Source organism: Triticum aestivum, chromosome 4B (genome assembly GCF_018294505.1).
Source record: "Triticum aestivum cultivar Chinese Spring chromosome 4B, IWGSC CS RefSeq v2.1, whole genome shotgun sequence".
NCBI lineage: Eukaryota > Viridiplantae > Streptophyta > Magnoliopsida > Poales > Poaceae > Triticum > Triticum aestivum.
In genome coordinates, this window is record NC_057804.1 from 403,790,943 (window position 1) to 403,863,031 (window position 72,089).

At 41.5% G+C, this 72,089-nt stretch overlaps 1 long non-coding RNA gene across 3 annotated transcripts; it reads right to left on the reverse strand.

Moving 5' to 3' along the window:
- Positions 1-9,834: 9,834 nt before the first annotated feature.
- Positions 9,835-14,127, reverse strand: LOC123092372 (uncharacterized). 3 transcript variants are annotated; one of them, XR_006444514.1, is made up of 7 exons: positions 13,659-14,124; positions 13,351-13,529; positions 13,221-13,271; positions 12,946-13,023; positions 12,054-12,167; positions 10,253-11,487; positions 9,835-10,036 (listed from the first exon to the last, which is right to left on the reverse strand). It is a non-coding gene; the product is annotated as an uncharacterized lncRNA (long non-coding RNA). The 3 variants fall into 3 exon arrangements; XR_006444515.1 differs by having other exon boundaries at positions 9,835-11,487; positions 12,042-12,167; positions 13,659-14,127; XR_006444513.1 differs by having other exon boundaries at positions 9,835-11,487.
- Positions 14,128-72,089: the final 57,962 nt, after the last annotated feature.

Consider the following 72,089-nt stretch of genomic DNA (forward strand, 5'->3'; position numbering starts at 1 on the left):
GGCTTGAGGCCATGAAATCTGAGATGGGATCCATGTATGATAGCAAAGTGTGGATTTTGGTGGACTTGCCCGATGATCGGCAAGCCATAGAAAATAAATGGATCTTCAAGAGGAAGACGGACGCTGATAGTAGTGTTACTATCTACAAAGCTCGACTTGTCGCAAAAGGTTTTCGACAAGTTCAAGATGTTGACTACAATGAGATTTTGTCAACTGTAGCGATGCTTAAATCCGTCCGAATCATGTTAGCAATTGCCATATTTTATGAAATCTGGCAAATGGATGTCAAAACTGCATTTCTTAAATGGATATTTCTTAAAGAAGAGTTGTATATGACGCAACCAGAAGGTTTTGTCGATCCTAAATGTACTAACAAGGTGTGCAAGCTCCAGCGATCTATCTATGGACTGGTGCAAGCATCTCAGAGTTGGAATATATGCTTTGATGAGTTGATGAAAGCATATAGTTTTATACAGACTTGCGGTGAAGCATGTATTTACAAGAAAGTGAGTGGGAGCACTACAACCTTTTTGATAAGTATATGTGAATAACATATTGTTGATCAGAAATGATGTAGAGTTTTCTGGAAAGCATAAAGAAGAGTTTGAAAGGACATTTTCAAAGAAAGACCTTGGTGAAGTTGCTTACATATTGGGCATCAAGACCTATAGAGATAGATCAAGACGCTTGATAAGATTTTTCAACAAGTACAAACCTTGACAAGATTTTAAAAGAGTTCAAAATGGATCAGTCAAAGAAGGAGTTCTTGCCTGTATTACAAGGTGTAAAGTTGAGTAAGACTCAAAGCCCGACCACGGCGGAAGATAGAAAGAGAATGAAAGTCATTCCCTATGCCTCAGTCATAGGTTCTATAAAGTATGCCATGCTATGTACCAGACCAGTTGTGTTCCTTGATATGAGTTTGGCAAGGGGGTACGATGGTGATCCAGGAGTAGATCACTGTATAGCGGTCAAAGTTATCCTTAGTTACCTAAGAGGACTAAGGAAGTATTTCTTGGTTATGGAGATGATAAAGAGTTCGTCGTAAATAGTTACGTCGATGTAAGCTTTACACTAGTCTAGATGACTCTGAGTCCCAATCTGGATACTTGTTGAAAGTGGGAGCAATTAGCTAGAGTAGCTCCATGCAGAGCATTATTGTAGACATAGAAAATTTGCAAAATACATACGGATCTGAATTTAGCAGACCCAGTGACTAATCTTCTCTCACAAGCGAAACATGATCACACCTTAGTACTCTTTGGGTGTTAATCACATAGCGATGTGAACTAGATTATTGACTCTAGTAAACCCTTTGGTTGTTGATCGCATGGCGATGTGAAGTATGGGTGTTAATCACATACAAATGTGAACTATTGGTGTTAAAACACATGGCGATGTGAACTAGATTATTGACTCTAGTGCAAGTGGGAGACTAAAGGAAATATGCCCTAGAGGCAATAATAAAGTTGTTATTTATATTTCCTTATATCATGATAAATGTTTATTATTCATGCTAGAATTGTATTAACCGGAAACTTGATACATGTGTGAATACATAGACAGAACAAAGTGTCCCTAGTATGCCTCTACTTGAATAGCTCGTTAATCAAAGATGGTTATGTTTCCTGACCATAGACATGTGTTGTCATTTTATGAACGGGATCACATCATTAGAGAATGATGTGATAGACAAGACCCATCCGTTAGCTTAGCATAATGATCGTTACAGTTTTATTTCTACTGCTTTCTTCATTACTTATACATGTTCCTCTGACTATGATATTATGCAACTCCCGAATACCGGAGGAACACCTTGTGTGCTATCAAATGTCACAACGTAACTGGGTGATTATAAAGATGCTCTATAGGTGTCTCTGAAGGTCTTTGTTGGGTTGGCATAGATCGAGAATAGGATTTGTCACTCCGTGTATCGGAGAGGTATCTTTGGACCCTCTCGGTAATGCTCATCACTATAAGCCTTGCAAGCAATGAGACTAATGAGTTAGTTGCGGGATGAAGCATTACATAATGAGTAAAGATTGCCGTTAACAATATTGAACTAGGTATGATGATACCGACGATCGAATCTCGAGCAAGTAACATACCGATGACAAAGGGAACAACGTATGTTGTTGTGCGGTTTGACCAATAAAGATCTTCGTAGAATATGTAGGAGCCAATATGAGCATCCAGGTTCCGCTATTGGTTATTGATCGGAGATGTGTCTTGATCATTTCTACATAGTTCTCGAACCCGTAGGGTCCGCACGCTTAACGTTCGATGATGATTTGTATTATGAGTTATGTGTTTTGGTGACCGAAGTTTGTTTGGAATCCCGGATGAGATCCCGGACATGACGAGGAGTCTCTAAATGGTCGATAGGTAAAGGTTGATATATTGGAAGGTGGTATTTGGACACAGGAAGGGTTCCGGAGTGTATCGGGTATGAACCAGAGTACTGGAAGGGTTACCGGAACACCCCAGTGGAAGATATGGGCCATATGGGCCATGGGAGGGAGGCTAACCAGCCCACAATGGGCTGGTGCACCCCCACAAGGGAGGAGGCTGAATTGGACTAGGGAAAGGGGGCGCCACCCCCCTTTCCTTCTCCTACTCCCTCTCCTTCCCCCTTTCCACCTCCGTAAGAAGGGAATAAAGAGGGGGGGGATCCTACTAGGAGTGGAGTCCTAGTAGGACTCCCCCTCCCTTGGAGCGCCCCTGGTGGCTGGCCTCCTCCTCCCTCCTTTATATATGGTGGCAGGGGGCACCCCAAAGACACATCAATTGTTCTCTTTGCCGTGTGTGGTGCCCCCCTCCACAGTTTACTCCTCCGGTCATAGCATCGTAGTGCTTAGGCGAAGCCCTGCGCGGATCACGTCATCAACACCGTCACCACGCCATCATGCTGACGGAACTCTCCCTCGACCCTCTACTGGATCAAGAGTTTGAGGGACATCATCAAGCTGAATGTGTGCTGAACCCGGAGGTGACGTTCAGTACTTGGATCGGCTGGATCGTGAAGACGTTCGACTAAATCAACCACATTAACTAACGCTTATGCTTTCGGTCTACGAGGGTACGTGGACACACTCTCCCCATCTCGTTGTTATGCATCTCCTAGATAGATCTTGCATGATCGTAGGAAATTTTTTGGAATTGCATGCTACATTCTCCAACATCAACTACATGCATGAACATGTGGCAAGTCAAGCCACTCGAACATGCAGAGGAGGATATCATATCGTCGTACTAGATCACAAACATTTTAACTTAATGTTGACATCCAAGATAAATCATTATCCACTCCTAGCTACTTATGCATGGCAATGAAAGACTATAATCTCTAATTGTCATTGCAAACATGTTTGATCATAATAGGCTAAATCATGGATACTAGGTTAAACATATTTACAAAAACATAACAAGTTGAGTTCATACCCGTTTCTCTCTGGCGTGGCCAGTTCATCAAATATCATCATTATTGCCTTTCACTTGCACGACCGAATGATATGAAAATAATAATAGTGCAAGAGTGCCATGGACTAAGCTAGAATCTGCAAAGATTTTATTCAACAGGAGAAGACAAGGTAAAATGGGCTCTTTGTTAGATCAACAATAATGCATATGAGAGCCACTCAACATTTTCATTGTGTTATTCTCCTCAGTATCCCCCAAGCTTAGGCTTTTGGCCTAACTTGGTAATTAGTCAGTAGCCTGCATAGTGATCGGAGTTATAGCTCATAGAGGCTCTTGGTGCGGATGCCTCAGCCTGCCGTGCGGCCACAACCGCCGCGTTATGAGCTTGGGCCTTGCTCTCAAGAATAAAATATCTTCCCCTACTATGAACGTCAAAGAGAGCAGGCGCAGACAAATATGTCTGCACAACAGAACTTTGAACAACAATTTATAGCTGAAATTATGGGGTTCACTGATACGTCTCCAACGTATATATAATTTTTGATTGTTCCATGCTGTTATATATCTATCTTGGATCTTTTATATGCTATTTTATATGATTTTTAGGACTAACCTATTAACCTAGAGCCCAATGCCAGTTTCTGTTTTTTCATTGTTTTTGAGTTTCGCAGAAAAGGAATATCAAACAGAGTCCAATTGACCTTAAAGTTTACGGAGAATATTTTTGGAAAATAGAAAAAATACTAGAACGAAAAGTTATCGAAGAGGAGTCCCGAGGCCACCACAAGGGTGGAGGGCACGCCCCCCCGTCCTTGTCGTCGCCTCGTGGGCCCCCTGACTTGTTCCTGACGCCAGCACCTCTTATAAATCCCCAAAACCCCAGAACAAAACCGAGATCGGGAGTTCCGCCGCCGCAAGCCTCTGTATCCACGAAAACCCAATCGGGACCCTGTTCCGGCACCTTGCTGGAGGGTGGAATCATCACCGGTGGCCATCTTCAACATCCCGGCACTCTCCATGACGAGGAGGCAGTAGTTCACCCTCGGGGCTGAGGGTATGTACCAGTAGCTATGTGTTTGATCTCTCTCTCTCTCTCGTGTTCTTCATATGGCATGATCTTGATGTACCGCGAGCTTTGCTATTATAGTTGAATCATATGGTGTTTCTCCCCCTCTACCTTCATGTAATGGATTGAGTTTTCCCTTTGAAGTTATCTTATCAGATTGAGTCTTTAAGGATTTGAGAACACTTGATGTATGTCTTGCATGTGCTTATCTATGGTGACAATGGAATATTCACGTGATCTACTTGATGTATGTTTTGGTGATCAACTTGTGGGTTCTGTGACCTTGTGAACTTATGCATAGGGGTTGGCACACGTTTTCGTCTTGACTCTCTGGTAGAAACTTTGGGGCGCTCTTTGAAGTTCTTTGTGTTGGTTTGAATAGATGAATCTGAGATAGTGTGATGCATATCGTATAATCAAACCCGCGAATACTTGTGGTGACACTGGAGTATCTAGGTGACATTAGGGTTTTGGTTGATGTGTCTCTTAGGAATAGCCCAATAGATCGATCAGAAAGAATAACTTTGAGGCGGTTTCGTACCCTACAATATTCTCTTCGTTTATTCTCCGCTATTATTGACTTTGGAGTGACTGTTTGTTGCACGTTGAGGGATTGTTATATGATCCAATTATGTTATCATTGTTGAGAGAACTTGCACTAGTGAAAGTATGAACCCTAGGCCTTGTTTTCAAGCATTGCAATACCGTCTTCGCTCACTTTTACCACTTGCTACCTTGCTGTTTTTATATTTTCAGATTACAAAAACCTATATCTACCATCCATATTGCACTTGTATCACCATCTCTTCGCCAAACTAGTGGACCTATACAATTTAGCATTGTATTGGGTGTGTTGGGGGACACAAGAGACTCTTTGTTATTTGGTTGCAGGGTTGTTTGAGAGAGACCATCTTCATCCTACGCCTCCCACAGAATGATAAACCTTAGGTCATCCACTTGAGGGAAATTTTCTATTGTCCTACAAAACCCTGCGCTTGGAGGCCCAACACGAGTCTACAAGAAGAAGGTTGCGTAGTAGACATCAAGCTCTTTTCTAGCGCCGTTGCCAGGGAGGCTAGGTAAGCGGCACTCACATCCCGTCAACGAAGCTCTTTTCTGGCACCGTTGCTGGGGAGGTTAGTGCTTGAATGTACATCTTTAGATCTTGCAACCGAATCTTTTAGTTTCTTGTTTTATCACTAGTTTAGTCTATAAAAGAAAACTACAAAAAATGGAATTTAGGTTGCCTCATATACTTCATCTTTTTAATGTCTTTCATGAAAATAAGGTTTCGATAACTGTGCCAAAGTGTTAGAAGAAGAATGCAATAAAATGTTTGGCACTAAATCTTTGAATGATGAGCATGATTGCAATGTTGTTAGTATAAATTCTATGAACATCCAAAGTACTAATGATGATTGCACTAGTCATGATAAAGTTGTTTCTTATAAGCATGTCAATTTTTGTGGAGTGCATAGAGTTTGTGAATAGATGCCTTATAGGGATGATAGGTTTTGTAAGAAGCATAAACATGATGAAACCAATCGGTGGCTTAAGGTGATAGATAAATTTGCTACAATATTATTCTCTCTTCATCCCATTACTTGTGAACTTTGTAATAGAGTTGGTCATCTTAATTTTCAGTGCATACTTTTTCATGGTCAAATCGTTACCAAATATTGCAATGACTTGATCACCCTTGAACTTTATAATGAACTTTGTTTATTTTTGGGGTGTGAAGAATTGTCACATAAAAATGGTTGGTTTGAAGCATTTATATTCACGGACCATGCTGAAACTACTCTTAAAGAAATCTATATGTTTTGCGTGGTAAATTGCAATGAGAATGCTTATATTGCCAACTATAGAAAGATGGGAAAACTATTAGAATATAAAAGAAATACTAATGAAAGGGTAAAGCTCTCCACTTCCCCTCCTATTGTCTCTCGTGATGAAATAGGTTACGAGAATGAGCTTCCAATGCAACCAATCTCATCAATAAGGAGATCCAAAAAGGTCATTAAACCCACACATGATGTGAAGAAGAAAAAGAAAAGACAGAAAAGCAAATATATAAAGGTATCTCTCCTAAATGATGTTTCCCATATTATTGTTATGCCTCTTGAGAGTGAATCAAAAATAAATGTGGATGATGATATACTTGACAATGATATTGATTCTTTGCCTTATGGTACAATGTCCGAAGAAACTATTGAGGATGATTTTGTTATTCCTATTACTCATTGTGATGATTATAATTGGGAAAATAATGATACTTCTTGTAATCTTGAAAATCTTTTTGGCATCAACTTAGAAATTTGTGATGATAATAATTGTTATACTATTGGTGCTATTCACACTATTAATGATGAGAGTGATTATGCTTATGATATGCAAAGGCCAAAGCTTGGGAATGCTATGTTTGATGAGAGTGACATGTTTGAGAATTTATTTGCTGCAATTAATGTTTCTCCCAAGCTTGGGGATGCTATGTTTAATGAAGATGATATTTTTAGTTCCCCAAGTTTTGATGAATTTTTTTATTATGATGATAGAATGCCTCCTACTTATGATGATTGCAATATTTATGAAAGTGGGTTCGGAAGAGTTTCAACTTTAGATAATAGTTATCCCACTATTTTGGAGAGTGTTGAATCTTATTATAATGATAAAAGTGGATGTGGAGAGGTCACGACTTTATTTAATGATGATTCCACTATTTCGGATGAGGTCCCAATTGATTATGAGAACAAAGTTGCTATCTATGATGATTATTGTGATGACATGTATGCTATAAAGAATAATGATAACCATGAAACTTGTCATCATGATTTTAATTTTCAATTGGATTATGCCTCACATGACAGTTATTTTGTTGAGTTTGCTCCCACTACTATTCATGGGAATATATTTGCTTATGTGGAGAGTAATAAAATTTCCATGCTTATGGATTATGAAAGGAATGCTTTATGTGATAGTTATATTGTTGAGTTCATTCATGATGCTACTGAAAATTATTATGAGGAAGGAATATATCCTTGTAGGAGTTGCAATAATATCAAGTTTCCTCTCTATGTGTTGAAAGTTTTGAAGTTATGCTTGTTTTGTCTTCCTATGCTAGTTGATTCTTGTTCCCATAAATTGTTTGCTCACAAAGTACCTATGCATAGGAAGTGGTTTGGGCTTAAATGTGCTAGTCATATTCTTCATGATGCTCTCTCTATGTTTCAATTCTTATCTTTTATGCGAGCATCAATGAAATCATCATGCTTAGCTAAAAACGCATTAAAGAAAAGCGCTTGTTGGGAGACAACCCAATATTTACCCCTATTGTTTTTGTATGTTCACATGATTATGATATTGTAGTATTCATGTTTTATAGCTTTTATTTCAATAAAGTGCCAAGTAAGACCTTTGGGATGGTCTATGGCGATAGTTGATTTGATCTTGCTGAAAAACAGAAACTTTTGCACCCACTAAAATAATTTTCAAAAATCACATATGCGTGATTTTGATCTGAATTTTTTACACAAGATTGATATACAAATTGCCTAGATTTTCTTAAGTTTTCAGAATTTTTGGAGTTACAGTAGTATGGAATGTTTCCAGATTACTGCAGACTATTCTGTTTTTGACAGATTCTGTTTTTTATGTGTTGTTTGCTTATTTTGATGAATCTATGAGTAGTATCGGAGGGTATGAACCATGAAGAAGTTGGAATACAGTAGATAAAACACCAATATAAATTTAGAATGAGTTCACAACAGTACCTAAGTGGTAATTTGCTTTATTATACTAACGGAGCTTACGAGTTTTCTGTTGAGTTTTGTGTTGTGAAGTTTTCAAGTTTTGGGTAAAGATTCGATGGACTATGGAATAAGGAGTGGAAAAAGCCTAAGGTTGGGGATTCCCAAGGCACCCCTAGGTAATATTCAAGGACAACCAAGAGCCTAAGCTTGGGGATGCCCCGGATGCATCCCCTCTTCCGTCTTCGTTCATCGATAACTTTACTTGGAGCTATACTTTTATTCACCACATGATATGTGTTTTGCTTGGAGAGTCATTTTATTTTATTAGTATTTGCTTGCTGTTATTTAGAATAAGGTTTTGTATCTTTTATTTCAATAAAAGTGTCACGGATAGCCTTCACCATGCACAATTTGCAAGTATATGAGTTGCTGTTTCAAAACAGAAAGTTTGTCGCTACTGCAAAAGTTCCCTAGAAAGTCGGAATGTGATAAAATGTTGAATTTTTTGTAGAATAAACTATGATAAATTCTCTATAACGTGGTAAATTTTCAGAATTTTTAGAGTTAAATAAGTATGGTTCCTCTTGCATTCTTTACAGACTATTCTGTTTAGGCAGATTGCTATTATGTTTGCATTGTTTGATTATGTTTGCTTATTTAATGATTCTACTAGTTGACCCGTTGCGCCGAATGGCGCAGAGACCTGCTGAAGACATGTTGTCGATGAAATAGTTTCATGCTGCAAGAACCTTCAACTAAAGTCATGTTCGCGATGAAAATAGTTTCTTTTACTAAGGACAGGCCATGTATATATAGTCAATTTTGTTGTCATCTGCTAAATCCATATGCGCCTTGAAAAAAAACATGGTTTAATTTGCAGAGCCTCACGTGTTTCAAGTATGAATAAGAACTACCAACTCTTTTTGTGTGATTCAAACACATTTCCAGAGTTTTTATTTCTTAGTACATGTTGTCTAAAGTAACATTTGCCCAGAGAGAGAGAGAGAGAAGCATACCCCTCTCTCATTATGATTATTATTATACATACTTTTACGCAATGCTCATTTAACCTGTGAAGGACTACGCAATGCTCATTTAACCTGTGAAGGACAAAAATATTCCATCTTCTCTGAATGATGAACTAAACCAAATAAGAAATATATGCAGTAAATTCATTCAAAGTAGAAAAGGGATCTTACATCAAATAAGGCATTACAACAAACATGGTGTTATCTTTGTAAAAGAAATTACATCATTAGAAGAGAAAAGGGAAGAAAACCAAACATGAGATTGAGTTTAATACATCTAGGAGGAGGTCGTAGACATCACCTTGATCATTTTGCGGCCTTTGGAGCAAAGGATCCATGGTTTTTAAATGCTTTGTCAGGCTGCTAGAGTAGATAACATGGAAACATCGTCCCTACCATCTCGATGGCTTAGACCCAGGGAGCCGAATGTTCATCTCGGCCCTCCCAGGCTTCCATCAATGGATTTTTATAAAGACTGAGAGGCCCTATGCATGTTCAAATATGCGAGTAGCATATCCAATACAAATCAAAAAAGAGAAAAGAGAAGACCACAAACATCACAAAAACAAAATTTTGACAAATTATCTCTATTGTAAAATTGAGGGAGTAACTCATTATTCGAGAGAACTTCAAATTGACAATTCAATTACAATGATCAAAGACAACTGTAAATTGCTAACTTAATTACATCATTCTTCACATAAGCTTATGACTGAGGAAATTTCTTGACTGGAAGGTCACATTTCAAGCCATTGCACTTATAAAACCCAGCCCTGTTGTCATTTAAATTGCAAATTAATCATCAATAATGCACAATAATTAATGACCCACAAACGATTTGGAGCCTAAGGAGGAGAAAATATCAATGCAAATAAATACACACGTAGTAAGATGCATTGCAATAGTCGTATTATTTGAATTCGTAAGCTGACCAGCAAACGCATAGTACACAAAAGAGACAAAGCTTTTAACCATAATTGGTGCTTAACCTTCTTGCCCCTGCTAATGATTTTGGCCATGAATGCATCAGAGTAAGGGGAGGAAGAACGGGACGGCGCCTGCCGGAAGTTGCCGATGGGTGTTGACGGCCTGGCCAAGCCATCTCCCTCCATGATAGGTGGCAGTCGGCGGAGAGGTGTAAATATGACGAGATGTGAAAATAAGCTCGAGGAAATTAATATGGACCAGCAAACTGACAAAAGCAGAATATAACATAATTATATTGCAGAGTGTACTAACATAATTATATTCCGGATTAAACTAATAGCACAACAAATTTACAGGGTTAGAATGCAGTGCACATATACATCTTAGTGGCACAAAAACTATTTATCCAACTTCACTAACAATGTAGAAATTGGCTTCAGTGTACTAACATAGTTATTTTGGATATAAGCAATCAACCACGAATTTAACATCAGAGATATCTGACCATTTTAAGTAACAAAAAAGAGCCCAATAGCAAGATAGCACAATATGGAGCTGCATTGACCAGCCCCTTTTAAAGAAAGGCTTTAGGATCAGAAGCTGTGTCCTGTGTAGTTGATCAACTTGGAAATATAAAAGCATTTCCTTCAAATCAGTACGGCACCTCCGACAAATGCAATGTGATAAGAAAGCAATGAACATATACACTGCTCCACACTTAGTTTTGTATGTAAAAAGAAAGCCATGCCAGATGATTTTTTTTCGATCACAGAAACCCATCCTGAATACATCTGAATGATATAATCAATTTTTGAAATGTTGGCAGGCACAAGAAAAACACACGAGTAAAAATAATAATATATGATTGGTATCTGTATTTGATCCACCTGGGTACATGCACATCCTAAAAGCAACAAACAAGCTGCTATGCAACCTGATGTGCAGCTTATCACATGGTACACAGAACTTCACAAATTATCAGGACATCAATCAAGTATTAAAATGTGAGCAAGCAGATAAACTTACTCCAGAACTTGTTTCCCAAAGTACTTACAACACGCTGACCACAATGTAAAGCCGGTGACCTATACTGATCTACAGGACTACATCATTGTAATTTGTTCAAACCATCACCTAAATTCCACACACTGCCTCACTACATGCAGGTGAAAAGGCATAAATTAGAACATGACTGAACAAGTGATAACAAGATTGGTATACCTAGTTTGGAACTTGTATGCAGAGCTGGGGAAATGAGAAAGTTGGAGGTGGTGTTATTGTGGAAATCCACACAGACCTGAAAAGAAGTTATCCAACCAATTAGACAAAAGACCTTGTTTTGAGTATACGTGCACTTAAACCTTTCATTAACAATCGTTTTGTTGTTGGTCTGCACCATATGAACCCAAAGTGAGTTTTTCCCTTTTACTTTTGTCTTTTCATGCAAATGTGTAACAGAGAGAGGGTCTGAACAGGATTGTTAAAGACTTCAACTCATTTTTTTTACCAAAACATGCATACAAGGCATAATAGTGATTCAGTATATTTGCTAGAAGATACTGTAATGTAAATTTATAAGAGAATGTAGTATAAACACAACTGAAAATTCTATAAAATAGTTTAGAAGATACCATATTAACAACGAGTACAATATAAAAAAGAGCCACTTTAAGGCATAATGGTGATTTAGTGCTGGTTTTCAAATAAACGCAAACTATGCTACTACCACCACAAATTAAGGCTCGCAATATAAAACAGAGCAATTGCCCAAGTATTTATTTTGTGAGTGTCGAAGCATGATAAATGTGAGCGGAAATCCTGTCTTATGAATGAGCAGTTTGATTTTCTCACATGATATAGTACCTGATGCACCCGTGCTTGGATTACTGCTTGTTGGGGGAAAGCAAGCACAGCGAAGCTTCAGAAATAACACTATAGGGATCACCATATTTTACAGATAAAATTTTCATTGTTAGCCTGTCCACAAAGTCGGCAGAAAAATATCAGTGTTGCCTCCAAAATCGTACCAGCAACTTTACCATGTTATACAGAGACCCTAAAAAAACATCAGGAAATAAGTACCCAAATATAATAACAAACAAATAAACCTACTCGAGAAATCGTTCCCCATGCTACCTATATGCCTTGCTTAAGAAAAAAATAACCTGCCTAAGAAATTGTTTCACACGCCCACCTAAAATCTAAATCCAATGGGTTGTGGCCAAACTTATCTGCACCACCAAACCATTTTAAAAGGTCAAACAAGCAGTTCCAATGGGCCATTTAGCTCACTGGCAAGTCCAACCTCCACATAACACCTAAGAGATTCAAGACAAAAGCTAGCTCAACGTTCCTCACAGCTAATAGAAACACCATGAGAGAACTGTTCTGCAACAAAAATGAAAATAGCAACCATAGTGACAGTAGCAGGGTTCAGAAAACTGATTTGTTTTTCTAGAACCAAACCAAGATTGTTTTTAATATCATGCAAAAGCTCTTCTTTTGTGTTTTTTACACGGATAAAACCTGTCCAAATCTATGTTTTTCGGCCTTCAGTGCCATTATTAAGAACACCACAACTACAAAAGCTTCTGCCTTTGCACAACACTTTCCTCCCGACTTCACTAAATCATAGAAGAATATAATTTTTATAATTGACAATAGTAATAGTCTCCAGCTATAGTAGCAGGGCCGAATTCTCTCAACTATATATTGCAAAAAGGGTTGTCGTAGTCTCCGGCTTGGCTGGTTTTACCTTGAACAAAATTGCGATTTAGAAAAGCAGCGTGGGTTTTCTGAAGAAGCTCTTGTACCCAGTCAATAGTCCCATTGCCTGATTGGAGTGAGGGAGAAATGCAGGTAAGAAGAATGAATAAGCATCCTGAAGTGAGAGTAGTAAATAACCAAGAAATGAACCAATAAAAAACAGAAAGAGCATTCACTATCAGACCCATTAATTTGTCCATATACATGATTTAGAGTATAACTTGGGAATGAAAACTATCTAGGCAGATTAGAGATAGAGCTCACCTTGTTTTTTCCTCTTCCTCAAGATTCTTCCTCTTCTCTTCTTCATTCGATCTGCACACATCATGTTTAGAAAAACATAAAACAAGATATCCAAATTAGATTAAAGAACCAAGGGAAACAACAGGGGAACCTGCATGAGTTTTTCTTCTGCATCTTCCATGGATGACGAATATCACAAAGAATGTTGAGATCCATCTTGGCCTCACCTTCTGTCGAGGATGACAACGACGAAGGCACCATGGACCACCGCTTCGCTAGCATCACCGCCTGCTACAGCCGCGGCTCCCCTCATCCCCGGCGACGCCACCACTGGAACATGAGAGGAGGTGAGGAAAGGTGACGGCCACTATCACCCCGTGGCGCCGGCGACCGCCAACTCCAGATCGAAGAATTGGGAGGAAACGAGGAGATGAGAGGAGAGGTAGCGGCCAAGCTCACCTTGACATCTTCCAAGCTCCTCCCGTGCGCACCATCTTCAGCCGTCAGGATCTCATCCATGAAAATGCTGCTTTTCCCTATCGTCGGCTTCTCCTCCACCCCGTGAGGCGTCCGCTGCCCGGTCTTCGGCCTCGCTGAGCGGGTGGCTGTGGATGCAGTAACTGTGGGGATCAAGGGAAACGGGGGCTAGGGTTTGGGAGGTGGCTGGCACGGGACTGAGAGGAGGGAGGGGGCCGATGACACGGCGGAGGAGAGGAGGTGGCCGAGGTGAGCGGGGAGAAGAGGGGCGGCGACATGGGAGAGGATGGAGGTCGGATGGAGCAGGGGCAGCGACCGCGGGATGGTAGGAAAGGGGGCTAGGGTTCGTGGCGGCTGAGGGAGAGAGATCGAGGAGGGAGGAAGGGTTGCGGCGTGCGGGCGATTGGATTGGGTCGATGGGGGTTTCGAGGGCAGGGCACCCACGCCCCCGCAAATGGCGCGACGCGCACGCGGCGTGCGGGGAGAGGGCGCACCTACACCTCGAAACGGATCACCCAGCCAACAGGCACAGAACACGAGCCCACCAGTCATTGTGCATGAGAACTTACCACGCGGTCAAAATCACCAGCGAGAGCAACGAGCATCTAACGGCCCAAACGAAGTCAAATACCAGATTGACCACGATCTGCCAACGAAGTCTGAAATCGGGGAAGCCTCCTGGAGGTGAGTTGGCTAGCTTCTGTTTTGTTTTAAATTTGAGAATAAGAGTGTTAAATATGCAGAGGCATTTAGGCAATATCAAATAATAATTTTAGTGATTTTATACAGTAGAAAATGATAAGGTTTTGCATGGATTTATACTAACTTATCTCATGAGTTCTTGTTGATTTTTGTGTGGATGAAGTTTTTTAGATTCCGAGAAACTATGATATGAAAGAAATTAAGGAGACACAAAAGCTCAAGCTTGGGGATGCCCAAGGCATCCCTAATTAATACTATTCCAAGAAGTCTCAAGCATCTAAGCTTGGGGATGCCCCGGTTGGCATCCCGCCTTTCTTCATCAACAATTTTCGGTTAACCTCGGTTGAGCCTAAGTTTTTGCTTCTTCACATGATATGTGCTATCCTTGGAATGTCATTTCATTTTCTTTTGCTTGTTGTTTGAATAAAATATTAAGATATGAAATTCTTAAATGAGAAAGTGTCCTCACATAGCTAAATAATTATTTGACAACTCATTGATCTTCACTTATATCTTTTTAGAGTAGTTTGTCATTTACTCGTGTGCTTCACTTATATCCTATGAGTAAATGTTGAATGAATTAAATATCATAAATCTAAAATTATATATATATTTCATATGATTATCCCATGGGGAGTAATGACTTCACATATAAAAAGTAGAGGTGGTAAATTTGTTGAAAGTTAGCAAACATAGTATTGGTCACTTGAACAATTCATGAAAGAATATTGATGAAAGAGAGATTTCACATATAAATATACTATCTTGGACATCTTCTATGATTGTGAGCCCCATTAATTATTTTCAAACCGGAGCAAATTAGTTGAAGTTGGGTAAGGAAGACAACATAATGAGTTATGCTTGGGTATATTTGTATAGAAGTTATGTTGTTATGGATCCTCCAACATGTGGTGCTTGCTATTTAGAATCTTTTTCTAGCCTAAATTTTTGTACTAAGCGGGAATACTGCTTGTGCATCCAAATTCCTTGAATCAAGTTTCTTCCATGAGTGTCTGACATATCTACCTATACGCGGTATTCACCTGTCGTTCCAAGTAAATTTGCATGTGCCAAACTCTAAACCTTCAAATAATAATCTGTTTTGTATGCCCGAATCGCTCATGTAGCGACTAGGGGCTGTCAGTATCTTCCATGCTAGGTTGGTTATTCTCACGATGAGTGCACTCCAATCATCATTCATGAGAAAATGGCTGGTAATTGGGATGCCCAGTCATATGATCGAAAGATCAAAAACAAAATCGCAATTAAATTAAACAAAACTCCCCCAGGATTGTTGATGGTTGGACGGTACCCGTTGTTTCAGAACAGCCGTGGAATGTGCTTGTTGGTGGTGGGGGAGTAAAAACTTTATCATTCTGTTTGGGAACCGCCTATAATGTATCTAGTATGGAAGATATTGGGAACTCTTGGTTTTTATGTTGACAATGAAAGCATACCTCTCAAAATTATTTTCATCTCTGTTTTAAAAGCTTCGAGCTCTGGCACCTCTGCAAATCCCTGCTTCCCTCTGCAAAGGGCCTATATTTTACTTTTATGCAAGAGTCAGTAGTATTCCTTTTCATTCCAACCTACTCTTTAGTTGGCAAGCATCAAGTGACTGGGAAAGATCTAAGCATATATGGCCATTCAAATATATTTGATCATGAATTATTATTTTTGACAATTATCTATATGATAAATAAGTTGGGAGATGAAACATTAATCCCCTATCTTTATCTGCGTTCAATGGATGCTATTTGTTTTAAAAATATGCTTTAATTGGAAGAAATTATGGAAGACTATATGATAGTTGAGTATGTGGGATTTGCTAAATCAAAGCTCTTACATAGACCCTTCCTGAAAATAAGATGGATTGCAATTGTTTGATGACTGAGAACCTAGTTTGTTAGTTTTCAAGAAAGTTTATGATCTATGCTTTAACATGTGAATAGCTTGTTACTTGATCATGAGAAGTTTTATGAGATGAGCTACTGTTAGGATATATAAAGATGCTACAAAAAGTGATTGAAATTATCATTGATCAAACTTGTGCACTTGCTAGCATTTCACATCAAAAATTCTGTTTTTATCATTTACCTACTCGAGGACGAGCAGGAATTAAGCTTGGGGATGCTTGATACGTCTCCAACATATCTATATTTTTTTATTGTTCCATGCTGTTATATTATCTATATTGGATTCTTTATATGCATTTATATGCTATCCTATATGATTTTTGGGACTAGCCTATTAACCTAGAGCCCAGTGTCAGTTTCTGTTTTTTCCTTGTTGTTGAGTTTAGCAGAAAAGGAATATCAAACGGAGTCCAATTGACCTGAAAATTTACGGAGAATATTTTTGGAAAATATAAAAAATACTGAAACAAAAAGTTATCAGAGAGGAGTCTCGAGGCCACCACAAGGGTGGAGAGCGCCCCCTAGGGCGCACCCCCCGTCCTTGTCGTCGCCTCGTGGGCCCCCTTGACTTGTTCCCGACGCCAACACCTCTTATAAATCCCAAAAACCCTAGAACAAAACCGAGATCGGGAGTTATGGCGCCGCAATCCTCTGTATCCACGAAAACCCAATCGGGACCCTGTTCCGGCACCCTGCCGGAGGGGGGAATCATCACCACCCCGATGCTCTCCATGACGAGGAGGGAGTAGTTCACCCTTGGGGATGAGGGTATGTACCAGTAGCGATGTGTTTCTCTCTCTCTCTCTCTCTCTCTCTCTCTCTCTCTCTCTCTCTCTCGTGTTCTTGATATGGCACGATCTTGATGTATTGCAAGCTTTGCTATTATAGTTGAATCATATGGTGTTTCTCCCCCTCTACCTTCTTGTAATGGACTGAGTTTTCCCTTTGAAGTTATCTTGCCGGATTGAGTCTTTAAGGATTTGAGAACACTTGATGTACATCTTGCATGTGCTTATATGTGGTCACAACAGGATATTCACGTGATCTACTTGATGTATGTTCTGGTGATCAACTTGCGGGTTCCGTGACCTTGTGAACTTATGCATACGGGTTGGCACACGTTTTCGTCTTGACTCTCCGGTTGAAACTTTGGGGCACTCTTTGTAGTTCTTTGTGTTGGTTTTTGAATAAATAAATCTGAGATTGTGTGATGCATATCGTATAATCAAACCCGCGGATACTTGTGATGACATTTTAGTATATAGGTGACATTAGGGTTTTGGTTGATATGTGTCATAAGGTGTTATTTTAGTATGAACTCTAGGGCTGTTTGTGACACTTATAGGAATAGCCCAATAGATCGATCCGAAAGAATAACTTTGAGGTGGTTTCGTACCCTCCGCTATTAGTGACTTTGGAGTGACTGTTTGTTGGACGTTGAGGGATTGTTGTATGATCCAGTTATGTTATTATTCTTGAGAGAACTTGCACTGGTGAAAGTCTGAACCCTAGGCCTTGTTTTCAAGCATTGCAATACCGTTTTCGCTCACTTACCACTTGCTACCTTGTTGTTTTTATATTTTCAGATTACAAAAACCTATATCTACCATCCATATTGCACTTGTATCACCATCTCTTCACCAAACTAGTGCACCTATACAATTTACTATTGTATTGGATGTGTTGGGGACACAAGAGACTCTTTGTTATTTGGTTGCAGGGTTGTTTGAGAGAGACCATCTTCATCCTACACCTCCCATGGATTGATAAACCTTAGGTCATCCACTTGAGTAAAATTTGCTACTGTCCTACAAAACTCTGCGCTTGGAGGCCCAACACAAGTCTACAAGAAGAAGGTTGCTAGTAGACATCATTCACCTCTAAGGATCTTATGACATTTCATAGCATCAAAGTCTAATTACTGCATGGGTAAAATAGGGTCATAGGGTAAAGGTGAAACACCCAGATCTCTTGCTAAGCGTGTGGCATAAATTCCACCATACAAATAACCACTACTATCGTTGTGTTGCAATCTGCATGCAACAATCGCTCCAAGATTATAACTTTTGTCACCGGTGAGAGTAGTGCGTATGAGGCTCAAATCTGGAGCACAAAGTGTACTACAATCTTGTTTACCTACAATATATTTTCCATTGAATAATGCAAAGTACTGGATTGCGGGAAAATGAATGCTCTTTATTCTACATTGCGTCACTCCCCTAGTTTCACCATAGCAAAGACCAGTCAAGAATGTTTCAAACTCAGATCTTGGTGGTTCATCAAGCGAACCCCAGGATGGAATTTTGCAGCGATGAGCAAATCTCTCTAAGTATATGGTAAATGGGTTCTCATACAACTTAAATGACACCCTAGACTCACGGGGATGGAATTTAAATCCTTTGACAAATGATTCGGTGAGAGTGAGGTGTTGTGCGCATATCTGAAATGTAGGGACCGAGCTCGGCATCGTGAACATATTGCATAAATTATTCCTTAATGCCCACACTCACCATATAATCGTTGCATGGCCATAAGCATGTTTTGGTGGCAGCATCTCATATGGAACTTTCACTTGGTTTGACATAAGACTGATGAGCGAAGCTGCTACTAGAAGATGCCTACAAGGATCTCCTCCTTGAAGAACTCCTTCCAAAGAGGTTCATCATATTCACGTACAATTTTCTAAAAATTTTCAGGTGACAAAAATTTATCAACAAAACTTTGCAAGGTTGGTAGCAACTACTCATAGGTATGCATAGAGGCCATAGCAAGCATTCAAACTACTTAATACTCTAAGTATTCAACATGCAAGCTCATCTACAGCAGCACCAAGAGCAACTAATTATTCAAAATATAAACAACTAAAGCAAAAACTAATTGGACAATGGGGGAGTCACATACCAAGCAACGATCCCTTGAAACAGTTTCAGACACGGAGCTTCAAGGAAAGAGATCAAAATCCCCGGGTTCGGGAGCAAGAACACAAGAGAGAGAGAGAGAGAGAGAGAGAGAGAGCAATGATGATTTTTTTCTGGAGGTAGGTGGTGATGTGGGATGAAGAGATAAGTGAGGGGGGCACGTGGGGGCCACAACCCACCAGGGCGCGCCTGGGGGTCCTGGCACGCCCAGGTGGGTTGTGCCCACCTGGTGCACCTCCCTCTGATATTATATGCACCAAAATTTCTTAAATATTCATAAAAAATGGTATTAATATTTCAGAGCATTCTAAGAACTTTTATTTTTTGGTCATTTTTTTATTGCACAGAAAATTCAGAAAATAGACAAAACATGGCATTTATTTTATTTTACTAATAAAACAAAAACAAATGGTAGGGATAGAAGGTAGTGCACACTAAATTCATCAACTTCATACCTCTCAAAAATGATCCATTAATAAGGTTAATCAAGTCTTATTAACAACCACTTTTGATTAGCATGAAACCGAAGAACTTTCGTAAATCACTAAGTTACCTCAACGGGGATATGAATGTCCCCAACAATAAGCATTTCATATTTATTTTGAAGAGTAGGTAGAGGTAGTTGGAAGCTTCCAATAGTGATTGTCGGAGATTTTTCAATAACATTAACACCATTCACTTGGAATTGTTTCTTCGAAAAGTGCACCGTATGCTCATTACCATTGATATGAAAAGTGACTTTGCTTTTATTGCAATCAATAATAGCCCCTACAGTATTCAAGAAGGGTCTACTGGTAACCCACAAGTATACAGGATCGCAACAGTTTTCGAGGGTAGCGTATTCAACCCAAATTTATTGATTCGACACAAGGGGAGCCAAAGAATATTCTCAAGTATTAGCATCAGAGTAGTCAATTCAACCACACCTGAAAGACTTATTATCTACAGCAAAGTATTTAGTAGCAAAGTAATATGGAAGTAACGGTAACAATGGCAAAAGTAATAGTAGCAGTTTTGTAGCAATCGTGACAGTAGCAACGGAAAAGTAACAAAGCAAAGATCAATATGTAAAAAGCTCGCAGGCAATGGATAAATGATGGATAATTATGTCGGATGGCATTCATCATGCAATTATTATAACATAGGGTGACACCGAACTAGCTCTAGTTCATCAATATAATGTAGGCATGTATTCCGAATATAGTCATACATGCTTATGGAAAAGAACTTGCATGGCATCTTTTGTCCTACCCTCCTGTGCCAGTGGGGTCCTATTGGAAACTAAGGGATATTAAGGCCTCCTTTTAATAGAATATCAGACCAAAGCATTAGCACTTAGTGAATACATGAACTCCTCAAACTACAGTCATCACCGGGAGTGGTCCTGACTATTGTCACTCCGGGGTTGCCGGATCATAACATGTAGTAGGTGACTATAACTTGCAAGATAGGATCAAGAACACAAATATATTCATGAAAACATAATAGGTTCAAATCTGAAATCATGGCACTCGGCCCCTAGTGACAAGCATTAGGCATAGCAAAGTCATAGCAACATCAATCTTAGAACATAGTGGATACTAGGGATCAAACCCTAACAAAACTAACTCGATTACATGGTAAATCTCATCCAACCCATCACCGTCCAGCAAGCCTACGATGGGATTACTCACACACGATGGTGAGCATCATGAAGTTGGTGATGGAGGATGGTTGATGATGATGATGGCGACGGATTCCCCTCTCCGGACCGCAAAACGGACTCCAGATCTGCCCTCTCGAGGAAGAATAGGGCTTGGTGGCGGCTCCATATCGTAAAACGTGATGAATCCTTCTATCTGAATTTTTTCTCCCCGAACATGAATATATGGAGTTGGAGTTGAGGTCGGTGGAGGTCCAGGGGGGCCACAAGGATGGGTGGCGCGCCCCACCGTTGTGGCCATGCTGTGGGCCCCTTCACTTGATTCTTTCGCCCATATTTTTTATTAATTCCAAAAATCATCTCTGTGAAGTTTTAGGTCATTCCGAGAACTTCTATTTCTGCACAAAAATAACACCATGGCAATTCTGCTGAGAACAACGCCAGTCCGAGTTAGTTCCATTCAAATCATGCAAGTTAGAGTCCAAAACAAGGGCAAAAGAGTTTGGAAAAGTAGATACGATGGAGACGTATCAACTCCCCCAAGCTTAACCCATTGCTTGTCCTCAAGCAATTCAACTGACAAACTGAAAGTGATAAAGAAAAACTTTTACAAACTCTGTTTGATCTTGTTGTTGCAAATATGTAAAGCCAACATTCAAGTTTTCAGCAAAGATTATGAACTAACCATATTCACAATAACTTTTAGGTCTCACATTTACTCATATCAATGGCATAATCAACTAGCGAGCAATAATAATAAATCTCAGATGACAACACTTTCTCAAAACAATCATGATATAATATAACAAGATGGTATCTCGCTAGCCCTTTCTGAGACCGCAAAACATAAATGCAGAGCACCCCTGAAGATCAAGGACTAACTAGACATTGTAATTCATGGTAAAATAGATCTAGTCACAGTCATGCTCAATATAAATTAATAACAATGGATACAAATGACAGCGGTTGTGACGCCCCCGATTCAATCGTACACTAATCATACACGCAAATGTGTACGATCAAGATCAGGGACTCATGGGAAGATATCACAACACAACTCTAGACACAAATCAAAATAATACAAGCTTTATATTACAAGCTAGGGGCCTCGAGGGCTCGAATACAAGCTCGATACACGAGTTAGTGGAAGCGGCAATATCTGAGTACAGACATAAGTTAAACAAGAATGCCTTCAGAAGGCTAGCACAAAAGCAACAATGATCGAAGAGGCAAGGCCTCCTGCCTGGGACCTCCTAACTACTCCTGGTCGTCGGCGGCCTTCACATAGCAGCATCCATCGGTGATGGCATCTGGCTCCAAGGGTCCACCATCTGGTTGCATCAACCGGAAAGAAGAAAGAAGGGGGAAAAGGGGGGTAGCAAAGCAACCGTGAGTACTCATTCAAAGTACTCGCAAGCATCAGATCTATACTAAGTATGCATTAGTATCAAATGGAAGAGTTGTATCTGTGGACTGAACTGTAGAATGCCAGAATAGAGGGGGAAGGCCTAGCCTATCGAAGACTAGCATCTTCAAGCAGCTCCGAGCATCTTGCAGCATGTAGAAGAGTAAAGAATAGTAGTTTATAATTAACAAGCATGTTGTAAAATTAATGCCCAGGGATCCTTCCTCGACTCCCTGCGAGAAAGCAATCCCGAAGCCACATATCTCAAGTATCCATTTGTAGTTGTATAAGATCAGGATATAAGTCTGAACGTCCGTTACCATGGACACGGCTATTAATAGATAATCTTCCCTGCAGGGGTGCACCACGTTTTCCAACATGCTCGATCACTCTGGCCGGACACACTTTTCTGAGTCAATGCCCAGCCTCGGAAGATCAACATGTCGCAGCCCTACCTAGGCTCAGCAGAGAGGTCCCCGTCGGTCTACATCCTAAGCACTCCGGGGTCTGGGCCCATCGCCCGGTGCACTCCGGGTCGTTACGTGCAGGGCGATACAGGCCACCTCCACTGGGGCACCGACCGGGCCGTGCCGCAATGCTGAACTGGACGTCTGACAAAGCTTCGGCTGATACTGCGACGTCGAGGCCCATAACTATTCTCACGTGGTGGTTGGTGCGTGAAGGCCAAAGGCCAACTCAGAACAAATAGCCAAACCATAGTGTATTATTAGCTTGCGAAGACGAGCAGAGACTCACGATAAGGTGACCCGGTCGCCCCGTCTCGAGGAAATACGGCAAGGGCTAGCCCAGCCCACTCGGGGGCGGCCTGCCGGCCTGGCCGTGCCTCGTAACCATCTTGCGGGTGCTCTCTGGGCCCGCCCGACTTTCCCAAAGGTCTCAAGTAAAGTCAAGGTAACCGTGTGTCCAAACATCAAGGGGAAAACCCGAGGAATCACCCACGGAGGATTCCACTCAATGTAATCATCAAGGTGAACGTAAGAGGGACCACCCTCGAGGTTCACACTTGAGGTGTTGAACGACAGAGCCGTATCGGGAATGGTGAAAGAGGAAATCACCCTCGATGACCACGACCGAATAGCTACACTATAGAATTATCATCAGGAGTGCGTTATGAGGGATCACCCTCGACACTCGATAGTAGCTCTGCAGAGTCGAGCAACTAAAGGGGCGTGATGTGATGTGAGGTGTCGGGCTCTGGTCGTCGATCACGTCGATCGAGGCGTCGATGATGAAGCAGGGGCAACAACGACAAGGTGGGGGTCACTGATGGATCACTAACCAACCTATACTAAGCAGTTTAGGATAAGCAAGTAGGTAACAAAAAGCAGGTACAAAAGCAGGCTATGCATTAGAATAGGAGCAAACAATAACAGTAGCAAAATCTAATGCAAGCATGAGAGTATAGAATGGGCGATATCGGGATGATCAAAGGGGGCTTGCCTGGTTACTCAGACAAGAAGGAGGGTCGTCGTCGACGTAGTCGATCACAGGGGCATCAGCAGTGGTCTCGAGGTCTACCGGAGAAGAAGAGAGGGAAGAAACAGTAAATACACGCAAACATAAGCATAACAAGACAATAAGAGGGGCTAGAGGTGTTCTAACGCGGCGCTAGGCGATACTGGCGAAGGGGGAAACATCCGGGAAAGTTTTCCCGGTTCCGGACGTCTGTCAGACAGATGAACCGGAGGGGAAAGATTGCTTGTTTGCTATGCTTGGGACGTGGGCGGATGAAAGGACCGCGTATTCGGATTCGTCTCGTCGTTCTGAGCAACTTTCGTGTACAAAGTATTTTAATCCGAGCTACGGTTTATTTTATATGATTTATTAAAGTTTAAAGCAATTTCTGAAATTATTATAAATTCGACTTAAAACAGCAATTACATTTTGTACACAGCAGTACCTAGCCAATGTGCATGACTGGTGGGGCCAGGTCAAAGGTGAACAGTTCAACTGGGCCTACATGTCATTGACTTAGACTTTTCTTAAAATTTGTTTTTCTTTAAACTAAAAGTGGGTCCACATGTCATCTACTATTAGACTAATTAACTAGTACTAGTAATCAGACTAACTAACTAAATTAGTCCCTAAACTAGTAATTGGGCCAGCCACACACACAGAACACACACTCACGCACACACACACTCGGCCATTGCTGTAGCCATGGCCAATAGCAGTAGCAAGCGGCAGTTTGCGGTAGCAGCAGTAGAAAGCACGCCTCAACGCACCAAAGCAGCAAGAAAAGCAGTGCAGTAGCAAGCACGCACAACAGGAAGCCAAGCAGCAAGCAGCGGCCAAGCAGCGAGCAGCAGCAGCAGCTAAGAGGAGCAGCGGCGCATTAGGCCGCCGCGGAAGCAGAAGCAGCAGTAGCAGCACTAGTAGCAGAGTAGAGCAGAGCAGCGGGAGCAAGTGGGAGAGGGCGCCATAGGCGTTCGAGCGTGGGCAAGGGCAGCGGCAACCGCAGATAGCTACAGCGGGCAACGGGGGCGCGACAGAAGCAAGCGACAACAGAAGCAATACGCTCACATACGCGGGTGATCGGGGCTCGTGGGGATTCGGTGCTACGGGACAAGATTAAAGGCGGGAACAGAGGGGAAAACACGTCGTGCTCACATCGGTGACGAGGAACAGCTCGGGGCAGCCGGAGGTGGTCGAGGCGCGGCGAATCGATGGCGACATCGTGCGGCGGCCGTGGCGATGGAGACGCAACCGGGGCGACGACTTCAAGGCGGTTCCGCCCGATTCCTGCCGTGTCGATGAAGAAAGCGACGATGTGCGGCTCCTGGTCATGGTGCAGGTACGAGGGACGACCGGTGGCCACGGGATCAACAGCGAGTGTGGCAGCGGCAGTTCGGTCTTGTATCGATTCGAGAAGGGCGAGCTGGAGAAGGGGAAAGGGCGAGCTAGGGTTCGACCAGGCCGTCGGGGAGGGTCTTATGCGTCTCGGGCATCGATGGATGAACGCGCGAGGAGATCTGGCGCACGCGCGTGCCTGGCGCCATGGCCTCGGTCTCCACTGTCCAGAGCTACAGGAAAGGCCGGCTAGGCTGGGGTGGGCCGCACTGCAGCCACTAGGGGCCCAATCCAGCAGGAAGTCTTAGTCTTTCCGATTATGCTTTTCTATACTTTCAATAATTACTGTTTTGCATTTAACTGGAGCACCAAAAGCTTTAGTTTTAAAGAAAACTTGGCACATAATTTTCACACAATACCTTGAGATGGCACAAAAAGTTTGGGGTCAAAAGGAGTTGCCTAACCATTTTTAGAAATTGACAAGGCCGATTTAATTGTGGTTGGACCACCAAATAAAATTCCAGGTGCGATTTGGAATTCAAAAGAGGTTGGTTTCAACATGACAATCATCAGGTGAATTTATAGAATATTGTGAACATTTAATTTTTGACATTAGAAAACTTTTAAAGTTTGACTTGATTGTAATTTTGAAATTGAACGGGGTTTGAATCGATGTGAGTTTATCAACAGTAATCGTGATGACGTGGCATCAACGGCAGGGAATTACTGTAGCTTAATTGTCCGGGCGTCACAATTCTCCTCCACTACAAGAAATCTCGTCCCGAGATTTAAGGGGTGGAGGAAGGGAAAAGACTCGGAAAGGACGAAGTTCAACACAAGTTAGGTACCTGGGGCTATCTCGGTAAACATGGCATAGAGGCATCTCGTGAGTTGAAATTCAAGAAAGTCACCGAGGGAAAGGTAAGAAGGTGCAATAAGAAGTTTTAACCGGGTTGGCAATCGTTCGTTGCCTGAAACAGAGGGTGAAAGGGGTTCAAGCATCGAGAATAAGTATTGCATCTGATACCAGAATAGATCACAAGAAGGTGGCTCGCGAATTACATACGAAACCAAGCGTGGGGAACAATTTTGGAAGACAGAGATGTACATGACAGTCAGGTTTCGATCCTGTGGAACTATGGGTTATGGGCCAACCATGTGGGTTGAAAGCGGGAAGGATCCTATCATTTGCATGGTCATGATAGCAAGGCAGGTCAGAGGATAGACCGTCAATTATGTTGGTAACAACGTTGGTACCAAGGGCGAGGGATGAAGAGAACCATTTCCCTGCCCATTAAGACGAGGCGGACCATTAGGCAAAGTTCTTATCCATCAGTGGTTACCGGAATGTCACCAACAATAGTAACAAGGTCTTACTGACAGAGTTTGTACACCGAGGTATTATCATAAGCAGCAAATTATCACTGCTCATATATGTTATGTTACAAGAAAGTTTAAACCAAAAAATGGAAAGGAAAGTGTAGACATCGAATCAGTTATCGGCGTTCTCGAGTGTCTAACAACTCAGAACCCGTAGAATCTTGGAATCAACGAGAATTAATAGTTCATGAAGAACTCATAAGATGTTATGTAGTTCCGTGATATTCTGGAGATACTAGAGGGTAGTACTCAAGGGTAGAGCAGAATAGAGGTTGGACAGGTGAAATGATCTATATAAGACAAGTACTTCAACTTGTCCGAGAAATGGTATCAAAGAACAATATGGTCGGAACCACGGTTGCAAAGGACCAAACATAGATAAAAGATGAACTTATCACAAGGGGATTATTATTATTACAAGAAGCTTCCATGATAAGTTCCACATCGTGTCCATGGGCATGAACACAAAGTTCAAGGTCGACTCCCACTTCTCCAATGCATAACCTTTCATTCACTTCTCATTTTAGGCGAAGCCATCTTGTTGAGATTTTATCTGGCATAACACCAGTAGAGTATGACCCATGGAAGTTCCCGGGTTCATACAGATTATGGAAGGCATAGGTTCAACCCATCAGGGTATCTTAGGAACATATACTATAATCTTCAGGAGTAATTAACACAAGCTCAGAAGTAGAGTATGGTTGAGGAAGCAGAGGATAGAACTTACCAAAGGCATTATGTATCCATGGAAAGGCTCACAAGGTTATTGAATATGAAGGCTATTGTCGGATAAAACCCAACAAAGGATCTAGTGGTCCACAAGGGATCTGATGTGAGCATCGGTACTCAACCAAAAGAAGAAAGAATGCAAGGAGATCAGACTATAGAATCAACTAACTAATTCAAAGCTCAAATGCAAAGGAGTTATGATTTCCCAAACGGTGGATCAGGAGTAGAGGCTCTGATCAAAGACAAGTAATTGAATAGACATAGATCAACAATCAATCATGGCTTGATTTGTCGAACACCAGCTCATGTCCGGGAGTGACGTTTGAGCTGATGGGAAGAATTCTAATTTTGATTGAAGATTGTGAGCATTCACAAACACATCGAATCAATTACTCAAAATTATGATGACAAAGGTTGCTAAAGAGCATTGCTGGACATATGGAAGTAACCATAGTTCAAGCAGGTAAGGACGGACAAGAGTAATAGGCTACTGAGGAGTTTTGGAAGATCAAAATAGCATTCCAAAGAATCTTGTGAAACACATGAACAACTGTGGACAAACAGATACTCGACAAGCGCGAGTAATTATCCGTAGGGGTATTCATGTGGTAAAGGGTTGCAAGGCAGTAGGCTCAACGGCTTCTCAGGACAACAGAGAGTAATTTGGGGGCACCTTGTAATAACAAGAGCAACTGGGGATGAAGGTATGAACGACAATGTAGGCAGTTACTCATAAGGATTTATCGGTGGTAAGGATCGCAACGGCTAAGGGTACAAGGGTCTCGGGGAAAACATCGGAGAGTATCTTTAGAATCTTCTAGTGAAGCGGGCCGTCATCTGGAATGAAGGGGCTCTCCGGGAGAAGTATTTACGAGAACCTAAAGTTATAGGTGGCTCGCGAATTACATACAAAACCAAGCGTGGGGAACAATTTTGGAAGACAGAGATGTACAGGACAGTCAGGTTTCGATCCTGTGGAACTGTGGGTTATGGGCCAACCATGTGGGTTGAAAGCGGGAAGGATCCTATCATTTGCATGGTCATGATAGCAAGGCAGGTCAGAGGATAGACCATCAATTATGTTGGTAACAACGTTGGTACAAAGGGCGAGGGACGAAGAGAACCATTCCCTGCCCATTAAGACGAGGCGGACCATTAGGCAAAGTTCTTATCCATCGGTGGTTACCGGAATGTCACCAACAATAGTAACAAGGTCTTACTGACAGAGTTTGTACACCGAGGTATTATCATAAGCAGCAAATTATCACTGCTCATATATGTTACGTTACAAGAAAGTTTAAACCAAAAAATGGAAAGGAAAGTGTAGACATCGAATCAGTTATCGGCGTTCTCGAGTGTCAACTACATGCGTGAGCATGTGCCAAGTCAAGCCACTCAAATAATTTAAAGGAGGATACCATCCTATCATACTACATCACAACCATTTTAATTTCCATGTTGGCACACAAGGTAAACCATTATAAGCTCCTAGCTAATTAAACATGGCATGAGTAATTATAATCTATTATTGTCATTGCAAACATGTTTCATTCATAATAGGCTGAATTAGGAACGATGAACTAATCATATTTACAAAAAGAAGAAAGGTCGAGTTCATACCAGCTTTTCCTCCTCTCAATCATTTCATCATATATCATCATTATTGCCTTTCACTTGCACGACCGAATGGTGTGGATAATAGTAATAGTGCACGTGCATTGGACTAAGCTGGAATCTGCAAACATTTTATTGAAAGGAGAAGACAAGGTAATATGGCCTCTTTGTTAGATCAACAATAATGCATATGAGAGCCACTCAGGATTTTCACCATGGTCTTCTCCTCTCGACCCCCAAAGAAAAGAAAAGAATTTCAAAGAAGCACATTAAAATGTTTTTGGAGTTTTTGTTTTTTAGAAGAAAGTAAAACAAGAACGAGAAAAACTATTTACATGGGAAAGCTCCCAACAAGCAAAAGAAGAACGAGAAATCTTTTTGGGTTTTCTTTTAATACTACAACTAAGCATGCATAGAAAGTAAACTAACTACAACTATTTTTTTTTGCTTTTTCTTAAGGTTTTTCAAACACGTAAGAAGAAAGCGGAAAAAGAAATAAACTAACATGGATAATATAATGAAAAAGTTTGAACACCGACAACTGAAATGAGTGTGTGAACATGAATATAATGTCGGTGAGAAATACGTACTTGCTACGTCTTGAGCTTGCGTTGGTTTTCCTTGAAGAGGAAAGGGTGATGCAACAATAGTAGCGTAAGTATTTCCCTCAGTTTTTGAGAACCAAGGTATCAATCAAGTAGGAGGCTCCTCAAAAGTCCCACGCACCTACTCAAACAAACAAAGAACTCGCAACCAACACAATAAAGGGGTTGTAAATCCCTTCATGGCCACTTGCGAAAGTGAGATTTCATAGAGATAGTATGATAAGATAAATATATTTTTGGTATTTTATAATATAGATGCAAGCTTATATGATAAAAGATAGACCCCGGGGCCATAGGTTTCACTCGAGGCTTCTCTCAAGATAGCATAAGTATTACGGTGGGTGAACAAATTACTGTCGAGCAATTGATATAAAAGCGAATAATTATGAGATTATCTAGGCATGATCATATATATAGGCATCACGTCCGCAACAAGTAGACCGACTCCTGCCTGCATCTACTACTATTACTCCACACATCGACCGACTCCTGCCTGCATCTAGACTATTAAGTTCATAAAGAACAAAGTAATGCATTAAGCAAGATGACATGATGTAGAGGGATAAACTCAAGCAATATGATATAAACCCCATCTTTTTATCCTCGATGGCAACAATACAATACATGCCTTGCTGCCCCTGCTGTCACTGGGAAAGGACACTGCAAGATTGAACCCAAAGCTAACCACTTCTCCCATGGCAAGAAAGATCAATCTAGTAGGCCAAACCAAACTGATAATTCGAAGAGGCTTGCAAAGATAACTCAATCATACATAAAAGAATTCAGAGGAGCTTCAAATATTTCTCATTGATAAACTTGATCATAAACCCACAATTCATCGGGTCTCGACAAACACATCGCAAAAAGAGTTTACATCGAATAGATCTCCACAAGAGAGGGGGAGAACATTGTATTGAGATCCAAAAAAGAGAGAAGAAGCCATCTAGCTAATAACTATGGACCCGAAGGTCTGTGGTAAACTACTCACAACTCATCAGAGGGGCTATGGTGTTGATGTAGGAGCCCTCCATGGTCGACTCCCCCTCCGGCGGAGCGTCGATGAAGGCTCCAAGATGGGATCCCGCGGATACAGATGGTTACGGTGGTGGAAATTGTGTTTCGTTGGCTCCCCGGATGTTTTCGGGGTACGTAGGCTTATATAGGAGGAAGAAGTACGTCAGTGGCCGCCCGAGGGGCCCACGAGATAGGGGGGCGCGCCCAGAGGGGGTGGGCACGCCCTCCTGTCTTGTGGCCGCCTCGGCTGCTTCTTGACTTGCACTCCAAGTCCTCTGGATCACGTTCATTCCAAAAATCACGCTCCCGAAGGTTTCATTCTGTTTGGACTCCGTTTGATATTCCTTTTTGTCGAAATACTGAAATAGGCAAAAAAAACAGCAATACGGGCTGGGGCCCTCGGTTAGTAGGTTAGTCCCAAAAATGATATAAATGTGTAAAATAAAGCCCATAAACATCCAAAAGGGGCAATATAATAGCATGGAACAATCAAAAATTATAGATACGTTGGAGACGTATCAAGCATCCCCAAGCTTAATTCCTGCTCGTCCTCGAGTAGGTAAATGATAAAAACAGAATTTTTGATGTGGAATGCTACCTAGCATAATTCTCAATGTAATTTTCTTTATTGTGGCATGAATGTTCAGATCCAAATGATTCAAGATAAAATATTATAAAACATAAAAATAATAATGCTTCAAAGCATACTAAAAAATAATCATGTCCTATCAAAATAGCATAGCCAAAGAAAGCTTATCCCTACAAAATCATATATTTAGGCCATGCTTCACTTTCATTACACAAAATACTCCCATCATGCACAACCCCGATGACGAGCCGAGCAATTGTTTCATACTTTTTAACGCGCTTCAGATTTTTTCAACTCTTACGCAATACATGAGCGCAAGCCATGGACATAGCACTAAAGTGGTATAGATGGTGGTTGTGAGGACAAAAAGAGGGAGAAGATAGTCTCACATCAACTAGGCGTATCAACGGGCTATGGAGATGCCCATCAATAGATATAAATGTGAGTGAGTAGGGATTGCCATGCAACGGATGCACTAGAGCTATAAATATATGAAAGCTCAACAAAAGAAACTAAGTGGGTGTGCATCCAACTCGCTTGCTCACGAAGACCTAGGGCATTTTGAGGAAGCCCATCATTGGAATATACAAGCCAAGTTCTATAATGAAAAATTCCCACTTAGTATATGAAAGTGACAACATAGGAGACTCTCTATCATGAAGATCATGGTGCTACTTTGAAGCACAAGTGTGGTAAAAGAGATTGTAGCATTGTCCCTTCTCTCTTTTTCTCTCATTTTCTTTCTTTTTCTTTTTCTTTTTCTCTTTTTTTTTCTTCTCTTTTTTTTCCTTTGGCCTTTCTATTTTTCTTTTTGGCCTTTCTCTTTTTTTTTCTTTTGTAAAGTCCGAAGTCTCATCCCGACTTGTGGGGGAATCATAGTCTTCATCATCCTTTCCTCACTGAGACAATGCTCTAATAATGAATATCATCACACTTTTATTGATTTACAACTCAAGAATTACAACTCAAAGCTAGAACAAGATATGACTCTATATGAATGCCTCCGGCGGTGTACCGGGATATGCAATGAATCAAGAGCGACATGTATGAAAATTATGAAGGTGGCCTTGCCACAAATACGATGTCAACTACATGACCATGAAAAGAGCAATATGACAAAAATGAAGCGTGTCATAATAAATGGAACGGTGGAAAGTTGCATGGCAATATATCTCGGAATGGCTATGGAAATGCCATAATAGGTAGGTATGGTGGCTGTTTTGAGGAAGGTAAATGAGGGGTTCATGATACCGGCGAAAGTTGCACGGTATAATAGAGGCTAGCAAAGTGGAAGGATGAGTGTGCGTATATCCATGGACTCACATTAGTCATAAAGAACTCATATACTTATTGCAAAAGTCTACTTAGCCCTCGAAGCAAAGTACTACTACGCATGCCCCAAGAGGGATAGATTGGTAGGAAAATACCATCGCTCGTCCCCGACTGCCACTCATAAGGAAGACAATCAAAAGAGCACCTCATGCAACAAATTTGTCACACAACTTTTACCATACGTGCATGCTACGGGACTTGCCAACTTCAACAAAAGTATTTCTCAGTTTCATAATTACCCACTAGCATGACCCTAACATTACTACCTTTATATCTCAAAACAATTATCAAGCATCAAATTGATCATAGCATCCAATTCACTTTCTATGATAGTTTTTGTTATACCCAACTTGGATGCTCATCATTCTTGGACCAAATTTGTAACCATAGCAAATACCATGCTGTTCTAAAAGACTCTCAAAATAATATAAGTGAAGCATGAGAGACTAGCAATTTCTTCAAAATTAAACCACCGACGTGCTCTAAAAAATATAAGTGAAGCACTAGAGCAAAAACTATCAAGCTCAAAAGATATAAGTGAACCACATAGACTATTCTAGCAAATTCTAATCAAGTGGGCTTCTCGCAAAAGGTGTGTACAGCAAGGATGATTGTGTTAAACTAAAAAGCAAAGACTAATATAATACACGACGCTCCAAGCAAAACACATATCATGTGGCGAATAAAAATATAGCTCCAAGTAAAGTTACCAATGAACGAAGACGAAAGATGGGATGCCTTCCCGGGGCATCCCCAAGCTTAGGCTTTTCGATATACTTGAATATCTTGGGGTGCCATGGGCATCCCCAAGCTTAGGATCTTGCCACTCCTTATTCCATAGTCCATAAAAGCTTTACCCAAAACTTGAAAACTTCACAACACAAAACTCAACAGGAAATCTTATATGCTCCGTTAGTGAAAGAAAAAAACCCACCACATAAGGTACTGTAATGAACTCATTCTTTATTTATTTTGGTGTTAAACCTACTGTATTCCAACTTCCCTATGGTTTATAAACTATTTTACTAGCCATAGATGCATCAAAATAAGCAAAAAACACACGAAAAAGAGAATCTGTCAAAAACAGAACAGTCTGTAGAAATCTGTAACTAACGCAAACTTCTGGAACTCTAAAAATCCTACCAAAATAGGAAGTCTTGAAAAAGTTGTCTATTGATCAGCAGAAAAAAGAATCAACGCAAAAGCACATTTCTGTGATTTAACAAAACTAATTTCGTGCGTGCAAAGTTTTTGTTTTTCAGCAGAATCAAATCAACTATCATTATAGGTTATCCTATAGGTTCTACTTGGCACAAACACTAATTAAACATAAAAACACATCTAAACAGAAGGTAGATGCAAAATTTATTACTAAATAGGAACAAAAACAAAAAACACAAATAAAATTGGGTTGCCTCCCAACTAGCGCTATCGTTTAACGCCCCTAGCTAGGCATAAAAGCGAAGATAGATCTAAGTAGTGCCATCTTTGGCACTAAATTCATAAGTAGCTCGCATGATAGATTCATAAGGTAATTTGACTTTCTTCCTTGGAAAGTGCTCCATGCCTTTCTTTAATGGAAATTAAAATCTAATATTCCCTTCCTTCATATCAATAATCGCGCCAATCGTTCTAAGGAAAGGTCTACCAAGAATAATAGGGCAAGAAAGATTGCAATCAGTATCAAGAACGATAAAATCTACATGCACCAAATTTCTATTTGCAAAAATGAGAACATCATTGATCCTTCCCATTGGCTTTTTAATGGTGGAATCCACAAGGTGCAAATTTAAAGAGCAATCATCAAGATCATGGAAACCTAGAATATCACATAGAGTTTTTGGAATCGTGGAAACACTAGCACCGAAATCACACAAAGAAAAACACTCAGGATCTTTGATTTTAATCTTTATAGTAGGTTCCCACTCATCATTAAGTTTTCTAGGTATAGAAACTTCCAAATTAAGTTTTTCATCATAAGATTGCATCAAGGCATCAATGATATGTTTGGTAAAAGCTTTATTTTGACTATAAGCATGCGGAGAATTAACAATGGATTTCAACAAGGAAATACAACCTTCTAAAGAACAATTATCATAATCAAATTCCTTGAAATCCGAGATAGTGGGTTCAATGCTATTTAAAGTCATGACCTCTCCAATCCCACTTTTACCAAATTTAGCATCAAGATCTAAAAACTTTGAATTCTTGGGACGCCTTCTAACTAAAGTTGACTCATCTCTAGTCCCATTATTATCAATATTCATATTGCAAAACAAAGATCTAATAAGAGACACATCAATAACTTTGAGATCTTCATCATTATTTTCATGGAAACTAGAAGAACACGCTTTTATAAAGCAATCTTTCTTAGCCGCAATCTAGCGGTTCTTTCCTTGCACTCATCAATGGAAATTCTCATGGCTTTGAGAGACTCGTTGATATCATGATTACGAGGAGAAGATCTAAGTTTAAGAGAATCAACATCAAGCGAAACTCTATCAACGTTCCTAGCCAAATCATCAACTTTGAGCAATTTTTCTTCAAGCCAAGCATTAAAATTATTTTGAGAAATCATAAATTCTTTCACACTATTCTCAAAATCAGAGGGCATCTTATTAAAATTACCATAAGAATTATTGTAGGAATTTCCATAATTATTAGAGGAGTTACTAGGGAACGGTCTAGAATTAAAGTTTCCTCTATAAGCATTGTTACCGAAACTATTCCTACCAACAAAATTCACATCCATAGATTCATTATTATTCTCAATCAAAGTAGACAAAGGCATATCATTGGGATCAAGAGGAGTATTTTTAGTAGCAAACAACTTCATAAGTTCATCCATCTTTCCACTCAAAACATTGATTTCTTCTATAGCATGCACTTTTTTACTAGAAGATCTTTTGGTGTGCCATTGAGAATAATTAGCCATAATATTATCAAGAAGTTTTGTAGCATCTCCTAACGTGATTTCCATAAACGTGCCTCCCGCGGCCGAATCTAAGAGATTTCTAGAAGCAAAGTTCAAACCAGCATAATTTTTTTTTATGATCATCCATGAGTTCAAACCATGAGTAGGGCAATTGTGAATCATCAATTTCATTCTTTCCCAAGATTGGGCAACATGCTCATGATCAAGTTGTTTAAAATTCATAATATCGTTCGTAAGAGTGATGATCTTAGCGGGAGGAAAATACTTAGAGATAAAAGCATCTTTGCACTTGTTCCAAGAATCAATACTATTTTTAGGCAAAGACGAAAACCAAACTTTAGCACGATTTCTAAGTGAAAACGGAAATAACTTCAATTTAACAATATCATTATCCATATCTTTCTTCTTTTGCATATCACACAAATCCACAAAGTTGTTTAGATGAGTAGCGGCATCTTCACTAGGAAGGCTGGCGAATTGATCTTTCATAACAAGATTCAGCAAAGCAGTATTGATTTCACAAGACTCAACATCATTAAGAGGAGCAATCGGAGTACTAAGGAAATCATTATTATTGGTATTCGAGAAATCACACAATTTGGTATTATCTTGCGCCATGGCAACAAGTAATCCAACACACAGGCAAACAGAAAAAGGCAAGCGAAAAAGAGCGGAGGAGATTGGGAAAGAGAGGGCGAATAAAACGGCAAGGGTGAAGTGGGGGAGAGGAAAACTAGAGGCAAATGGCAAATAATGTAAATGCGAGGGAGATGGGTTTGTGATGGGTACTTGGTATGTCTTGACTTGAGCGAAGACCTCCCCGACAACGGCGCCAGAAATCCTTCTTGCTACGTCTTGAGCTTGCATTGGTTTTCCTTGAAGAGGAAAGGATGATGCAGCAATAGTAGCATAAGTATTTCCCTCAGTTTTTGAGAACCAAGGTATCAATCTAGTAGGAGGCTCAGCAAAAGTCCCACGCACCTACACAAACAAACAAAGAACTCGCAACCAACGCAATAAAGGGGTTGTCAATCCCTTCACGGCCACTTGAAAAAGTGAGATCTGATAGAGATAGTATGATAAGATAAATATATTTTTGGTATTTTATAATATAGATGCAAAAAGTAAAGATGCAAATAAAAGTAGATTGAAAGCTTACACGATAAAACATAGACCCGGGGGCCATAGGTTTCACTAGAGGCTTCTCTCAAGATAGCGTAAGTATTATGGTGGGTGAACAAATTACTGTCGAGCAATTGATAGAAAAGAGAATAATTATGAGATTATCTAGGCATGATCATGTATATAGGCATCACATCCGCAACAAGTAGACCGACTCCTACCTGCATCTACTACTATTACTCAACACATTGACCGACTCCTGCCTGCATCTAGAGTATTAAGTTCATAAAGAACAGAGTAACGCATTAAGCAAGATGACATGATGTAGAGGGATAAACTCAAGCAATATGATAAAAATCCCATCTTTTTATCCTCGATGGCAACAATACAATACGTGCCTTGCTGCCCCTGCTGTCACTGGGAAAGGACACCGCAAGATTGAACCCAAAGCTAAGCACTTCTCCCATGGCAAGAAAGATCAATCTAGTAGGCCAAACCAAATTGATAATTCGAAGAGGCTTGCAAAGATAACTCAATCATACATAAAAGAATTCAGAGGAGCTTCAAATATTTCTCATTGATAAACTTGATCATAAACCCACAATTCATCGGATCTCGACAAACACACCGCAAAAAGAGTTTACATCGAATAGATCTCCACAAGAGAGGGGGAGAATATTGTATTGAGATCCAAAAAAGAGAGAAGAAGCCATCTAGCTAATAACTATGGACCCGAAGGTCTGTGGTAAACTACTCACAACTCATCGGAGGGGCTATGGTGTTGATGTAGGAGCCCTCCATGGTCGACTCCCCCTCCGGCAGAGCGCCGGCGAAGGCTCCAAGATGGGATCTCGCGGATACAGAAGGTTACGGCGGTGGAAATTGTGTTTCGTTGGCTCCCCGGATGTTTTCGGGGTACGCAGGCTTATATAGGAGGAAGAAGTACGTCGGTAGCCGCTCGAGGGGCCCACAAGATAGGGGGCGTGCCAAGAGGGGGTGGGCGCGCCCTCCCGTCAAGTGGCCGCCTCGGCTGCTTCTTGACTTGCACTCCAAGTCCTCTGGATCATGTTCGTTCCAAAAATCATGCTCTGGAAGGTTTCATTCTATTTGGACTCCGTTTGATATTCCTTTTCTTCGAAATACTGAAATAGGCAAAAAAATAGCAATACGGGCTGGGCCTCCGGTTAGTAGGTTAGTCCCGAAAATGATATAAATGTGTAAAATAAAGCCCATAAACATCCAAAAGGGGTAATATAATACTCCCTCCGTTCCTTTATATAAGGTGTATTATTTCCGACACGGTGACCAAGGCACATAATTGAACACATGTTATGACGAAATTAACCTTGGCAAAATCATTGATTAGCGGCAACTCAATCATTAGGCATGGAATGTAAGAGATAAACACAATCAGGAGAGAGATACTTTCCTTTTTCTCTTTACAAGAAAAGATGCATGCAATAAGGGGAGAGATAGTCTCCTTTTTGAGAAGGGGTAATGATGGAATTACGAGGATTTAGAAGAAATGCACCTTACATTGTGGAATTTTATCAAAAAACTAATACACCTTATATAAAGGAATGGAGGGAGTAGCATGGAACAATCAAAAATTATAGATATGTTGGAGACGTATCAGTACTCCACCGAGCTTAGGCTTTTGGCCTAAGTTGGTCTAGGGCCACCACTGGTCCGGATGATATCCGAAATCATAGTTGGGGTCGTATTGTGCTACGGCAGCTACCGCTTGGCGAGCTGCCTCCTGAAGGCGAGCGGCCTTCGATGTTCTCTCATACTTGTTTGCCTCTTCTCTAGTTATAAAATATCTCCCATTTACCTGAAAATTAGAGAAGGCTGGAGTAGGAAAGGTAGCATAGACGACACGCCATCTGTCAAATAATATTAGTCAATACTGGAGGAAATGACCGTTCCTCTCAAGAAACTGGTATCGTACCATAGCGTTATAATCAAGAAAAGCAGGTGGCAACTCAACATCATACCCCCTTATGGGTACACCCAAATAGTTAGCTAAACGAGTTGCATAGATCCCACCAAATAAATCTCCATGTTTAGCATTATGGTGTAACCTCCTAGCAATAATAGCATCTAGATTGTATCGCTTATCACCCAACACTGCACACTTGAGGACACTAAGATCTGGAATGCTAAGGTGGCTATGGTCATGTTTACCATTAATGCATCTTCCTATAAAGAGAGCAAAATAATGTATGGCAGGAAAGTGAATTCTCCCTATGGTAGCTTGTGTGATATTTCTAGTTTCTCCCACGGTGATGCTAGCAAGAAAAATCATTGTACTCGGATTTGTGAGGCTCACTAAGAATACCCCATTGTGGAATTTTGCATGCATCACAAAAATCTTCTAGGTCCATGGTATAAGATTCATCATAAAGATCAAACAAGATAGTATGAGTATTACTCTTAGATGAAAACTCAAACCTCCGCACAAAGGAATTGGTGAGATAATAGTATTGTAGGCACTTGTCTGACAAGAATTCCTCAAGGCCGGCATTTTGTACGTATGCATAGAACTCATCCTTGAAACCTACACGAACCATATATTCATCCGACGGCCATTCACACGGCTGCACTTGAGCTTCCCTTAGTGGTTCAAGGTCCGGTTCGCGTATCGTGAGCCTCGATGCTTGCTTCCTTGAAGAAACTCCTTGGTACATTCTTCTAGACATTTTTCTTCCTCTGAAAAATTTCTGAAATTTTTAGTGACTTAAAATAAAGTGAACCAAACTCGACAAAATTGATAGTAACTACTCCTACAAGTGCCTAGAAGCTCTATCATGCATTAAAACTATTTCAGACCATACAAATTTGATGTGCAAGCTCAAGAACAGGGTCACCACAGCAACAAAAATTTGCAGTAAATAAAGCACTAGAACAAAAACTAATTGGACCATTGGAGGAGTCACATACCGAAGATCAATCCCCCAAAGCAGTTTTGTGAATGGAGTTTTGAGCAAGGAGATCGAAAATGGCAGCAAAACGAGCAAGAACACGAGTTTGAGCCATGGAGTGATTTTTTCTGGAGGAAGGAGTGGATGGGTGCTAGAATAAGTGGAGGGGGCCATGTGGGGCCCACAAGGATAGGTGGCGCGCCCTCCACCCTTGTGGCCAGCTGGTGAGGCCTTCAGTGCCAGAAATTCTTAAATATTCAATAAATAATCATACTAGATTTTCAGGGCATTTGGAGAACTTTTATTGTCGGGACATTTTTTATTGCATGGGTAATTTAGAAAAAAAAACAGAAAATACTATTTTTGCTTTATTTATTCTAAATAACAGAAAGTGAAAGGTGGGTACAGAGAGTTGTGCTTTCTAAATTCATCCATCTCATTCCCATCAAATCCATTAACAAGGTTGATCAAGTCTTATTAACAAACTTCTTACGAATGACATGAAACCGGAGAATTTTCGAATAACACTAGGTTACCTCCGGGGATATGCATGTCCCCAACAATAAGAATAACATATTTCTTTTTGACAGTAGGAAGAGGGAATTCAAAACCTCCAATAGTAATAGTTGAAACTTTTCCGATAGAATTGATACTATGAACTTGAGGTTGTTTCTTCGGAAAGTGTACCGTATGCTCATTACCATTAACATGAAAATTGACATTGCCTTTGTTGCAATCAATAACAGCCCCTGTAGTATTTAAAAAGGGTCTACCAAGGATGATCAACATACTGTCGTCCTCAGGAATATCAAGAATGACAAAGTCCGTTAAGATAGTAATGTTTGCAACCACAACAGGCACATACTCACAAATACCGATGGGTATAGCAGTTGATTTATCGGCCAGTTGCAAAGAGATTTCAGTAGGTGTCAACTTATTCAATTCAAGTCTACGATACAAAGAGAAAGGCATAACTAACACCGGCTCCAAGATCACATAAAGCAGTTTTAACATAGTTTCATTTAATGGAGCATGATATAGTTGGTATCCCTAGATCTCCAAGTTTCTTTGTTATTACACACTTAAAAGTACAATTAGCAAGCATGGTGGAAATTCCAGCTTCCGTTATCTTTATTTTATTAGTAACAATATCTTTCATATACTTTGCATAAGGAGGCATTTTAAGCATATCAGTCAAACACATACGCAGAAAGATAGGTCTAATCATTTCAGCAAACCGCTCAAAATCCGCATCATCCTTTTTCTTAGATGGCTTAGGAGGAAAGGGCATGGGTTTTTGAACCCATGGTTCTCTTTCTTTACCACGTTTCCTAGCAACGAAGTCTCTCTTATTGTAACATTGATTCTTTGGTTGTGGGTTATCAAGATCAACAGCAGGTTCAATCTCTACATCATTATCATTACTAGGTTGAGCATCAACATGAACATCATTATTGACAGTATCACTAGGTTCATGTTCATCACCAGATTGTGTCTCAGCATCAGAAATAGAAATATCATTGGGATTCTCAGGTGTGTCTATAGCAGGTTTACTAGCATGCAAAGTCCTATTAGTTTTCTTTTTCTTTTTGTTACTAGGACTAGGTACATCAGTATTAGTTCTCTCAGAATCTTGCTCTACTCTCTTAGGATGGCCCTCAGGATGCAAAGGTTCCTGAGTCATCTTACCACTTCTAGTCGTAACCCTAACAGCATTAACATTATTCTTACTATTCAACTCATTAAGCAAATCATCTTGTGCCTTAAGTACTTGTTCTACTTGAGTTGTAACCATGGAAGCATGTTTACTAATAAGCTTAAGATCATTAACAGTTCTACTCATATAATCACCCAAGTGGTCAAGCATGTAAGCATTTCATTTCAATTGTCTACTAACATAAGCATTGAAGTTCTCTTATTTAACAATAAAAATTATCAAACTCATCCAAGCATTGACTAGCAGACTTATTATGAGGGATATCACCTTCCTCAAATCTATGGATCGATTTTACCTCTACTACCTGTGTTGGGTTATCAAGACCATGTATTTCTTCAATATGCGGTAAATTCTTAACATCTTCAGCTTTAATACATTTTTCTTTCATAGATTTCTTTGCCTCTTGCATATCTCCAGGACTGAGAAATAGAATACCCCTTTTCTTCGGAGTTGGGTTAGAAGTTGGTTCAGGAAGTGTCCAATCATTATCATTACTCAATATATTATTCAATAGATATTCAGCTTGCTCAACAGTTCTTTCCCTAAAAACACAACCAACACAACTATCCAGGGTCTCTGGAAGCATCGGTTAGTCCATTATAAAAGATATCAAGTATTTCATTTTCCTTAAAAGGATGATTAGGCAAAACATTAAGTAATTGGAGAAGCCACCCCAAGCTTGTGGGAGACTCTCTTTTTCAAATTGCATAAAGTTAAATACTCCCTTTAAAGCAATTTGTTTCTTATGAGCAGGGAAATATTTTTGAGAGAAGTAGTAAATCATATCCTGGGGACTATGCACACAAGCAGAAGTAAGAGAATTAAACCATAACTTAGCATCACCCTTTAATGAGAAAGGAAACAATTTGAGAATGTAGTAATAACGAATCTTTTCCTCATGAGCAAATAGGGTGGCTATATCATTCAATTTAGTAAGATGTGCCACAACAGTTTTAGATTCATAACCATAGAAATGATCAGATTTAACCAATGTAATTAACTCAGGATCGACAGAGAATTCATAATCCTTATCAGTAACAAAGATAGGCGAAGTAGCAAACATAGGGTCATATTGCATTCTAGCATTCAAGGATTTTTCTTTTAGCTTAGCTAACAATTTCTTAAGATCCTCTCTATCATTGCAAGCAAAGAAGTCTCTAGCAGTTTCTTCATCCATAACATAACCCTCAGGTACAACATGCAATTCATATGTAGGGGGAGAATCATAATCTTCAGTTTCAAAAAGATCATCAATTTTAGTAATTTCATTCTCTCTAACCCTAGCAAGTTGTTCATTAAGAAATTCACCAAGTGGCATAGTATTATCAAGCACAGAAGTAGTATCATCATAAGCATCATGCATAGTAGAAGTGGCATCATCAATAACATGCGACATATCGGAATCAATAGCAGGTGTGGGTGTTGCAAGTTTACTCAAAACAGAAGGAGAATTAAGTGCAGAGCTAGATGGCATTTCCTTACCTCCCCTCGTAGTTGAGGGAAAAATCTTAGTTCTTTGATCTTTCAAATTCCTCATAGTGATCAACAGATATAAATACAAATCCCAAGTGACTTAGAGAATAGAGCTATGCTCCCCAGCAATGGCGCCAGAAAAAGGTCTTGATAACCCACAAGTATAGGGAATCGCAACAATTTTCGAGGGTAGAGTATTCAACCCAAATTTATTTGATTCGGCACAAGGGGAGCCAAAGAATATTCTCAAGTATTAGCATTTGAGTTGTCAATTCAACCACACCCGAAAGACTTAATATCTGCAACAAAGTATTTATAGCAAAGTAGTATGGAAGTAACGATAACAGTGGCAAAAGTAATAGTAGCAGTTTTGTAGCAATCATGACAGTAGCAACGGAAAAGTAATGAAGCAAAGATCAATATGTAAAAAGCTCGTAGGCAATGGATCAATGATGGATAATTATGTCGAATGGCATTCATCATGCAATGATTATAACATAGGGTGACACAAAACTAGCAAAAGTTCATCAATTGTAGCGACCAGACCTCAAACAGTCTGATCTCTATGCATTAGTGTCATCCCTGGATCAGTAATGCTGACACGCACAGTACTTGAAGGATTTATAACAGAGTAGCAATCACACATTTATTACATCGAATGTCTCCAAAGAGAACTTATTACAATAAATATGGCTTAAGGCCATCTAATAACGATAACAACGGAAGGCTTGGAAGATAAAGTGAGTCCATCAACTCCAACGGCATCACTGAGTATAGAACCACGACCTAAGGCACCTTACTCGTCGTCTGAAAAGTCTGCAACATGAACGTTGCAGCCCGAAACGGGTCAGCACATGGAATATGCTGGCAATGTAACACATAGAGAGTAATGAAAGAGTAAAGCTATACTACATGCATGTATGGCTTGATGGAAAAGCTCTATGGTTACAATTTTGCATAAAGCCAATTTTTCCCAACTTCAAAGGAATAAATTTTATTTAACTATCATGGTGGTTGTTAAACATTGAGAGCGTAGACACCCTCTCAATCCCAATTAAGCATCATCATTAAAAACCCAACAATATTAATTTAAAGTAACATGATGAGATTCACATGATAATCCAAGTACTAGATACTCAAGATGTCCATAACCGGGGACACGGCTAACCATGATTAGTTTATACACTCTGCAGAGGTTTGCGCACTTTTCCCCACAAGACTCGATCTCCTCCGTTGGAATTCTCGCACTACATGGTGTTTGAGAAACGGATGACCGAGACATAGTATTTCAGGAGCGCTAGCACCTTATGATCGGGTAGACAGTACCAACCTACATCCCCTACATTTGCTAGTCTACCACTGTAAGAGTTCGCACAACTTAGTCAACTATGCTAGTGCCTATAGTAGCTTGTGGTTGCACATAGAAGTTTCTAGCATGAATAATCTCATGATCCCTTTGAGCCTGGGTGGCGGTCCATAAAGAAAAACAACAGGCAATCGCTGGAATACCCAGGTGCCTCAATCCACCCAGATGTGTATTAAAGTTGCCACCTTAAATAAACCATTAAATAACAATGTCACATCGGTCATGGATACACTCACCCAATCCACGTCTACTAGCATAGCATGGCATTTTAAGCAAACGTAGAGTAACTCCCAAGGGTTTGATAATAAAACAGGTAATAGGTACTACCTCATCTACTTCCCAAAACCCACATATTAATCAGATCCTAATCATGGAATTGTTAGAGGATTGATCTAATGCGATAAAACTGGGTAGTAAAGGGGTATGATCAAAGTGTTACTTGCCTTGCTGACGATCCGTGAAACCTAGAGATTCGAAGTAGCAAGTCGCGCACTCCGGGTACTCTATCGCAAACAAACAAGCATACAACAAGCACTCATCTAATGCACAGGTAAAACTCAAATAAGAGATCTAACCAGAAAGTTCAACTTAAGAACTCCGGTTTGCAAAAAGAATCAAATCAAACGAAGCAACGAAAATCAAACGGCGAAAGAAACAAGCTTCGTTTACTAATCTGGACCTAACTCAAATTTTACAGTAGCAAAAACTTGTTTGAGTTAGTTAAATGAAAAGAGGGTTTCGAGACGAAACTCTAGGCACTTGAATCGTCTGATTCCGATAAACGAGCGAAAAGATAAACTAAAACGAAAATCGGATCAGAAATCGCGATCAGAAATAATCGCGGAAAAATCCGAGAAAAAGAAAACGGACGAACAGGCTGACAAACGAACGTTCGCTGTCTGCGAAAAAAATTGAAAATCGTTCGTTAAAATGAACGAACGAACGGGCATTCGCTAAATAACTAAACCGGAAAAAATAAAACCGATCTAATAAAAAAAACGCGGTTTTATAAGAAAAAATGGGCGGTTAACCGGCGAAAACCGGCGGCGGTGGCGGCTACCTCGGGCGACGGGTCGGCGGGGTCGGCGGCGAGCTCCGGCAGCGAGGCTAGCGGCAGCGGCAAGGGGATCCGGCGGTGGGGCGGTCGAGCGGCGGGGCGGCGACGCTGGCGGACGGCGGCGGCGGAACGCGGCGGCGGCAGCGGGAGGCGGGCGGCGGCGCTAGGGTTTCGGGGCGGGGCGCTGGCGGCTCGGGCCTCCGGCTCTTAAAGGGCCGGCCGGGTCGGAGTCCCGGACGGACACGGCCCGGTTAGGTCGGTTCGTGTTTTTTTAAACATTACGCGCAGAAAAACAATTAAAAGAAATACTAAACGAACTCCAAAAATCCCGAAATAAATTTTCGCCGGCTTCTAAAATCATGCTGGTTTATATGAACATTTATTTAGGGCGTAAATGCACTTTTGAAAAATGCGCATTTTCCCTAAATTCAAATAAAATAGCAATAAAATCCAAAATAAAATCTTATTTGATTTTATTATTAAATCCTCAATATTTCTTTATTTTGGGAAAGTCATTTTATTCCCTCTCTCATATTTTTATAATTGAAATAATTGAAGATAAAATAAATAAAATCAAATGATCATATTTTCAAAATTTGAGAAAACTCAAATATGAAATTAACGAAATCCCCAACTCTCTCCGTGGGTCCTTGAGTTGCGTAGAATTTCTAGGATCGAGCCAAAATGCAATAAATATGATATGCAATAATGATCTATTTGTATAACATTCCAGATTGAAAATTCGGGATGTTACATACCTACCCCCCTTAAGATGAATCTCGCCCTCGAGATTCGGGTGTGCTAGAAAATAGGTGAGGGTGGTCCTTCAGCAGATCTTCCTCTCGCTCCCAGGTGGCTTCATCCTCTGTGTGGTGGCTCCACTGAACTTTGCAAAACTTGATAACCTTGCCGCGGGTGACTCGGCTGGCATACTCAAGAATCTTAACTGGTTTTTCCTCATAGGTCAAATTACTGTCCAACTGAATCGCTTCCAGCGGCACTGTATCCCTTAGTGGTATATCGGCCATCTCTGCGTGGCACTTCTTCAACTGAGTAACGTGGAACATGTCGTGAACTCCTAACAATCCCTCAGGCAATTCCAACTTGTAAGCAACTTCTCCCATACTCTCCAAAACTTTCTATGTGTTGGGGAACGTAGCAGAAATTCAAAATTTTCCTACGTGTCACCAAGATCTATCTATGGAGAGACCAGCAACAAGTAGAAAGAGAGTGCATCTACATACCCTTGTAGATCGCTAAGCGGAAGCGTTCAAGTGAACGGGGTTGATGGAGTCGTACTCGTCGTGATTCAAATCACCGATGATCCTAGTGCCGAACGGACGGCACCTCCGCGTTCAACACACGTACAACCCGGTGACGTCTCCCACGCCTTGATCCAGCAAGGAGAGAGGGAGAGGTTGAGGAAGACTCCATCCAACAGCAGCACAACGGCGTGGTGGTGGTGGAGGAGCATGGCAATCCAGCAGGGCTTCGCCAAGCACCATGGGAGAGGAGGAGTAGGGAGAGAGGTAGGGCTGTGCCAGAACTTCGTGTATAGCTCCCATGCGCCTCCCCACTATATATAGGGGTGGAGGGGCTGGTTTCTTGCCCTCCAAGTCCATTGGGGCGTTGGCCAAGGTGGGAGGAAAGAAATCTCATTATTTCCTTCCCCACCGATTGTTATCCCCCCTTTTTAGGGATCTTGATCTTATACCTTCGGGATATGATCTTATTCCTTCTAAGGGGGATCTTGGTGCGCCTTGACCAGGGGTGTGGGGCCTTGCCCCCACTACCCACGTCCATGTGGGTCCCCCCATGCAGGTGGGCCCCACTCCGGAACCTTCTAGAACCTTCCCGGTACAATACCGAAAAATCCCGAACATTTTCCGGTGGCCAAAATAGGACTTCCCATATATAAATCTTTACCTCCGGACCATTCCGGAACTCCTCGTGACGTCCGGGATCTCATCCGGGACTCCGAACAACATTCGGTAACCACATACAAACTTCCTTTATAACCCTAGCGTCATCGAACCTTAAGTGTGTAGACCCTACGGGTTCGGGAGACATGTAGACATGACCGAGACGTTCTCCGGTCAATAACCAACAGCGGGATCTGGATACCCATGATGGCTCCCACATGTTCCACGATGATCTCATCGGATGAACCACGATGTCAAGGACTTAATCAATCCCGTATTCAATTCCCTTTGTCTATCGGTATGTTACTTGCCCGAGATTCGATCGTCGGTATCCAATACCTTGTTCAATCTCGTTACCGGCAAGTCACTTTACTCGTTCCGTAACACATCATCCCGTGATCAACTCCTTGGTCACATTGCGCATATGATGATGTCCTACCGAGTGGGCCCAGAGATACCTCTCCGTTTACACGGAGTGACAAATCCCAGTCTCGATCCGCATAAAACAATAGATACTTTCGGAGATACCTGTAGTGCACCTTTATAGTCACCCAGTTACGTTGTGACGTTTGATACACCCAAAGCACTCCTACGGTATCCAGGAGTTACACGCTCTCATGGTCGAAGGAAGAGATACTTGACATTGGCAAAGCTCTAGCAAATGAACTACACGATCTTTTGTGCTAGTCTTAGGATTGGGTCTTGTCCATCACATCATTCTCCTAATGATGTGATCCCGTTATCAACGACATCCAATGTCCATAGCCAGGAAACCATGACTATCTGTTGATCACAACGAGCTAGTCAACTAGAGGCTCACTAGGGACATATTGTGGTCTATGTATTCACACGTGTATTACGATTTCCGGATAATACAGTTATAGCATGAATAAAAGACAATTATCATGAACAAGGAAATATAATAATAATACTTTTATTATTGCCTCTAGGGCATATTTCCAACAGTCTCCCACTTGCACTAGAGTCAATAATCTAGTTCACATCGCCATGTGATTAACACTCACAGGTCACATCGCCATGTGACTAATACCCAAGAGTTTACTAGAGTCAGTAGTCTAGTTCACATCACTATGTGATTAACACTCAATGAGTTTTATGTTTGATCATGTTGCTTGTGAGAGAGGTTTTAGTCAACGGGTCTGAACCTTTCAGATCCGTGTGTGCTTTACAAATCTCTATGTCATCTCCTAGATGCAGCTACCACGCTCTATTTGGAGCTATTCCAAACAACTGTTCTACTTGGAGCTATTCTAAATTATTGCTCCATTATATGTATCCGGTCTCTCTACTCAGAGCTATCCGGATAGGTGTCAAGCTTGCATCGTCGTAACCTTTACGACGAACTCTTTTACCACCTCCATAATCGAGAAAATTCCTTAGTCCACTAGTTACTAAGGATAACTTTGACCGCTGTCCTGTGAGCCATTCTTGGATCACTCTTGTACCCCTTGACTGACTCATGGCAAGGCACACTTCAGGTGCGGTACACAGCATAGCATACTGAAGAGCCTACGTCTTAAGCATAGGGGACGACCTTCGTCCTTTCTCTCTATTCTGCCGTGGTCGAGCTTTAAGTCTTAACTTCGTACCTTACAACTCAGGCAAGAACTCCTTCTTTGACTGGTCCATCTTGAACACCTTCAAGATCATGTCAAGGTATGTGCTCATTTGAAAGTATTATTAAGCATTTTGATCTATCCTTATAGATCTTGATGCTCAATGTTCAAGTAGCTTAATCCAGGCTTTCCATTGAAAAACACTTTCAAAATAACCCTATATGCTTTCCAGAAATTCTACGTCATTTCTGATCAACAATATGTCAACAACATATACTCATCAGAAATTCTATAGTGCTCCCACTCACTTCTTTGGAAATACAAGTTTCTCATAAACTTTGTACAAACCCAAAATTTTTGATCATCATCAAAGCATACATTCCAACTCCGAGATGCTCACTCCAGTCCTTAGAAGGATTGCTGGAGCTTTGCATACTTATTAGCATCTTTCGGGATTGACAAAACCTTCCGGTTGTATCACATACAACCTTTCCTCATTAAAATCGTCGAGGAAACAATGTTTTGACATCCTATCTGCAAGATTTCATAAATAATGCAGTAATCGCTAATATAATTCCAACAGACTCTTAGCATCGCTACGAGTGAGAAAATCTCATCGTAGTCAACTCCTTGAACTTGTCGGAAAACATCTTAACGACAAGTCGAGCTTTCTTAATGGTGACATTTACCATCATTGTCCGTCTTCCTTTTGAAATCCATCTGTACTCATTAGCCTTACGACCATCGAGCCGTTCTGCCAAAGTCTACACTTTGTTTTCATACATGGATCCTCTCTCGGATTTTATGGCCTCAAGCCATTTATCGGAATCCGGGCCCACCATCGCTTCTCCATAGCTCGTAGGTTCATTGTTGTCTAGCAACATGACCTTCAAGACAGGATTACGTACCACTCTGAAGTAGTACGCATCCTTGTCATCCTACGAGGTTTGGGAGTGACTTGATCCGAAGTTTCATGATCAATATCATAAGCTTCCACTTCAATTGGTGTAGGTGCCACAGGAACAACTCCCTGTGCCCTGTCACACACTAGTTGAAGAGACGGTTCAATAACCTCATCAAGTCTCCACCATCCTCCCACTCAATTCTTTCGAGAGAAACTTTTCCTCGAGAAAGGACCCGATTCTAGAAACAATCCATATTGCTTTCGGATCTGAATTAGGAGGTATACCCAACTGTTTTGGGTTTCCTATGAAGATGCATTTTATCCGCTTTGGGTTCGAGCTTATCAACCTGAAACTTTTTCATATAAGCGTCGCAGCCCCAAACTTTTAAGAAACGACAACTTAGGTTTCTCTAAACCATAATTCATACGGTGTCATCTCATCGGAATTACGTGGTGCCCTATTTAAAGTGAATGTGGTTGTCTCTAATGCCTAACCCATGAACGATAGTGGTAATTCGATAAGAGACATCATGGTACGCACCATATCCAATAGGGTGCAACTATGATGTTCGGACACACCATCACATTATGGTGTTCCAGGCGGTATTAATTGCGAAACAATTTCCACAATGTCTTAATTGTGTGCCAAAACTCGTAACTCAGATATTCATCTCTATGATCATATCATAGACATTTTATCCTCTTGTCACAATGATCTTCTACTTCACTCTGAAATTACTTGAACCATTCAATAATTCAGACTTGTGTTTCATCAAGTAAATATACTCAACATTTACTCGAATCATCTGTGAAGTAAGAACATAATGATATTCACTGCATGCCTCAGCACTCATTCGACTGCACACATCAAAATGTGTTACTTCCAACAAGTTGCTATCTTGTTCCATCTTACTGAAAATGAGGCTTTTCAGTCATCTTGCCCATGTGGTATGATTTGCATATCTCAAGTGATTCAAAATCAAGTGAGTCCGAACGATCCATTTGCATGGAGTTTCTTCATGCATATACACCAATAGACATGGTTCGCATGTCTCAAACTTTTCAAAAACGAGTGAGTCCAAAGATCCATCAACATGGAGCTTCTTCATGCGTTTTATACCATTATGACTTACATGGCAGTGCCACAAGTAAGTGGTACTATCATTACTATCTTATATCTTTTGGCATGAAAATGTGTATCACTACGACCGAGATTCAATAAACCATTCCTTTAGGTGCAAGACCATTGAAGGTATTATTCAAAAATAGAGTAACCATTATTCTCCTTAAATGAATAACCGTATTGCGATAGACATAATCCAATCATGTCTATGCTCAACGCAAACACCAATCTCGGTGGTAGAGGGAGCGTGCGATGCTTGATCATATCAACCTTGGAAACACTTCCAACATATATCGTCAGCTCACCTTTAGCTAGTCTCCGTTTATTCCGTAGCTTTTATTTCGAGTTACTAACACTTAGCAACCGAACCGGTATCCAATACCCTGGTGCTACTAGGAGTACTAGTAAAGTACACATTAACATAATGTATATCCAATATACTTCTATCGACCTTGCCAGCCTTCTCATCTACCAAGTATCTAGGGTAATGCTGCTCCAGTGGTTGTTCCCCTTATTACAGAAGCACTTAGTCTCGGGTTTGGGTTCAACCTTGGGTTTCTTCACTAGAGCAGCAGCTGAATTGCCGTTTCATGAAGTATCCCTTTGTTCCCTTGCCCTTCTTGAAACTAGTGGTTTCACCAACCATCAACAATTGATGCTCCTTCTTGATTTCTACTTTCGCGGTGTCAAACATCATGAATATTTCAAGGATCATCATATCTATCCCTGATATGTTATAGTTAATCACGAAGCTCTAGCAGCTTGGTGGCAATGACTTTGGGGAAACATCACTATCTCATCTGGAGGATCAACTCCCACTCGATTCAAGTGATTGTTGTGCTCAGACAATCTGAGCACAAGCTCAACGATTGAGCTTTTCTCCCTTAGTTTGCAGGCTAAGAAAATCGTCGGAGGTCTTATACCTCTTGACGTGGGCACGAGCCTGAAATCCCAATTTCAGCCCTCGAAACATCTCATATGTTCCGCGACGTTTCGAAAACGTCTTTGGTGCCTCTACTTAAACCATTTAATTGAACTATCACGTAGTTATCAAAACGTGTATGTCCGATGTTCGCAACATCGACAAACGACGTTGGGGTTCAGCACACTGAGCGGTGCATTAAGGACATAAGCTTTCTACTGATCGCATAATCGCTACTATCAACTTTCAACTATATTTTCTCTAGGAACATATCTAAACAGTGGAACTAAAGCGCGAGCTTACGACATAATTTGCAAAAGGTCTTTTGACTATGTTCAGGATAATTAAGTTCATCTTATGAACTCCCACTTAGATAGACATCCCTCTGGTCATCTAAGTGATCACATGATCCGAGTCAACTAGGCCGTGTCCGATCATCACGTGAGACGGACTAGTCATCATCGGTGAACATCTTCATGTTGATCGTATCTACCATACGACTCATGCTCGACCTTTCGGTCTCCGTGTTCCGAGGCCATGTCTGCACATGCTAGGCTCGTCAAGTTAACCCTAAGTGTTTTCGCTGTGTAAAACTGTCTTACACCCGTTGTATGTGAACGTAAGAATCCATCACACCCGATCATCACGTGGTGCTTAGAAGCGACGAACTGTAGCAACGGTGCACAGTTAGGGGAGAACACTTCTTGAAATTTTGTAAGGGATCATCTTATTTACTACCGTCGTCCTAAGCAAACAAGATGCATAAACATGATAAACATCACATGCAATCAAATAGTGACATGATATGGCCAATATCATTTTGCTCCTTTTGATCTTCATCTTCGGGGCTCCATGATCATCATCGTCACCGGCACGACACCATGATCTCCATCATCATGATCTCCATCATCGTGTCTTCATGAAGTTGTCACGCCAACGACTACTTCTACTTCTATGACTAACGCGTTTAGCAATAAAGTAAAGTAGTTTACATGGCGTTCTTCAATGACACGCAGGTCATACAATAAATAAAGACAACTCCTATGGCTCCTGCCGGTTGTCATACTCATCGACATGCAAGTCGTGAATCCTATTACAAGAACATGATCAATCTCATACATCACATATCATTCATCACATTCTTCTTGGCCATATCACATCACATAGCATACCCTGCAAAAACAAGTTAGACGTCCTCTAATTGTTGTTGCATGTTTTACGTGGCTGCTATGGGTTTCTAGCAAGAACGTTTCTTACCTACGCAAGACCACAACGTGATATGCCAATTGCTATTTACCCTTCATAAGGACCCTTTTCATCGAATCCGTTCCGACTAAAGTGGGAGAGACTGGCACCCGCTAGCCACCTTATGCACCAAGTGCATGTCAATCGGTGGAACCTGTCTCACGTAAGAGTACGTGTAAGGTCGGTCCGGGCCGCTTCATCCCACAATACCGTCGAAACAAGATTGGACTAGTAACGGTAAGCATATTGAACAACATCAACGCCCACAACTACTTTGTGTTCTACTCGTGCAAAGAATCTACGCAATAGACCTAGCTCATGATGCCACTGTTGGGGAACGTAGCAGAAATTCAAAATTTTCCTACGTGTCACCAAGATCTATCTATGGAGAGACCAGCAACGAGTAGAAAGAGAGTGCATCTACATACCCTTGTAGATCGCTAAGCGGAAGCGTTCAAGTGAACGGGGTTGATGGAGTCGTACTCGTCGTGATTCAAATCACCGATGATCCTAGTGCCGAACGGACGGCACCTCCGCGTTCAACACACGTACAGCCCGGTGACGTCTCCCACGCCTTGATCCAGCAAGGAGAGAGGGAGAGGTTGAGGAAGACTCCATCCAACAGCAGCACAACGGCGTGGTGGTGGTGGAGGAGCGTGGCAATCCAGCAGGGCTTCGCCAAGCACCATGGGAGAGGAGGAGTAGGGAGAGAGGTAGGGCTGTGCCAGAACTTCGTGTATAGCTCCCATGCGCCTCCCCACTATATATAGGGGTGGAGGGGCTGGTTTCTTGCCCTCCAAGTCCATTGGGGCGTTGGCCAAGGTGGGAGGAAAGAAATCTCATTATTTCCTTCCCCACCGATTGTTATCCCCCCTTTTTAGGGATCTTGATCTTATCCCTTCGGGATATGATCTTATTCCTTCTAAGGGGGGATCTTGGTGCGCCTTGACCAGGGGTGTGGGGCCTTGCCCCCACTACCCACGTCCATGTGGGTCCCCCCATGCAGGTGGGCCCCACTCCGGAACCTTCTAGAACCTTCCCGGTACAATACCGAAAAATCCCGAACATTTTCCGGTGGCCAAAATAGGACTTCCCATATATAAATCTTTACCTCCGGACCATTCCGGAACTCCTCGTGACGTCCGGGATCTCATCCGGGACTCCGAACAACATTCGGTAACCACATACAAACTTCCTTTATAACCCTAGCGTCATCGAACCTTAAGTGTGTAGACCCTACGGGTTCGGGAGACATGTAGACATGACCGAGACGTTCTCCGGTCAATAACCAACAGCGGGATCTGGATACCCATGATGGCTCCCACATGTTCCACGATGATCTCATCGGATGAACCACGATGTCAAGGACTTAATCAATCCCGTATTCAATTCCCTTTGTCTATCGGTATGTTACTTGCCCGAGATTCGATCGTCGGTATCCAATACCTTGTTCAATCTCGTTACCGGCAAGTCACTTTACTCGTTCCGTAACACATCATCCCGTGATCAACTCCTTGGTCACATTGCGCATATGATGATGTCCTACCGAGTGGGCCCAGAGATACCTCTCCGTTTACACGGAGTGACAAATCCCAGTCTCGATCCGCATAAAACAATAGATACTTTCGGAGATACCTGTAGTGCACCTTTATAGTCACCCAGTTACGTTGTGACGTTTGATACACCCAAAGCACTCCTACGGTATCCAGGAGTTACACGCTCTCATGGTCGAAGGAAGAGATACTTGACATTGGCAAAGCTCTAGCAAATGAACTACACGATCTTTTGTGCTAGTCTTAGGATTGGGTCTTGTCCATCACATCATTCTCCTAATGATGTGATCCCGTTATCAACGACATCCAATGTCCATAGCCAGGAAACCATGACTATCTGTTGATCACAACGAGCTAGTCAACTAGAGGCTCACTAGGGACATATTGTGGTCTATGTATTCACACGTGTATTACGATTTCCGGATAGTATAGTTATAGCATGAATAAAAGACAATTATCATGAACAAGGAAATATAATAATAATACTTTTATTATTGCCTCTAGGGCATATTTCCAACACTATGGTCCCACAAAATGTGGTGCTAGATTTCCCTTAACTCCAAAGCGCTTAACTCCTCGAAGTGGAGATACACGAAGATAGAATCTATCTCCGACTTCGTAAATAGTCTCCTTGCGTTTAGAATCTGCATAGCTTTTCTGCCTGGACTGGGCTACCTTGAGCCTATCATGAATCAACTTCACTTTCTGTTCAGACTCCTTAATCAAATCCGGTCCAAACAACTGGCGGTCTCCAACTTCATCCCATGATAACGGGGTCCTGCACCTCCTTCCGTATAAGGCTTCGAAAGGGGCCATCTTCAAACTGGATTGATAACTGTTGTTGTAAGAGAACTCTGCATATGGTAGATTGTCATCCCAACTAGATCCATAATCTAGTGCACAAGCTCTCAGCATATCCTCCAAAATCTGATTGCCCTCTCGGTCTGTCCATCTGTCTGCGGATGAAAGGCTGTACTGAACTTTAGCCTGGTACCCAAAGTTTTGTGCAACTGATTCTAGAATTTTGAGGTAAACTGAGTACCTCTATCTGATACAATGTTCCTCGGAACTCCATATAGACATACGATCCTGGTCATGTATATCTCGGCAAACTTAGCACTGGTGTAAGTGGTCTTCATTGGAATGGAATGAGCTACCTTCGTCAAACGATCGACTATAACCCAAATCGAGTCATAGCCTGAACGAGTCCTGGGCAATCCTGTAATGAAATCCATGCCAAGTTTATCCCACTTCCATTTGGGTATTGGCAATGGTTGTAACAACCCTGCTGGCTTCTGATGCTCTGCCTTTACTCTCTGACATACATCACAAACTGCTACATACTCTGCAACATCCTTCTTCATTCCGGTCCACCAGAAGGTATCCTTCAAATCTAAATACATCTTGGTATTTCCTGGGTGAATAGAATATGGTGAATCATGGGCCTCTTGCAGAATCAACTTCCTGATCTCCGGGTCATTAGGCACATAAACACGGTCTTCAAACCATAGGGTATCGTGCTCATCCTCATGAAATCCCCTAGCTGTACCTTTGCTCATCTTCTCCTTTATGGCGGCAATTTCCTTGTCGGTCTTCTGAGCTTCTCTGATCTTATCCATCAAAGTCGACTGAATCTCCAATGCTGCTACATAGCCTCTCGGAACTATCTCTAAACATAGCTCACGAAGGTCCTCGGCTAACTCCTTCGGTAACTCTTCGGTCATGAGTGTATTGACATGGCTCTTACGGCTCAACGCGTCGGCTACTATGTTAGACTTCCCCGGGTGGTAATGCAACCTCATATCATAATCTTTGATGAGTTCCAACCATCTCCTTTGCCTAAGATTCAACTCCTTCTGCGTGAAAATGTACTTCAAACTCTTGTGATCCGTGTACACCTCACAATGATTTTCGATAAGAAAATGTCTCCAAGTCTTCAATGCATGCACCACGGCTGCTAACTCCAAATCATGTGTGGCATAATTCAACTCATGAGGTTTAAGCTGTCGTGAAGCATACGAAACAACTCTCCCCTCCTGCATAAGCACTGCTCCAAGTCCTCGACGTGAAGCGTCGCAATACACCTCGTAATCCTTGCTCTGATCTGGCAGAATCAACACTGGTGAGGTAACTAGACGTTTCTTCAACTCCTGGAAACTGGCCTCACATTCCTCGGTCCATTTGAACTTGGTATCCTTCTTTAACAATTCCGTCATGGGCTTCAGGACATTCATTGGCATAATGTCCAGTCTTCTGACACTTATAGCAAGTGACTTGGCTTAGGTCTCTCTTGGCTGGTGTTGAGGGATTGGTACGGTTCTGGCCATTGCTTCCTCCATTCCCGTTACCATTCTTGGAACCATTATGGTTGTGTGAGCTACCACCTCCATGGGTATGCTGGAACTGTCCTCCCGATTTCGGGGTAAAACCTGGCTTCTGCTGAGCTCCAGAATTGTACTTCCCTTGTCCATACTTCCTCTTACGTTTTCAATCTGCTGCTGCTTCCCTTCAATCATGAGAGCTCTATCTACCAACTCCTGGTAGCTATTGAAACTTTCTACCATCAACTGCATGCTCAGCTCATCATTCAGTCCTTCCAGAAACTTCTCTTGCTTAGCTGCATCCGTAGCAACGTCATCTGGGGCATAACGTGCTAGCTTACTAAAGTCATCCACATACTGGCCAACTGTACGTCCTCCCTGGCGTAAGTTCTGAAACTCACGCTTCTTCATGGCCATTGCTCTTGCTGAAACATGGGCAGTACGGAAAGCCTGCTAAAACTGATACCATGTGACAGTGTCTACTGGATAGGTGGCTGTGAAATTCTCCCACCATGATGTTGCGGGTCCTTCAAGCTGATGTGCGGCAAATCGCACCTTCTCCGCATCTGTGCATCCTGAAGTGGTCAACTCCCTGGCTGTCTTGCAAAGCCAATCATCTGCAACAATCGGCTCGGTGCTACTGGAGAACACCGGCGGATTCAGCCTAAGAAAACGGGTTAAGTGATCCACAGGTGGTGGTGGTGGTGGGTTGTTGTTGTTGTTGTTCCCCTGATTCCGATTCAGGACTAGCAACTGCATCAAGGCATTCTGCTGCTGGATCAACTGAGTGAGCTCCGGTGGGAAAGCAAATCCATTATCATGTCTCGGAGGCATCTGAGGGTTTAGAAAAGATGAGAATACAGAATAGAATGAGGTCTAGAGGGAAAACACTACCCATATGCACATGAGACAAATGCAATCAAAACACTCCATTCAAACAAGCAAGGTCTTACAACGGTCTATCTATCGTTACAAAAGTGCTCAGACTATACTATATACATGGGGAAATACTACTACTGTTATGGTGCTCAACTAAAAAACTACTCCGATGAAGACTCCATGATATCGCCTCCAGCTTCATCAACATAGTCATCATCGCTATCGTCTGGGTCCGAGTTGATGTCGTCGATGATGATGTAGTTCTCTGGACAAGTGCAATCTTCGTCTTCTCCAGTTGCGGGAAATCCCATAAACACTCTTAGCTTCTTCTTCAGATCATCATTCTTCTCTACTAGCGTTGCTATTCCTCCTCATATCCATCGCGTGTAGACTTGAGTTCTTCCTCCAGTTCCGTGATCTTGGTCATGGCCTTCTTCAGATCCATCATGCCTGCGCACATCTGGTTCTCCTAGCGTCGAATGTGCTGGTTTAACTCCTGGATGAAAGCTGCAATTGATCTGTCCTTCCTGGTGCTGATCATCTCCCATTGCTCATCTCTGTGCCCACAAATCTGGTAGATAGTATCCTTAAGCTCCTTGTGGTAAACTTCTCCAATACGTCCCATGGTGATGTGGGCTGCCATGCTCTTTCCTAGACTCCAGGTCGGTGCATCAAAGGAAAACTCTATGGGCTCAGTGACGCGCATGAACGTCCTTCCTGGAACTTGAACTTGAATCATCTAGCGCTCCTCTTCAGGTAAAGTGGCGTTGTAGGTCCCGGTGAAGCTTGGTACTCCGATGTTCAGGTACTTGGTAACTTCCTTCAGATTACGTCCAAAGGGTGTTTCTTCATCCGGTTGTGTGAACTTGTTCCTTGCATCTGCCATCCTAAAAGAGGGTAGAAAATATGAGGAGTCAGAAATGAGAAGAGAGAGTAGTGATCCAGGGCTTTAGCTTAGTGGTCATGTCCTACAGTCAACCTGGCTCTGATACCATCTTGTAGCGACCAGACCTCAAACAGTCTGATCTCTGTGCATCAGTGTCATCCCTGGATCAGTAATGCTGACACACACAGTACTTGAAGGATTTATAACAGAGTAGCAATCACACACTTATTACATCGAATATCTCCAAAGAGAACTTATTACAATAAATATGGCTTAAGGCCATCTAATAAAGATAACAGCGGAAGGCTTGGAAGATAAAGTGAGTCCATCAACTCCAACGGCATCACTGAGTATAGAACCACGACCTAAGGCACCTTACTCGTCGTCTGAAAAGTCTGCAACATGAACGTTGCAGCCCGAAACGGGTCAGCACATGGAATATGCTGGCAATGTAACACATAGAGAGTAATGAAAGAGTAAAGCTATACTACATGCATGTATGGCTTGATGGAAAAGCTCTATGGTTACAGTTTTGCGTAAAGCCATTTTTTCCTACTTCAAAGGAATAAATTTTATTTAACTATCGTGGTGGTTGTTAAACATTGAGAGCGTTGACACCCTCTCAATCCCAATTAATCATCATCATTAAAAACCCAACAATATTAATTTAAAGTAACATGATGAGATTCACATGATAATCCAAGTACTAGATACTCAAGATGTCCATAACCGGGGACACGGCTAACCATGATTAGTTTATACACTCTATAGAGGTTTGCGCACTTTTCCCCACGAGACTCGATCTCCTCCGTTGGAATTCTCGCACTACATGGTGTTTGAGAAACGGATGGCCGAGACATAGTCTTTCAGGAGTGCTAGCACCTTACGATCGGGTAGACAGTACCAACCTACATCCCCTACATTTGCTAGTCTACCACTGTAAGAGTTTGCACAACTTAGTCAACTATGCTAGAGCCCATAGTAGTTTGTGGCTGCACACAGAAGTTTCTAGCATGAATAATCTCATGATCCCTTTGAGCCTGGGTGGCGGTCCATAAAGAAAAACAACAGGCAATCGCTGGAATACCCAGGTGCCTCAATCCACCCATATGTGTATTAAAGTTGCTACCTTAAATAAACCATTAAATAACAATCTCACATCTGTCATGGATACACTCACCCAATCCACGTCTACTAGCATAGCATGGCATTTTAAGCAAACGTAGAGTAACTCCCAAGGGTTTGATAATAAAACAGGTAATAGGTACTACCTCATCTACTTCTGAAAACCCACATATTAATCAGATCCTAATCATGCAATTGTTAGAGGATTGATCTAATGCGATAAAACTGGGTAGTAAAGGGGTATGATCAAAGTGTTACTTGCCTTGCTGATGATCCGCGAAACCTAGAGATTCAAGTAGCAAGCGGCGCACTCCAGGTACTCTATCGCAAACAAACAAGCATACAACAAGCACTCATCTAATCCACAGGTAAAACTCAAATAAGAGATCTAACCAGAAAGTTCAACTTAAGAACTCCGGGTTGCAAAAATAATCAAATCAAACGAAGCAACCAAAATCAAACGGCGAAAGAAACAAGCTTAATTTACTAATCTGGACCTAAGTCAAATTTTACAGTAGCAAAAACTTGTTTGGGTTGGTTAAATGGAAAGAGGGTTTCGAGACGAAACTCTAGGCGCTTGAATCGCCTGATTCCGATAAACGAGCGAAAAGATAAACTAAAACAAAAGTCGGATCAGAAATCGCGATCAGAAATAATCGCGGAAATATCTGAGAATAAGAAAACGGACGAATAGGCTGACGAACGAACGTTCACCGTCTGCGAAAAAAACAAAAATCGTTCGTTAAAACGAACGAACGAACGGGTGCTCGCTAAATAACTAAACCGGGAAAAAAATAAAACCGATGTAATAAAAAAACCACGGTTTTATAAAAAAACGGGCGGTTAACCGGCGAAAACCGGAGGCGGCGGCGGCGAGCTCCGGCGGTGAGGCTGGCGGCGGCAACGAGGGGATCCGGCGACAGGGCAGTCGGGCGGCGGGGCGGCGGCGCTGCCGGACGGCAGCGGCGGCGGGATCCCGCGGCGGGGCGTCGAGGCGGTGCGGTGCGGGCGGCGGCGGCGAACTCCGGCGGCGGCGGCGACGGGAGGCGGGCGACGGTGCTAGGGTTTCGGGGCAGGGCACTGGCGGCTCGGGCCTCCGGCTCTTAAAGGGCCGGCTGGGTCGGAGTCCCGGACGGACACGGCCCGGTTAGGTCGGTTCGTTTTTTTAACATTACACGCAGAAAAACTATTAAAAGAAATACTAAACGGACTCCAAAAATCCCAAAATAAATTTTCCCCGGCTTCTAAAATCAAGCTGGTGTAGATGAACATTTGTTTGGGGCCTAAATGCAATTTTGAAAAACGTGCATTTTTCCTAAATTCAAATAAAATAGCAATAAAATCCAAAATAAAATCTTATTTGATTTTATTATTAAATACTCAATATTCCTTTATTTTGGTAAAGTCATTTTAGTCCCTCTCTCATATTTTTATAATTGAAGATAAAATAAATCAAATCAAATGATCCTATTTCCAAAATTTGAGAAAACTCAAATATGAAATTAACGAAATCCCCAACTCTCTCCGTGGGTCCTTGAGTTGCGTAGAATTTCTAGGATCGAGCCAAAATGCAATAAATATGATATGCAATAATGATCTATTTGTATAACATTCCAAATTGAAAATTTGGGATGTTACATCAATATAATGTACGCATGTATTCCGCATATAGTGATACGTGCTTATGGAAAAGAACTTGCATGACATGTTTTGTCCTACCCTCCCATGGCAGCGGGGTCCTATTGGAAACTAAGAGATATTAAGGCCTCCTTTTAATAGAGTACCGGACAAAAGCATTAACACTTAGTGAATACATGAACTCCTAAAACTATGGTCATCACCGGGAGTGGTCCCGACTATTGTCACTCCGGGGTTGCAGGATCATAACACATAGTAGGTGACTATAACTTGCAAGATAGGATCAATAACACAAATATATTCATGAAAACATAATAGGTTCAGATCTGAAATCATGGCACTCGGCCCCTAGTGACAAGCATTAGGCATAACAAAGTCATAGCAACATTAATCTTAGAACATAGTGGATACTAGGGATCAAACCCTGACAAAAATAACTCAATTACATGGTAAATCTCATCCAACCCATCACCGTCCAACAAGCCTATGATGGGTTACTCACACACGGCAGTGAGCATCATGAAATTAATGATGGAGGATCGTTGATGATGACGATGGTGACGGATTCCCATCTCCGGAGCCCAAAACGGACTCCAGATCTACCCTCCCAAGGAAGAATAGGGCTTTGCGGCGGCTCCATATCGTAAAACACGATGAATCCTTCTCTCTAATTCTTTTCCACCCTGAGCGTGAATATAAGGACTTGGAGTTGAGGTTGGTGGAGGTCCAGGGGCCCCACAAGGATGGGTGGCGCTCCCCCACCCTTGTGGCCAGGGTGTGGGCCCCCTTCACTTGATTCTTTCGCCAATATTTTTTATTAATTCCAAAAATCATCTCCGTGAAGTTTTAGGTCATTCCGAGAACTTTTATTTCTGCACAAAAATAACACCATGGCAATTCTGCTGAAAACAACACCAGTCCGGCTTAGTTCCATTCAAATCATGCAAGTTAGAGTCCAAACAAGGGTAAAAGAGTTTGGAAAAATAGATACAATGGAGACATATCATCTACCAAGGATAGTCGACATGTTGTCGTCCTTAGGGATCTCAAGTATAACAAAGTGAGTCAAGATAGTAACATTAGCAACAACAATGGGCACATCCTCACAAATACTGATATGTATGGCAGTTGATTTGTCAGCCATTTGCAAAGATATTTCAGTAGGTGTGAGTTTATTCAAATCAAGTCTTTTATATAAAGAGAAAGGCATAACACTAACACCAGCTCCCAGATCACATAAAGCAGTTTTCACATAGTTTCTTTTGATGGAGCAAGGTATAGTTGGTATTCCCGGATCTCCAAGTTTTTTAGATACTCCATATTTAAAAGTATAATTAGCAAGCATGGTGGAGATTTCAGCTTCCAGTATTTTTCTCTTATTGGTGATGGTGTCTGTCATGTACTTTGCATCAGGAGGCATTTGCAAGATATCAGTCAAGCGAGTACGCAGAAAGACTGGCCTAATCATCTCAGGTAAGCATTCAAATTCTTCATATATTTATTTTTAGTTGACTTAGGTGGAAAGGGCATAGGTTTTTGAACCCATGGTTCTCTTTCCTTACCGTGTTTTCTAGCTACAAAGTCTCTTTTATCATATCTTTTATTCTTGGGTTGTGGGTTATCCAGATCAACTGCTGGTTCTATCTCAACATCATTGTCTGGTTCTTTATTAATTGTTTGAGTATCCTCATGAACCTCATCATTACCTTTTTCATTATCAGAAGGTGAGTGTTCACTACCAGATTGAGTTTCAACATGAGAGATAGAAACTTAATTATCATTATCAGGAGGTTTTTCTACTTCTGGTTCACTAGAGGCATGCAAAGTCCTATCATTTTTCTTCTTATTTTTCCTTTTAGAAGGACTAGGTGCATCAGTGTTAACCCTTTGAGAGTCTTGTTCAATTCTTTTTGGGTGTCCCTCAGGATAAAGTGATTCCTGAGTCATCCTACCTCCTCTAGTCATTACTCTAACAACATGATCATTGATATTATTATTCATTTCATCTAACAACTCTGCTTGAGATTTAGCAACTTGTTCCAACTGAGTTTGAACCATAGAAGCATGCTTCCCCACACCTCTAACATCATTTGAGATTCTAAATAACAAGTCACTCAAGTGAGTAATCATACCATAATTGTATTTCAATTGTTTCATAACATTTGCATTGAAGTAATCTTGCTTTCTAATGTAATTGTCTAATGTAATTGTCAAACTCATAAAGGCATTGGCTAGGGTGCATATTGTGAGGATTATCATTATCATTGAATTTCATTAGAGAATTTACCTCTACCACCTTAGGTGGTGGCGGTGTATCAAGCCCATGTATTTCTTCAATAGGAGGTAAATTTTTGACATCCTCAGCTTTAATACCTTTTTCTCTCATAGATTTCTTTGCCTCTTGCATATCTTCAAGACTGAGATATAAGATGCCCCTCTTCTATGGAGTGGGTTTAAGCGGTGGTTCAGGAACAGTCCAATCATCATAATTTTTCAGTATGTTATTCAATAATTCTTCAACTTGCCCAATAGTTCATTCCCTGGAAACATAATCAGCACAACTATCTAGAAAATCCCTAGAAGCATCGGTTAGTCCATTGTAGAAGATATTAAGTATTTCATTTTTCTTAAGAGGATGATCTGGAAAAGCAATAAGCAATTGGAGAAGCCTCCCCAAGCTTGTGGGAGACTCTCTTCTTTAACTTGCACAAAGTTAAATATTAGGCAGCTTGTTTCTTATGAGCAGGAAAATATTTTTCAGAGAAGTAATATATCATTTCCTGGGGACTGCACACACAATCAGGAGCAATAGTATTGTACCAAGCTTTAGCATCACCCTTTAATGAGAACGGAAATCATTTGAGAATATAATAATAGCGAGTTTTCTCTTCATTAGCAAAAAGGGTGGCTATGCCATTCAACTTAGTAAGATGTGCCACTGCGGTTTCAGTTTCATAACCATGGAAAGGATCAGATTCAACCAAAGTAATCAACTCTGGGTCGACAGAGAATTCATAATCCCTATCATCAGCAAAGATAGGTGAAGTAGCAAACTAAGGATCACATTTCATTTTAGCATTCAAAGTCTTTTCTTTATACTTGCATAATAATTTTTCTAAATCATCTCTATCCTTACAAGCAAGAATAACTCTAGTTATCTCCTCATTCATTACATAACCTTCCGGTACCTTTGGCAATTCATATCTAGGAGGGCTAGTTCTAATAGGCGTTTCCAGATTTTCAGTTTCAAGCTCTTCATCAGTTTCAACAATTTCATCAGTTCTAGCATTCTCAAAAGCTTTAGTTCTAGCAATTTGTTCATCAAGAAATTCACCTAGTGGCACATTATCTTCAATCAAGGTATTAGCATCATCATAAATATCATTCATAGCAGAAGTAGCATCATCAATAACTGCGACATATCAAGATTAATAGCATGTGGTGTTGTTGCAAGTTTACTTATAACAGAAGGTGAATCAAGCGCGAAGCTAGATGCAGTTCCTTATCTCCCCTTGTCTTAGAGGGGAAAATCTTAGTCTTAGCATCCTTCAGATTCTTCATAGTGATAATTCGATAATAATCCCAAGTGACTCGACAAATATAGCTATGCTCCCCAGCAACAACACCAGAAAAAGGTCTTGATAACCCACAAGTATAGGGGATTGCAACAATTTTCGAGGGTAGAGTATTCACCCCAAATTTATAGATTCGACACAAGGGGAGCCAAATAATATTTGTAAGTATTAGCAGATGAGTTGTCAATTCAACCACACCTGGAGATTAATTATCTGCAGCAAAGTGATCAGTAGCAAAGTAGTGTGATAGTTTTGATAGTAGTGGCAACAGCAAGAGTAACGGTAACAGTGATATAGTGATTTTGTAGCAAGTGCAATAGTAACAACAATAGTAGTAACTTAGCAAGAACAATATGTAGGAAAATCATGGGCATTGGATCGGTGATTTGATGGATGATATTCATCATGTGACAGTTATAGCCTACGGCGATACGGCACTAGCTCCAGTTCATAAATATAATGTAGGCATGTATTCCGTAAATAGTCATACATACGTATGGAAAGAACTTGCATGGCATATTTTGTCCTACCCTCCCATGGCAGCGGGGTCTTATTAAAAACTAAGGGATATTAAGGCCTTCTTTTAATAGAGAATCGGAATAAAGCATTAACACACGGTGAATACATGGACTCCTCAAACTACGAACATCACCGGGAAGTGTCCAGAGTATTGTCACTCCGGGGTTGTCGGATCATAACACGTAGTAGGTGACTATAACTTGCAAGATCGGATCTAGAACATAGATATAATGGTGATAACATAAAGTTTGATACGTCTACAATGTATCTATAATTTTTTATTGTTCCATGCAATTATATTACCCCTTTTGGATGTTTATGGGCTTTATTTTACACATTTATATCATTTTTGGGACTAACCTACTAACCGGAGGCCCAGCCCGTATTGTTTTTTTGCCTATTTCAGTATTTCGAAGAAAAGGAATATCAAACGGAGTCCAAACGGAATGAAACCTTCAGGAGCGTGATTTTTGGAACGAACGTGATCCAGAGGACTTGGAGTGCAAGTCAAGAAGCAGCCAAGGCGGCCACGAGACGGTAGGGCGCCCCCCGCCCCTACAGGGCGCGCCCCCTGTCTCGTGGGCCCCTCAGGCGGCCACCGATGTACTTCTTCCTCCTATATAAGCCTACGTACCCCGAAAACATCGAGGGAGCCAACGAAACACAATTTCCACCGCCGTAACCTTCTGTATCCGCGAGATCCCATCTTGGAGCCTTCGCCGGTGCTCTGCCGGAGGGGGAAAAATTGATCACGGAGGGCTTCTACATCAACACCGTAGCCTCTCCGATGAGTTGTGAGTAGTTTACCACAGACCTTCGGGTCCATAGTTATTAGCTAGATGGCTTCTTCTCTCTTTTTGGATCTCAATACAATGTCTCCCCCTCTCTTGTGGAGATCTATTCGATGTAAACTCTTTTTGCAGTGTGTTTGTCGAGATCCGATGAATTGTGGGTTTATGATCAAGTTTATCTATGAGAAATACTTGAATCTCCTCTGAATTATTTTATGTATGATTGAGTTATCTTTGCAAGTCTCTTCGAATTATCAGTTTGGTTTGGCCTACTAGATTGATCTTTCTTGCAATGGGAGAAGTGCTTAGCTTTGGGTTCAATCTTGCGGTGTCCTTACCCAGTGAGAGAAAGGGTTGCAAGGCACGTATTGTATTGTTGCCATCAAGGATAAAAAGATGGAGTTTATATCATATTGCATGAGTTTATCCCTCTAGATCATGTCATCTTGCTTAATGCGTTACTCTGTTCTTATGAACTTAATACTCTAGATGCAGGCAGGAGTCGGTCGATGTGTGGAGTAATAGTAGTAGATGCAGGCAGGAGTCGGTCTACTTGTTGCGGACGTGATGCCTATATACATGATCATGCCTAGATAATCTCATAATTATTCGCTTTTCTATCAATTGGTCGACAGTAATTTGTTCACCCACCGTAATATTTATGCTATCTTGAGAGAAGCCACTAGTGAAACCTATGGCCCCCGGGTCTATCTCTTATCATATTTGCTTCCAATCTACTTTTATTTGCATCTTTACTTTTTGCATCTATATTATAAAATACCAAAAATATATTATCTTATCATACTATCTCTATCAGATCTCACTTTCGCAAGTGGTCGTGAAGGGATTGACAACCCCTTTATTGTGTTAGTTGCGAGTTCTTTGTTTGTTTGTGTAGGTGCGTGGGACTTTTGAGGAGCCTCCTACTGGATTGATACCTTGGTTCTCAAAAACTGAGGGAAATACTTACGCTACTATTGTTGTATCACCCTTTCCTCTTCAAGCAAAACCAACGCAAGCTCAAGATGTAGCAACGGTTCAGATCTGAAATCATGGCACCTGGGCCTAAAGTGACAAGCATTAACGACGGCAAAGTCATAGCAACATCAATATCAGAACATAATGGATACTAGGGATCAATCCCTAACAAAACTAACTCAATTACATGATGAATCTCATCCAACTCCTCACCGACCAGCGAGCCTACAAAGGAATTACTCACTCCTAGTGGGGAGCATCATGGAATTGGCGATGGAGAAGGGTTGGTGATGACGAAGATCGAAGATCCCCCTCTCCGGAGCCCCAAATGGACTCCAGATCTAGCCTCCCGATGAAGAACAGGAGACGGCGGTGGCTTCATCTCGTGGAACGTGATAATTCTTTCTCCCTGATTTTTTCTAAAAAATAGGATTTTATAGCATCGGTTTTAGGGTCTGCGGGGCCACCAGGTGGGGACAACTCACCTGGGCGCGCCTGGAGGGGGTGGCGCGCCCTGGTGGGTTGTGCCCACCTAGGTGCCCCCCTCCGATGGTTCTTGGCTCCAGAAATTATCTTTATTTCATATGAAAATCCTCGCAAAGTTTCGTTCCAATCCGAGAACTTTTATTTCTGCACAAAAACAACACCATGGTAGTTCTGCTGAAAACAGCATCAGTCTGGGTTAGTGTCATTCAAATCATGCAAATTAGAGTTCCAAACAAGAGGAGAAGTGTTAGGAAAAGTAGATACGAGGAGACATATCAATCCTCTTGATGAATTCCCCTTGTAGGTTTAAATTGCTCGAGCTTTTTTCCATTGAATAACACCGAGAATTTAACTGAGCTCACCATCCTCATAACAGAACGGATACAAGCTGGTGCAAAACCTAGCTTGGTCATTATAGCTTGGAGATAACTCCATTTCAATCGGTCATAAGCCTTCATCATATCAAGTTATAGGGCTCATAAACTAATTTTTCATGTTTCATAAAATGAAGATGTTCATATGCGGAGATGATATTGTCAATGATGAGATGTCCCGCAACAAAGGGTGACTGTTCCTCAGAGATGATCTTAGGAAGAAAGACTTTCAATTATTGGCCAAAAACTTTGACTCGATTTTGTAAAAAACATTATATAGACCAATCGAGAAAACCCGTGTCAAGTGCATGAGACCAGTTACCTTGGGGATCAGGACTAAAATAGTGCCATTCAACCCTTCCACTATTGGAATTTCCTAGTAGGCCTTTGGCCCAAATCCCAACTAAAATTCTGAATTTCTCTTGGCCCATTCATGCATAGATTGTGAGTGGGGTGAGTGGGACTAAAGTTTAGTCCCACCCCGGAAGTTGAGTGAGACTTGCACCTCTTTATAAGGTGAGCTCTTCTACCACTTGTAAGAGCATGAGAAGAGGAGACCTGCACGCGCGCTCCTCCTCCTCGCTTGCCTCACCACGCCATGTCACGATGCGCCGCAGGTTGCGGGAATGAGTCGATCCGAGGACAGAGCTATGCATGTTGTCTATATTTTTGCTGCTCGGGAAAAATTAATGAGTCATTAATTAATAATTAATGAACACGTTAATTGCTGAATTGTTTCTGATTATTTTGGATCGCGACAACTCGGACATGGAATTTACTCCCATGACCTACGCGACCTGCACTATATAGTCAGGCAGCCGTCTACCCTAGCCGCCACCGTATTGCATGGTTTCGTACCACCGTTCCAGATCATTGCGCCGCCAAGCAAGTCTTCTCCATCCCTCCTTCCAGTGTGAATTTCAAGAAGGGAAAGCAGTCCTCGGAACCCTGCCTCTCGTGATCCTGTACGGGAGAGGGGCCATTAGGTTTTTGGGGATTGCACTCGCGCGACTGCTGGCAGCGATGACTTTGCCGACGACGACTTCTCCCCCGACCTTGGCAGCCTCTCCCTCAATGACATGGGCGACAACATCAACGCTAGTGGTTCTGCTCCCGCTGCATCGTATGTGATCTTGACCTCCTTGTTCGAGATCGTGCTAGAATTCTTAGTTCTAGTTTATACCCTAGATTTGATCTATTCATCGCTATGCTAGTCCGCATGATTAGTTTAATCTCTATTTTTGCCGTCATGATTTATTTACTACTTGTTCGGATTAAATCTCGAAGAAATTTGCTCATATATTCAACAAACCAAAAACCTGATTATAGGCAATTTACTCCTAGTGGTTTTGCTGCGCATCTGAAGCCGCCTACCTTTAAGGGGGTTCAATATAAGAGGTGGCGCACAAGATCACTTCACTGGTTCCAGACCATGTACTGCTATGACGGCACCAAGGGCAAGCCCGAGGGCGACTTTAATCCTGCACAACAGGAAGCTTTTGGGAAGATCGATACCCTCTTTAAAGGCGCCCTTCTAAGTGTTCTTGAAGATTCTATTGTGGATTCATATATGTCGTTTGACAACGGCAAGGACATGTGGGCTGTGCTCGAGGCCAAGTTTGGGGCCTCAGACGCCGGCGGCGAGTTGTATGTCATGGAGCAATTCCATGACTATAAGATGACCGATGAGCACTCTGTTGTCCAGCAAGCTCATGAGATACAGTCGCTCGCAAAGGAACTCGAGTACTTCAAGTGTGTGTTGACGGACAAATTTTTTGCTGGAGGCATCATTGCCAAGCTTCCACCTTCGTGGAACAACTTTGCTACTTCCCTTAAACACAAGAGACATGAGTTTTCCGTTGCGGATCTCATTGGTACTCTTGATGTTGAAGAGAAGGCGAGAGCAAAAGACACACGTGCTCGAGTTGCTAAGGGAGCTTCTAGTGCCCACATGGTACAAAAGAAGAACTTCCAGCCGAACAAGTCCAAAAATAACAAGAACAAAACTCAGGGCAGAGGCAAGTTTGATGCAAAGAACAAGCCATCACATTCTACCAACTTCAAGAAGAATTCTCATAAGAAGGGGAAGGGACTTTGCCATGTATGTGGTGACCCTAATCACTAGGCTCCAAAATGTCCTAACCGCTTTGAGGAGCGCGAACATGAGAAGAGCACAAGTCCGCTAATGTTGTCATTGGTAATATTGATATGAAGGAATCTGGGTACGGTATTCCTCCTACCATCCTTTCAGTATTTCAATCTCCTGATTGGTTAATTGACACCGGTGCGAATGTACATGTTTGTGCTGCCGCCTCCATGTTTTTTTCTTACCAGGCCATAGGGACTTCTCCCATGCTCACGGGGAACATGTCACATGCCATTGTTCGAGGTGTCGGTATGGTTGATCTGAAGTTTACTTCGGGGAAGACCGTGCGTCTGAAGAACGTTCATCATGTGCCGTCCATCAATAAGAACCTCGTCAGCGGTTCCTGTTTATGTCGATATGGTTTTAAGTTGGTTTTTTAGTCTAATAAAGTTGTAATTTCCAAGTGTGGACAATTTGTTGGAAAAGGCTACGAATGCGGAGGCTTGTTCCGCCTATCTTTGTCAGATATTTGCACTAAAGTTATTAATAATGTTTGCGACAATAATGAGTCTGATATTTGGTTGCATGACACGGCTAACCAATATGAATTTAATTACGAAAATCCCTACTTTCAAAGGCTCCAAGTGCCAAGTATGTGTGCAAGCTAAGCAACCTCGCAAGTCCCATAAGACTGCAGAGGCAAGAGACTTGGCGCCACTAGAGCTTATACATTCTGATCTTTGTGAGATGAATGGCGTGTTGACAAAAGCTGGAAAGAGATACTGCATGATGTTGATTGACGACTCCACCAAATATTGTTATGTGTATCTTCTGAAATCAAAAGATGAGGCTTTAACTTTCTTCAAAAACTATAAAGTTGAAGCGAAGAAACAGCTTGATCGAAAAATTAAACAGCTAAGGTCTGATCATGGTGGAGAGTATTTTTCTAATGAATTTGATTTGTTTTGTGCGGAACATGGTATAATCCAGGAGAGGACGCCTCCCTACTCACCTCAGTCCAATGGGGTGGCCGAAAGAAAGAACCGAACTCTAATTGATTTGGTTAACACCATGTTAGACACATCGGGTCTTTCCAAGGCATGGTGGGGGGAGGCGCTAATGACTGCATGTCATCTCCCAAACCGAGTTCCCACAAAGCATAAGACCATGACTCCATTTGAGGAATGGGAAAGTAAAAGGTTGAAACTCTCTTACCTACGTTCTTAGGGTTGTTTGGCGAAAGTCAATATACTAATTCTCAAGAAGCGCAAGCTTGGACCAAAAACCATGGATTGTGTTTTTCTTGGCTATGCTTTTCATAGCATTGGCTATAGATTTTTGATAATAAAATCTGAGGTATCCGACATGCATGTTGGTACGATTATGGAGTCGAATGATGCAACTTTCTTTGAGGACATATTTCCTATGAATGATATGTCGAGTTCATCAAATCAGGAGATACCTACTCCATCTAGTGAGGAATTCGCTGTAATTCCCGAACCCACCATTGCGATGAAACACGTTGAGAATCCTATTGAGGGTGACAATGAAACTCCTGTAAGGAGTAAGAGACAAAGGACTGCAAAGTCCTTTGGTGATGACTACATTGTGTACCTCGTGGATGACACACCCACGACTATTTCAGAAGCCTATGCATCTCCTGATGCTGACTACCGAAAGGAAGCTGTTTGTAGCGAGATGGATTGCATCTTAGCTAATGGAACCTGGGAGATCACTGACCGTCCTTATGGGTGAAAATTCGTAGGATGTAAGTGGGTGTTCAAGAAGAAAAGTACAAGGCACGGCTTGTGGCCAAGGGTTATACCGAGAAAGAAGGTGAAGACTTGTTTGATACTTACTCACACGTGGCTAGACTGACCACTATTCGGGTGCTACTATCACTGGCTGCCTCACATGGTCTTCTCGTTCATCAAATGGATGTTAAGACGGTTTTCCTCAATAGAGATTTGAAGGAGGAAATTTACATGGATCAGCTAGATGGTTTTGTAGTACCTGGTCGGGAAGGAAAGATGTGCAAGTTATTAAAGTATTTATATGGCCTTAAACAAGCTCCTAAGGAGTGGCATGAGAAGTTCGAAAGAAGATTAACTGCTGTCGGCTTTGTAGTAAACGATGGTGACAAGTGTGTGTACTATCGCCAATGTGGGGGGCAAAGGAGTTATTCTTTGTCTGTATGTCGATGACATACTAATCTTTGGAACCAAACTTGATCTAATCAAGGAGGCTAAGGATTTCCT